This window comes from Tyto alba, unplaced genomic scaffold (genome assembly GCF_018691265.1).
Source record: "Tyto alba isolate M040663 unplaced genomic scaffold, T.alba_DEE_v4.0 Super-Scaffold_40, whole genome shotgun sequence".
NCBI classification, from domain to species: domain Eukaryota; kingdom Metazoa; phylum Chordata; class Aves; order Strigiformes; family Tytonidae; genus Tyto; species Tyto alba.
The window spans coordinates 12,060,423-12,132,511 of NW_024881316.1; the positions used below are offsets into that span (position 1 = coordinate 12,060,423).

Sequence of the window (72,089 nt, forward strand, 5' to 3'; positions counted from 1 at the left end):
AAAATGATGTGGAGCAAAAAAGCTTTTAGATATTTGTGGTCAGAATGAAGCATTTCAGTATTGTGAAAGGAAACAGTAAACTGGAATGTCAACTTACAGCTGAAACCATTTGTTTCAAACTGTATATTCAAACAAAAAGTATTTTGTAAGGGCAATTAAAAGCTAAAAATGTTTTTCAGACATAAACATTTTCTAAATTCTAAAGAAATGAGATTTTCTGAGAAAAGCATTATCTGGAAATCACTCAGCTACCTCTAGGTTGTAAGTGCCAGAGTTGTAAGCATGGCAAATAGCCCCGGTGCTGCTCATTAATTTGGATGTGCATAAGGGAAACTTCTGGGTTTGAGCTTCCCTTCCCCTCTGAGCAGAGGGGTACAGATGCTGCACATGTATCTGCTTCCTGGCCACGTTCTGCTAAATTGTACTGGGGTCACCAAGCATTTTTAATAGTAAGTTTCTTGCCAACCTGGATCATTCTGACGAACTAGATTTTGGAGTGATTACATGTGCTGCTATGCTTTGAGGAGACTTTAAGCTCTGGAGAAAAGCAATGGTCAGAGGCACTAGCTTTTTCACCCAGCTCAGCTGCAATCCCAGGTGGCACGTCTGACTTGCAGCCACACACTCACAAGACAAAGTTACAGAGCGTGTTTTCTTCAGTGGTGGAGCTGGCATAATAAATTCCAGCCTACACGCCCCATCCTTCCTCTCCAGCTCTTCAGATGCAGCTGTGGACTTGTCCTGTCAGCCTAGTCAGCAAAGATGGACTGAGTTAAAACCAGCCCTGTTCTTCAGAGGTTGTTTCAGAGCTGGCTGAGTGCAGAGCTCCACAACAGCTCTTTCAGCCCAGCCGAGGAGATGTCGGAGTGGTTGGTACCCACCCAGGTCGGTGTGGGCTGCCCTCACCAAGGCGGCGTGGCACGCCTGTGCAGGAGCTGCGTGGGCCATGAAGAGCTCACACCATGGATGTGGTCCCAGCACAGTGAGGGAAGGCGACGCAGAACAAAACGGGACTGCAGGTTTGGTCCCGCTCGGTGTGACCTAATGCTCACCATGGTGCTTGTCAGAGAAAAGCCTTGGTTTGAGCTCATAGGATTATGCCGCCTTCTGCTGTGGCTTTTTCTTGATGCTGTTCTTTGTGTATCTATCTAGAATTATTTAGAAACCCTTTGCGCATCTTTACTTCTACATGTGAGCTTACAGAGCAGCAAATATGAAGATTCCCGCTGTATCCTCACCTCTCTTGGAGCCAATCAAGTTCAAATCTGTTGAATTTAAGGGATTTAAACTGATACAGAACTGCTTTGAGGACAGAATCAGGCTCAAAACTTAGTAGTATGCAAATCTAACTAAGAAGCATAAATCGTTGAAACTGAAAGCAAATTCATGTTTTCAATAGTAAGGGAGAAATGTTGCAAAGGCACACAGTCGCAAATAGGCAGTCCTAATTAATTTCCTAATTAAGGAAAATGTATTGATTTGTTCCTTTCAGGGGAGTTAGGTTGCACGGTCTCCGTTAATTAGAATACACAAAGTTAAAACTAATAAATAAATAATCAGTGCCATGCCTATTTTATTTATTATGACAATCCCCCCCAAATTGATTATTCCATCATTGTTACTGTTTGTTTACCTTCTGCATTATATTCACAACTTAATGAAAATTGCCTGACCAAGTTTATTTCCCAAATGAAATGGATAGGTACAAGTGACACAAGTTTGGGACAATACATGTATTGATACAAAATATTTAAAATTTTATCTTCTGCCTGCAGTGTCCACTTTTTTGCCTAAATATGCTTGATGTTGTTCTGTTACAGTAGCATCTTGTTTTCTGCATCGTTGATGCGGTCCACAAAATTTGTAGCCCAATGTTTGATGGATATCAAAGGATACACATCTTAAATCATATCATCCTTCTTTGTGTTTGGAGGTGTCTTGTTTTAAGATTGGATTAATCTCTCCTGCCTTTTTTGTCTTGCTCTCTGTTTCTGTCCAACTTTGTTACTTTCCTGACCCTTCATCCTATTTTCTTCTGATGCTCTGTGGGTGTTTTATTTATGCAAAGTTTAACTTTAGAATCTCTGCTTTTTCCCCCAACCTAGTTTGGTACGGTGGAGATAAAACTGGAAGATTTAAATCTGTGGGTTTAGGTGTGTGTCTGAGTTGGATAAAGTTTTTCTTAGTTTTCTTGTTGAGAAAATGAGTTGGGTTTTCTTTAGACTGCCTCATACTTCTTATGGTAATAGTTTGCTGCTGGGACATGGGGAAGGCTGGTGGTTTTGAACCATCGACTAAAACTAGAGGGCATATATTTGTATGTTGCTGTGATGTCCCCAGCCAGGATATCTTTCTAGCTAGCGTTTCTCTCGGGGCAGCTTGTCGCAGCCTGGGGAAAGGCGACATCTGGGGAGAGTCAATCACGAGGAGGTCAGAGACCTCTTTATCAAGGTGCCACTGTGTTGGTATGTAAATATTGTCATCTACTGCCTTCAGAAAGGCTTTAAACCTCATGTCCTGATGAGGCAAAGGACTCCTGGTAATAATCCTGTTTTCCAATAGGGATGGGGGAGGTGCTTTGCTTGTACATGTTATTGCTTGGGCTTTTGAAGAGGGAGGTTGGTTATTTTTTGGTGTGGAATGTGATTTCTCATGAAGACATGGTTTTCCAGCTTCAGTCAAGTCTTCAAAATTATTCAGATTCTCCTGGAAGTCCAAAAGTGGCAGATACATGGGCTCACATGGCATACTTTTGCTTGATGACTTAGGAGGTCCAAGGTGGACCAACTCTCTGCCTGCAAATTTGGAAACTAAATAGAATATAGAATAAATCAGATCAGCTTCTGCTGGAATGCTCTTTTCAAGAAAAATAACATGTTCATATCAAAACAGCTTCATCCCATAACAGAAAGTCAGTACTTGTAAAGGCATAAATAAAAGTAGATCTTGACATAAAATGAAATTTTGCACCAAGAATTTGAAGCAAATGGTGATCTGCAGGTAGGCAACTGGCAATTTTTTGATTGGGTGAAGAGTCTTAAATGAGCATCTCAGCATAAAGTTGCCTGGCTTAATTTTAGTGACTATTATTCATTTATGCTTCTGGGGCTATTTATCACATTAATTTAACCATGCCACATATCTGAATAGCTGTGGGTGTGCAATAACTGACGCAGAAATAAGTCTAAATTCAGATCTGGGGTTTGATTATCCAGTCCCATGCATCTTTTATATTTTTGATACTGTGAAAAGTGATGCTATAGATGTGACTGCAACCCCTTCTTGAGTATAGTGAAGTTGTGACACTTGCACCATGCTCACATTCATCCTGGAAAAGTAAATAATTTCCTTTTTTTACTGATAAATGTCTATTCTTGAAAGTGTGTTAGCAGTACTAGCACCATCCCAGGATGACTCATATCGGAACTAGCCTGCACAATGACATGGAAAAGTTATTTGGAATCAGTACTTCCAGAGTACAAACTGGATCAGGTGTTTACCTGCTGATTTTTCCACCTGATAAAAATTAAATCAGTCACCAAACTTGGGGCTGGGAAACAGTTGCTTGAAATACTTGTAATTTCAAAACAAAGTGGAAGGATATTTCTATAGCATTTTCAGGAATAATGTTCCCTTTTTTTCCTGAATAGATACCCTAGTACCCTTTCAGACTAAGATGCCAAGACTATATTTCAGAACAGTACCTTCTGGCAAGTTTTCTTGGTTTTCCAATGTAATTGCGATCTCATCTTCCTGAATATCATCTGGCACTGCCAGGGTTAGTACAGAAGGAAAAGCCCTATTGCCGTAATTCCTGAGGTCTTCCAGAGTGCCCATTTCAGCCTTCTGGGAAATCTGAATTTCTGACTCCTTATTCAAATGTTTATCAGGGTTAATACTGTGTTTTTCTACTTCATTTTCCCTCTGAAAAATGATCAGACACCATTTGATTAGTATGGAATGAAAAAACACTTCGAACTTGAAATGAAATGACAGTATAACACGTGCAGTGGGAAATCTTATTTTTCACACAAGCCTTAGTTACACACATCAACTTTTCATCTGAGCAGATCCCATGCCAGAGGTTCTTCCTGAAATCTAGCTGCACACAGGCTGGCAGACCCCGCCTTATACCATACAGGCCATAGGAAGCATGTTTCCATGATAATCCACTGGAGACTAGAATGCCATCTTTGGAGACCCCGTAGCACTTCCTTCAAGGCTAATGGCTCACAGAGTCTGCTAACAGATGTCTAAGGGAGACCAGGCTACCACAGAGATCATGCTGCAAAGCAAAAACATTACAGGATGCTGTGAGCCACCCCTCGATCCAGAAGGAAGATTATTGTGGGACTGTTGGTGTCTGCTGTGGGGGAGGCAGCTAGCACAGGGCTAGAGCAGTGCTGGGAGGGTTTCTTCAATGGGATTGCAGCAGGAAGACCTCCATGGAGCTGCAGTAACAAGACCATGGATCCTTACAAGAGCACGGGCTCCAGGACTCACTCCTGCTGCAGTGCCATCACCCTTACTCCTACATGCATCCGACATGCACGTGGTGGTGTGTTCTCATATGTAGGACACTCGTTTATCCCATGATCCAAGGTTTCATAGTCCTCACTGTGTTAGCCTCAGGCACACTGAGTTTCAGGTATCAAAACCTTGTGAAAATGCAAGGGCTCCATGGTGGAATAAATCCCCTCCTACAGTGCTAAGTCCCAAGATGCTCTCTGCGCCGTGTGCTGCTTCTGCCAAAGACCGTCTTCTCTCAGGTCTGGCACTCCTGGAAATGAAATTTCTGAAATGTATTGAGTACCCACAAGGATGTTACAGTTCAATACCAAGCTTTTTTGCACATTCTCTATATCATCTTTGATAGACTCAGTATGTCGTTACGCAGCTACCACTTCAAGGATTATCTGTAGTGAGTTTTGATCTTTTCGCTTCCAACCCTACATAATACAAACTTCTTGCTTCCAGAATCAGAGAAGTGATTTGTTTTACTATGGTATATTTATCTCTCATGGTTTCCTTCTATTCTTTTCATTGCAAAGTACTCCCCTTGTGAAAAATATGTTTTTAATCTAACATGCCATTATAAGAAGTGGGTGTAATTTGTGGAGAAAAGGCACTTTTGAAAGCTTGCATATATTTTGTGAGTTAGCAAAAATGTTTGGAAAAATTTGAAGGGCCCCAAACCTCAAACTTGTGGGGTTACTCCATCCTTCCTACATATTTGCAGCACCCTATCACAATTAAGGAAACTATTTTTAAAGTATTTATAAAAAGAAACACAAGATGTTGAAGTTGACAACATATTGCTAAAACCACACTAGATCAATTGGGAATTTGAGATGTCATAAGCATTTTAGGCTATGCAATCAAATAGTCTCCCAGGATTTTACACACTGCTAGTTAAGAAAACAAATTTTCATCTTACATTTTGCAAGCTGTCACCTTATATACAGTATATCAGAAAACTTGCCATGACTGATTTTACTGCCAGACCTCTTAAGAGCTAATTGGTTAAGCACCTGGGCAGGAAGCTTTTTGGCAGAAATGCTATTTTCTGCAAGGACTAGCTATAAAGTTCTGGATGGCAAATTGTAATCATTAAGGCTCCCTCTTCTACAACAGAACACATAAAATGTAAATACATTGCTTGGAGAAATTACGATGCATAAAAGGACCGGCTGTTTTTTAAGTTTGTCCAATGACTTATGGCTCAAATTTGAACATAGAAAGGATCTTGTGCTTTTTTCAGGGTCAAGCTTTCAGCAGACTTCTCTAATTGCACCCAGAAAAATGAGAATCACATCTGTTTGCATCCACCAAAACTATTATTTGCATGTACAAATGTTAACTTGTGTATACAAGGAGGAGTTGCAAATACAATGACTCACACTAGTTTTTCAAACACAGGGGCTTTGTACATGAAAAATAATTTCCACAGACTTTTTTGCAGTTGTAGATTAGAAGTTCTGCTGAAAATTTGTCCCCAGGAAATTGTATGTTTCTTCGGTATTGTGTGAAAAATCGTAGCGTAGTCTGCTGCCTGGAATGAGTTGAATGCAGTGGTTTGTGAATATGTGTTTGAATTCCAAACAACGTTTTGGGCTGATTGTGTTGGTGGAATTTTTTACTGCGTGTTATTCATGATCATTGTCATGAATGCAAATACTTTTCCGTTTGTGTTGATATTTGATATGTTTGGTTCTTTTTGGACAGAATTTTCAGAAGAGCCAGATGCCAACTTTCTCTACAATTTACTGAGGGGAGGTTTTTAATTTGCTCAAAAATACTAGAGTATTTCCTTACCATAACTTTACTCCTTTATAAATATTAGCTGTCTGTAAATACCTCTTTTCATAGGCAGACAAGAAAATGCAATCCTTTCTAGACAGAAATAATGTAAACTAATGGCACTTTGTTTTCAGGGTACTTCATTTTACTTGTGACTGTTAGTTGTTACTTATTTATTTCGGTCATTTAGATTTAAATTTGCATTCATTTAGATGCAAATTCTAATTTTTGTGCATAATTTTATGCACACAAGTTGTCTTGTTGAGCTCAGTGAAACTATTCACATACTTAAAGCAGATGCATACATTTGCAAGATGTGGAGAGCTGAAAGGAAATTATGTGATTTAAAGATGGATCACACACTGCTAGTAATAAATAGCAAATAGTTGGCATTATACAGAATAGAAAGAACATCTATCTATGCATTTTGAAATATTCTTGGCATAATTTGTAATGCAAATATCAAATACCCATGCTGTTGTAATTAAGCTCCAGTAAAATTACCAGGATCGCAACAAGAAGATGAGGGAAAAGTGGGAAATTTCCCCCTCACACTCAGTTAACAATCTGCTTCCTCAGTTTCGACAGTCTGTGGCCGGGTGGTCAGAGAAGTGCATTGCAGCCTGCCAAAGAGGTGGTTGAATTTGGCCTCTTTTAGACCAAAGCAGAGAATCCTCCCCCCAAGATAACGCTCTGCCTGCTGCCTCCTCTGAGAGCCACGCCAGCACAGCGTGGGCTAGGCTCCAGGGGAGCTGGGGGCTGCCCTTGGCTCTGCCTCTGCCCAAAAACTTCATGCCACCCGTGCAGGGCTCCGCCTTGGGATCCAAGAGATGCATTCTTTTCTTTTCCCTATATACTTTGCATACGCTTAAGGCTAAGTTTTGCCATTGTATAAGCATGTGCATAAAGTAGCTTTTGCTGAAGAACAGGCCAAAGGATAGTGGAGAAATAAGAACATTGAGTAAGAATGCCCAACTTGATTTCTTAGCCAGACTTCCCTGCTCTCTCCCCTCTTTCTGCCCAAACCCCAGCCTTTCTGGGCAGTTTGAATATTATTGAACATCAGAGAAACTGGCTTAAGGTGGTAGCACTGATAGTCATGAGTTGACAGAGCTCCTGGGGAGGAGTGATTGCATAGGTTAATTGTGTATAAGGCTTGAATAAGAAACAGCCAAGAGGTGATCATTATTAACTACAAATAGTTTCAGAGCCTAACTACTAGCAAGGGAGAAATATGAATTTTCACAATATAGAAAACTGTAAGAGGGAGTAGAAGGATGAAATTAAGAAACAAACACTATAGAGTGACTATCTTGGACAAAAACTATGAGCTTTATGAACTCTTTGATAACAGAATAATCTCCAAATGGTACTAGTAGCACTTTGTGTTTATGATTTTAAAGGTAGCACTTACAAACCTTGTTCTAACAAACAAGAGGAAGTGAACTTTTAACAACAGATGGTATGAACTTTTTAAAGATGGTATGAATTGGTCTGTTCTAATTCCCAAATTTCTATGTTTTAGTAACAGATATTAGAAGGTATTATTTATGATAGAATCCAGTCTGCCAAATTTAGGCATCTAGCTTGTGCCTTTATTTCAGGTTCTCAGCAAAGTTGTCCTCCTAAAAGTGAGTATTTTCCCTGCAAAGCCATCGAAGGGAGATTCTGTCTGTCTAAATGCAAATTTAAGAAGTCCCCACACAGGCCATGTGAAGATTTGCAGATCAGCATTGTTTTGCGGTGCAGAAGAAAGAACGGCACACCTGTGAGCTACATGGAAAGGGAAATAGGGAAGGTGTAGAAACAGGGAACTGTGATATGACACACCTGAACAGACCTCAGAGTACGTACCCAGTTTACAGACTAGACAGATCCCCACTAGGTTTAAGTTCAGCAAGGGGAAGTGCAAAGTCCTGCACCTGGGGAGGAACAACCCCAGGCACCGGTACGTGCTGGGGGCCACCCAGCTGGAAAGCAGGTTGGCAGAAAAGGACCTGGGGTCCTGGTGGGCACCAAGTTGACCGTGAGCCAGCAACGTGCCCGTGCTGCAAGGAAGGCGAATGGGGTCCTGGGCTGCGTTAGGAGTGTTGCCAGCAGGTCGAGGGAGGAGGTGCTGCCCCTCTGCTCAGCGCTGGTAAGGCCACCCCTGGAGTGCTGTGTCCAGGGCTGGGCTCCTCAGTGCAAGAGAGACATGGGTATACTGGAGAGAGTCCAGTGAAGGGCCGTGAAGATGGTGAAGGGACTGGAGCGTCTCTCCTATGAGGAAAGGCTGAGAGAGCTGGGACTGTTCAGACTGGAGAAGGGAAGGCTCAGGGGGATCTCATCTATATCTACAGATACCTGCAGAGAGGGTGCAAAGAGGACGGAGCCAGGCTCTTTCCAGTGGTGCCCATTGACGAGACCAGAGGCAGTGGGCACAAACTGAAACAGGAGGTTCCCTCTGAACATCAGGAAACACTTTTTCACTGTGAGGGTGAGCAAGCACTGTTACTGGTTGCCCAGGGAGGCTGTGGAGTGTCCATCCTTGGAGTTACTCAAAAGCCATCTGGACATGGTCCTGGACAACCAGCTCTAGATGGCCCTGCTTGAGCAAGGGAGTTGGACCAGATGACCTCCAGAGGTCCCTTCCAGCCTCAGCCAGTGTGTGATTCTGTGATGCTGTGAAAGTCACCACTGTTTTGAGTTGGTAGCTGGCTAGAGTATCTTGGGTCAGTACCAGTTTGGGTTTAAACCTTTGACTGGAAAGAAGTCAACACAGAGAAAGAAAATGTCAGTCATTCCTTTGTTAAACTTCCCTTCTTTTCCTCCTTGCTTTACTAAACCTCCAGCCTGCCTGGGAAATGTATATATACTAGGACTTCAAAACAATAACTTGTAGTGTTATGACCTTACAATCAGAGACATTTCTGGGGTTTGTACTTGATTTTATCTTGACTTTCTGCCTTAAGAAGGCATTTTGGATGCCAGGAGTGGCAGGAAGCAATGCAGGCCCTTAATCAGCTTGTAATTTACTTTATGCACATGAACCCTTCCCTCTTCCACCCGGGTAGGACGCTGAAAGAGGTCACAGAGGACGTGAAACGCTACCACTTGCCTGGAAGGCTAGATCTCTAGGGGCTGTAAATCAGCTTGATATCCAGAGATTCAAGAAAGCTGGTCAATAGCCTTCACAATACAGCTCTTTTTGAGTGACTTATGATTTAGCAGATCCAATTTAAAATTATATTATGAAAAAAATCACATATGTGAAGGAAAACCTCCTCCTGCTAAGCATGCACACACACACACACTTGCCCCAACTCATATTTTTGAGTTATGGCTCTGCCTGCAAACACTGCACAGGCTATTGCGACCTTGGGGCTGTGTGCTGGGATGGAGATCTGGATCTGCTCAAGCTCATCTGAATAATTTCTGGAGGAGTCAACTGGACCTTCTCAAAATACAGCTTCTCCAGGGTGAAAGCTTTGAATGAGAGGCTAATCGCTGATGTGTGTTGTTTTGTAGCTGAAACTTTTCCCATTGCACTTGTGTGTTAGAAACTGGAATTTGGCTTCCTGTCTGCCTAGTTTCTGCCTGAAGCAAAATTTTTATGACTGAGCTGTGAACCCCTTAGTGGAGACGGTTGTAAAAGAAAAGCTTACAGCCTTTTTAACTAATTGTGGCCTCACCAACGATTATCATAATTTTCTGAATTTATTTTTTAAATTTTTGTCCCCTCTGATCTCACTTCATGTCCCTGAGTGAGTTGGAGCTGAAGTGTGAGCATAAGATACGGTGATAAAAATATTTTTAAAAAGTTGCTGGGAAAAGATTTTACAACTTTCACAGCTTCCCACTCACCTCCTCAGACTTTGGATCAGGGCCTCATGGACCAGTCAGAAAGAGAAGGGATGGCAAGGTCATTGAGATGCTAATGCTCCTTTTCCCAATGGAAAAGTAATCTTTTATGTAAAGCAAAATAATTCTCGATCCCATTACAACCAGCAGCCCATTTTTAAGATTCATTAGTCATTAAAAAAGGGTGTATTTATCTCTGGGAAAAAAAATCTCATAAAATAATCACCTCTGAGAATGCCGGAACATAGGTTTCCTGAGACTGCACCCAGATCTGCAGTTTCATTACTATTTTTGGTGTGTTTTGTCTCCATTCCACAGACAACTACCTTTTCCACTTGTGCTTGTGTGTCTGTCATGATGTTTTTCATAAGAATCCAGGCAGCACTTTAGGCCTTAATGACAGTGGTATCCTACCTGGGCTCTTTTGCGGTCTTTCTGGTACCTGAGCAGTTTCTTCAGCAATAAGCAATAAGAAGCCATGGCAGGAGAGGGTCTATTCTTTATTAAAATGTTGATAACTTCTGAAAGACTGAACTCCATCATTTCTGTCATGTAGTTTAAAACAACAGGATTCAATTCATGGGGGCAACGTCTGAAATATTAGGAAAATGTATTTAAATACGAATGATGCATCCATGTACAATGTCAGAATCTACAGTAAGAGGACAACATACTTCTTGTGATGTAGCTGGAGTAAGCTAGGTTGATTTTACAGACAAGTTATGAAACACATTTGTGCAGAAATCCTCTGTCTGGCTATGCTAGCCTCACTGCTGGGCCGAGGCTGTGTTACTGCATTATTAAATATCCTATTGTTGATATAATTGGTTACTCTGAAAGGACACCCACCGGGATTAAGCTTGAATAATTAAAAGATGGAAAACAGCATTTTCTCCTTTTAATCGAGTGTGTATATTTTGGTTCTCAGTAAAGTAGTCTCAAATAGATTAACAGAGAGATAGTGTGTGTGCATGTGCATAAGAAGACGGGAAAAGCCCCAAGGGCAGGAAAATCTCAAAGGACAAAAAAAGAACTAAGGAAAGTACAGGAGAATGTTTATTTTTATATAAATCAGATTGTGAAATAAAACCGGTTATGTTACATAATGATAATTATTTTGCTCACAGGCTTCTGTGACTAGTAAAGTCTAGAAAAGGCGTTTTAGAAATACGACAGCCCTGGATTCTGAGACTCTTAAGGCATTTTTTTCAAACTTGTCAAACTTCAGTATGAATGGGCACAGACAGATCTGAGGCGAGGGAAGGAGGGCAAAGGTAGGAATGATGGGCAGTTCTTAGAGAAATGAACAAATTGCGCATAGATTTCCAATAGCCCTGGCTATGACTGGCAGTGGATCGCCTGGATTGTGGTAGGAGAACCTGCCACCTGTCCTGTGGACATCACTGCAGATGGTGTAGATTACACAGGCCAAATTACTCTCTTTTCAATTAGTATAAACCCTTGACTTCTGCAGAATGATCTGAGCACAAAATATTTGACCCATGACTGGCTACTTTTAGCAGTGAGGAAGATGTAAAAGGTCCATAATTGAAATTAGCTATTTAAAGACATGTAAAGTATACTTTGCAGTCTCCCAATATGAAAGATACATAACTTCTCAAAAGTTGGCAATATTTATGTGACATGTCGTATTGCACATATCTATTTAAAACTTTTATAATAACCTTAAACTGTAAAGTGGCTTGCTAAGGAAAATGGAGACTAGTTAAGGCCAGTTACAAAGATGGATGAGAATAAAAATTATTAGAATAATAAGAACTTCAGTGTAATATAAAATGTCATTCCCTCAGGTGGGCACGAGAGACCTAGTTTTGCAGGAAAGGATTAGAAGCACACTGTTCAGAAATTAGTGGCACCAGTAAGGCATGCTGAGAACAAAATTATTGATACAATGGATATAAAAAGTTCTATAAGAATGTTTCCTCTTATGTAAAATTTATCCATGATTTGAAAAAGTGATGTGGTGTTCTCCAAATTAGAATTCTGTCATTTTGGAACAGATAACATTTTGAAGCAGATAACAAAAATCTTCTAAAATAAACAAAACAAAAAAAAAAATCCTAAAACTACCACACTTCCTTTCCAAATCCTGAATCCTGAAATCCCAAGCTAGAAGAGAGGTATAAAAATTGTTACCTGTTCTCATAGGTAGCAGCATTCAGTATTTTCCTGGTGAAGCCCTCGTTCAGCCATTTGTCTTTTATTGCTTCTGTGACTCCAGGCCTCTTAGCGGGGTCAGGCTCAAGTAAGGACTGCATGAAGTGTACAGCTCCTGTGCAGTATTCAGATGAAATGGCTTGTTTACTGGTACTATCTGATTATTTGGGCAGTGCAAAACTTTCCTTTTTCAGAAACGTGGCACTTGCCCCACTTCTCCACGTTGTAAGAACCTCAGCTAAAATCCGGTCTCTAGGGCTGCCTCTGGACTGCTGAGTAAAACAGCTCCGTCTCTCCTCTGAGGCCGCTGTGGTCCCGTGTGGTGACCCTGTCCCCCCAAGGATGCCAGAGCGGGGTGGGCAGCATGGGCCAAACCACACCAGGAGGCATGCCGTGGGCCTGTGGGTGCTGCTGGAGATGCAGCACTGGACCTCACTTCCTGATTTGCTTGATTTACACCAGTGAACGGCATCAACAGCGATCTCAGCATTGTGCTCACTCAGCATCTGGTCAGGGCTCTGGGAAGGGGCATTTCCGTGCCAGCTGAGTACCCAGGAGTTACGTTCCTCACACAAAGAAGCCAATCTCATTGATAAAACCCTCCGTATCAAGGGAAGGAGATGGACCCGTGTGCTCAGATGACATGTTGTGCTTTGGCTTCCTGGAGCTGGGACAGAGAAAGCTCAAACATTCCCATATGTCTATCACTCAGTTCCAACACTGTATAAAGTCCCTGTCTTATTTTTTCTCATTGGGAAAACTCTACTGAATTCTTCCATATTCCTTGGGGATGTTTTGAAATGAGCAAAATGGCAAGTGAGCATTAACTGGGAACATAGTGCTCCTTTCACTTGTAATCTCCTTCAGAAGAATTTAGATCTAAAGTATGCAAAGCTCGTTTGCTACTGCTCTCACTAAATTCCCAATGGGCAAGGGAACAATGGAGTTATCCACAATCTTCCACTAACTGTGTGGGCTTTGTAGAAAAGCAGAGATAATGCATTTATTAGTAGAAGCTATAACAATAGCATAAATAAGAAAAATTAAAAATATAATAATTGCAGCTATGGAGGGCTTGTAGAAAAATGGAGCTACTATCTGGCAACCAATTTCCAAAGAAAGATAAATGAGACTAATGTACAAACGTTCTGGACAGCTACGGTAGATATCCTCATAGCATTTACTGGGGGAGAAAAAGAAATTGAATCATCACCATTATCTTCTGACTGTAACTCCAGACTAGATCCAGCTAGCTTAGTCAGGAACTGTCAGCTGCTTCCCAGCGCTTGGCTGCAGGCAGCCACTGAAGCTAATCTTGGTTCCTAGGCTCATTCTTGCCTAATGTCACAGCAAGGCTGCTCAAAACGATGGGGAGATCTGAACTCCTGCTGGTAGATAGCTGGGCAAAACATGTCTCATTCTGCTCGGCTTTCTGACTCGGTGAGTGAAGACGCACTGTGAGAAGGGGCCCAAGCCTGTGGTGGCCAGCAGAGAAGGTGCTAGTCCAGGTGGAGAGAAAATGCGGATTAAAGCAAAGGTACATAGAAATCACTGTAAAGCAACAGAGTTTTGAGCTTTGAGGGAGTAAATTTTGGACTGCTAACCCAGAGTGTATATACACCAACATTACTTCTGGGTTTTAGAGCCGTGGGCTAGAGCTTTTGAGAATTATCTTTCCCAATTGTCCTAAAAGACTCCATAGACTGGACCTCATTAAAGATTGTCAGTAAAATTAATTGAGAAATGTTGTATTTCAGTTCTTTCTCATGAAAAAATATGAACAGACTCTTTACAAAAATAACCCTCCTGTTTCTTTAATTATCTCAGTGTTGTGGGTTCTGTCAGTAGCCAAAAGATAAGCTCTTCAGGAAAAATTATCTAAGGTTTTGACAGCTGATTTTTGGGAAAAATAGGAAAGAATGCCTGGCTATGACACACAGCACAGGACACACTAAACATGACAGCATTCTCATTTACCACACAGCTGCTCCACTTCTGTAAACGCAATGTACATATTATTCCTCCTGTAAATAAGAACCAAGAATAGTGGTCTTTTGAAGAGAAACCAATGTTCTTTTCCTGCTACCCTGAGAAAGAGCTCTTGCCTAAGGCATAAAAAAGTTATTTCTAAATGCAAACAAAGAAACTGGAAAAGGTAATTCTTATTTTCCATAAGATTGCCTTATTGCTAAATTCACTTTTTTACATGTGTTATAACTTTTATACATCAGTAATCTTTATAAAAATTGGAGTGCTTTACCAGGGGAGATATCTGATGGAATAGGGCTGATTTCTCCAATTAACATCTTTTGGTGTAGTTGCTTGATATTAAAAGGTTCCACCGTGAAAGGTAACGTGCCAGTTAGCATAGCAAACATGCTTACACCTCTGTCGAAGAAAAAGACAAACATCAGAGCTCCATATAATGCTAATAAATATTTATTTAAAAATCACAGAAAGCTATGACTCAGTTTTCAGAGATTTGCCTTCAGTATCAAGAATGAGGTTACAAATTACCTCTAAGCAGCAATTTGTACTGAATACACACATCTTACGCCTTTTTTTCTTTGTGTAAATGCTATTTTATCTCGAAAAGAATGTTGTGGGAAGTGTGTATAAAATAGACTGTACAGTGAGTGACTGGAAAGCCTGCAGTGTTGAAAGTGGAAACCTGCTGTTTATTTTTAAAATAAGCTGATTGGAGTGTCAGTGTAGTGTACCCAGCCCAGCAGAATAAAGCATTTCAGTTTGGAGGCTGAGTGACAACACAGAGCTGGGACTGATGTGATAGATCTTGTTCCAAATAGTAATTCAGTTCTTCTTGCTTTGCTGGGATTGCTAAATTAGGTGTGACTTATGCCTAGAAGGCATTCGTTTTGTAACAGCTTGCTGTTGGCTAAAGACGGAAAACTTTAACTCTTGCGAAAGAGCAACAGTCTGCTAGCAGCGACCAGCAAACTTTGTGAGGGTTTGCCATTCAGTTTGGAGAAGTACCAATGTTTGGAAATCTTGCTTAGCCATTCCGAGGTTGTGATCGGGGAGGTTTTCTTGAACACTCTCCATGGTACTTCCTTGCTCCAGCTGAGCTGCGCTGTCACAACAGCACTTCTCCATCCTTTGCCCTTTCTCGAACTCAGTCAAGACAGTCATTTTAGGAATTCAGGCAATTCTAATTGCTCTGGTTCATACACTAGTGCAGATGATGACAGTGTTATCTGTGAAACAGATCTGCTCTCGATGTGCACAACTGCAACCTTTTTTTAACGTTTTCAGACAGCTGGAAACCCATGAGATGATAATGGCACCATTGAAAAACCATGAGACAGTGGTGGAACCCTTTTCTAATTGTTGTGTTGGATTGCATTTGAATCAGTGACCTATGGATAAACACTTTTTATTGCTCTCAACTAGGACTTATCTTGCCTCATTTTAACTAGCTAAAACCTAGATATCAGTAGTTATTAATGGAAAGAGATGGAGCATTCTAAGAGAGATTCATCACAGCTATGTTGTATAGATATTTTAGGTGACAGTTAAGTATCTCAGGAGATGAACTACCTTGCTGCATTGGCAATAACAGAACACTAACTGCCTGGTATACTCCAGATGCCTGGTTGTTAGATGGCTGCATTTAGGTGACTTTACCAAACCTTCTGATAAATCTAGTCCTCCAATGTAATGCTTTCCAAAACTTTCCTGACGAATCCTTTGAGTAAAAATGTACGGAGATACAATGGAAACATACTTCTATGAAACAACATTGAGTTGACTGAGGTAGCAAGGATTGTTGTTCTACAATACATAATAGCATGTGGCTTAAATGTATCTGGAGTTAAAGTGGGAGAAGGGCCCCTGAATATTCTCTGATGAGTGGAGTAATATGCAGTGCAAATGGATCTCTGATGTCATTACAAGATTAAATACATTTTTCTTTTCAACACTGCAAACACTACCTTGCACTTTAAATTGCTGGTGATGATATACATGATTGGTGCTTTAAACTGGCAATAGTTCTTTTCGTCAGCCTACTGGATGGGGAAATCCCCAAGGTACGGGAATTTGGGGAATGGGTGGAACTACTATCCTAAAATCTCTTTTAAAATCTTATGCACAAATTATGGCTAGTTAACAGTAATACACTTACTGTTAATTGTAGCTGGAATCTGATGGTATGTTAAACTTGGAAGTTTATTAGCTATAACAAACTGCTTTTCTAACCCACTGAAGTATCTGGATTTGTTTGAATACAGCAGCTGTTTCCTCGATTCAGCTGGTGCACCAAAGCTAATCACTTTCCAGTCCTCCAAAGAATCTTTAAAACCTTATGCAAAAAAGTCACGATTAGGCAAAACAGGCACTGCTGTTTGCTGTTACCTCATAGGAGCCTTAGCTGTATTGCAGTTGAATCTGGTTGGTTTTCTGACTGAATATGGCTTTCTGGTTACTGTTGTAAGGGCCCCTTGTCAATTCTGCTGCATAAAGTCAGTATTTCTGCACTACACTGAAATCTGTTGATTCCAGAGTCCAGTTGATCTGTAATCCTTTAATTATTTTGTGACAATAGGAATAAGTTTCCTAATTAGTAATTTAGTCCATCAGAATTCCCTTTTCTACTATGATAATGTGAACAATTGAGATTTATATTATAAATATGTTTTATGCCTAAGATGCAGAATATGTCTATGTTAAAGACCAAGGTCCAAATTTAAGTTTTATATAGCCCTTGACTGTTATGTGATGTTTATTAACAGAGTGAGCTCAGTAAATGTTTCTAAGGTTACTGCTTTGCCCTCATTCAGACATCTGAAATGTGAAATAAGTATTATCCTATTTAAGTGCTGACAGCATCCTCTGGACCTGATCTGTCTGTGTTATGTCTACATAAATTTAGAGTAGCACTCTTGAAATCCAGACTTATACTGAGGTAATTTGGTAGAATTTGTCCCTTCATCTTCAGCTTTATGTACCGTTCATACCCTGTAAATTTAGAGGAAGATGAGGTATAAGAATCATAGTTAGGTCAAACCCTAATATATAGTGTGTCTGCCACAAGCAATTCTGGAGAGGAATAATTTACATTATATATTTAGAATCCTTTTTCTCTTTTGAGCATATAGAAATGCTAAGCTTCTGTTTTAGACATCTGAATCAGATACCTATATGTAAGTACCAGCAACCCTGTAAAACAAACTAAACCACTTGGTGAATACACTGTTTAGCAAAGACTGCTGAGAACTCCTCAAGGAGATTCTGTATTCTCGCAGCTGGACAAGCGAATGGGACAGTCCAGTTCAGAGCATCTCTGTACACCCTGGCCTCCCGTTCCTTCTGACAGGTGTCCTGAATGAGGTGGTTTGGATTTGGATCAAATGCAGCATTGTGTGTTGAAAGAAGGAGAACATTAAGATCCTGTAGAACAATATGGTTGTGGGGTGTCATGAGAGGTGGCACTTCTAAGCCAAAAAGTCCAATTACTCGTACCAGCCTTGTGAGCTATTTGAAATCCATGGGCTTTTATCACTGGCTTCAATATCTGGATTTTTACACTACCACTTGTTAGTTAAGACACTGTAAAGAATTATGACTATAATTGTAAATAGGTGGGAGGAGTCTGGACAAAGGTGCATTTGACTAGTCACTGGGTTTTTTAATCTTAAAGCTCTAGATGAAAATTTGGCTTAGTCTATATTACTTATGCTCATCTTTTATGCCCTGAATCATACCTGCTAGAAGTGGGCTTAAAAAATGTGTTCAAGGTAGAACACTCAGACCCCGGCACATAGTTACTTATCAAAACAGCTGAGGAGAAGCTGATATGTGGGCATATATATACATATATATATATATATATATACACAAACATGATCTGCCTTTGGACAAATGATGGACGTGGAGAGCCATTGTCTTGTCAAGATCCATGAAGATCAAAAGATACAAAAATCAAGTTAATATACTATCATTTTCCCAGCTCTACCTAGAAGAAACATCAACTTGGCTTCTGGAACTGCAAATGCATTTGAAAAGTCTGAGATAATTTATGTGAAAATTACTCTTTTGATTGCACCTTCTGCATTCTCCTTTATTATAAGAGATATATCCTGTATATGTAATGAACAAGGAAAATTGAGTCTATTGGGGTTTGTGCCACTTATGAAGTAAATAACGCCACTTTTTTATTCATCATCTGGTATCAGGGGCCTAGCTAAGGTATGGAAGAAGGTCTCATAGCTCTGCTATAGCCACATCTTTGATCTGTGTGTCCCTGATACTCAATTTTTTTGGTTTAGATTTCTTCTGTTGGCCAAATATGCCTTAGACAGAAAATGACCAGATGTCAGCCCAGGGCTTCTGATTTTGACAGAAATTACTCAGATATCAGCTGAACCTGTATGCCAAAAGGACAGGAGGATGGGGAATTCATCTGAGTGTGTTTGTACGTACAAGTTCTTTCTCTGTCTTTTTAGAACAGGATGCTAGATCCAGATACCCTACCTTCTGTTGACTTCCCTTGCCACAGGGTTTCTCCTAAATAGCATGTGTATTGCTCGTTTGTTTTTTTTCTTCCTTGTTTTGCAATGGGTACACATTCCAGAATACTTTTTTCACACCCATAAGGTGTTTTTTTTCTGGAAACCCCTCTCCAATATATCTCTACTTTTGCTGTTGATACCCCAAAGCTGAGTGCGACCAACCCATTTATATCAGAGTCTTGCCTGACCCATTCAGTGTGGAGAGTGTTTTGATAAGTATATTTTTAGATCTACTTACATGGACCAGACATCCACCTTTGGACCATATTTTCTATGAGCAAGGAGTTCTGGGGCAGCATAAGCTGGACTTCCACACTGAGTATGTAACAGCTCCTGGGAGAGACCATCAAACTTCATGGTATTGCTCAGACCAAAATCTGATGGTCACAAAAACAAAGGCAAAGAAGTTTTAGTGTCTTCTCAGCTTTACTAATCGGCTGAAGATAGGAGAAAGATGAAAACAGCAGCTAGGTGTAGCATCTGTTGATACCAGTTTGGGTTCAAATAAATGTGCCACGAATTAGCAGAGGAGTAACAGTGAAGTTACCCAGCCATGGGTCTGGCTTGGTTGATTTTGATTTAGCTGTTTTAGTTTGCCTCAGGTGACTATATGCTTGTACAAGAGCTTTGCTACACAGCTGCATTAGCATAGCTTAATGAGCTACAGCATTTGGCTCAGCTGGGTGTGCTTTAGCCCGTTGTAAACATGGGGTAAAATGTGCTAACTTAAGCCTTTTTCTCTGTATATGTGCATGTGTGCTGGGGGGAGGGAAGAGAAAGGTGTGATTGTAAAGGACTGGCTGGCTATAAAACAGGGGTGAAGAGTTGGTGCCTTTTTTCTCAGAGGTGTTAAGCTTTTAAAAGTTTGGAAAATACTGGGTTAAACATGTGGCGTCTCTAGGAGTGAGCTTCCCTTGCGGGGATTTTTCTGTGCGGTTTCCATAGAATAAAATTAATGTTTCTCTGAGCTGTGTTAACTGCTTGGTGCAAATTCCCTCATTTTTATAAATGTGTGCTTCACAACCCTAGCAAGATTTCTGTTAGTGACCAAAACAGTCTTTTTTATTTATTTATTTTTTTTTAAACACATACCAAATGATGAGGTTTCTAGTTGGAGTAATGGCTCAACAGAAGCTAATGTGTCCATACCTGTGTTTCATCCCAGAAGATTTATTTCTTTCTCTACAAATCACTTCTGTTAGGAACAGCTTTCTACACATAAAAGCTATAATTGTTTCTTGCTTCTCCAGCAATACACAAGGGAAAACAATAGGCAAAATTGTTTTCCTTGTTCTCTTAAAAATATGTTTTAGTTAAAGCTCAAATAAACAAGCTGTTAAGTTATACTTCATAACTTTTATTTGTTCTAAAAGCTTGAATATATTTATTGAATAATCACAAGCTCACTCATAAAATGTGCTGTTTAGATAGTAGCTCAACTGTCTCTGAAAGCCACACAAAATAAAAAGCTGAAAACAAGCTTCACAGGTAACATGCACCTACCAATGATTTTGATGTTGTTGTTCTCATCAAGAAGAAAATTTTCAATTTTTAGGTCCCTGAAATGAAGACAGAAAACAAACTTTAAGATGCTTGATGTCCCAGCTAATTTTTTGCAGATAGTTTTTAGCAGAGTTTAATTGAAATAACAATAGTTCTGCACAGCTCTGCCTACAATTGTAACACGATCCTTATTCCTTCCTGGTTTTCAGTTGGAAAAATTGAAACTTTCTGTATTTCAGGGAATATTTTATGAGTATATATTTTAAAAAGACCATTAATTTTAGGAATCGTCTGTTCTACCATTTTTTTTTTTTTTTAAATGAACAGCATTTTTTTTTTTTTTTTAACTTTTGAGTAAAAAAGAAAATTGCTCCTACTTGGACCGGAGATTTTTTTGTCTTTGTTTGAAGTATTGAGCACTGCTGAGTATTTCTGCCTTCCCTGTGAGTAAACTGTGCCTGAGAGATATGAAGGATGAGGAGAGAACTGGAAAGTGAGGTTTGCCTTGCTTGCGGAAGAGGGGAGGTGTACCGAAGCTGGGTCAGGGACAGATACCGTGAAGGTGGAGCCACCTTCACAGTAATATTTATGTAAACAGAGTCAACCGGTATCAGCCACCCCCGCACGACATAATCCAGGGCTGCAGGACCAGTGCTGTGAGCTGGCTCAGGTGCTTACTGCGGGAACATTCATATCCTTACAAATTCAAACCAAAAGCCAGGATATTGCTCCACTGTGGGGAGTGCCTGAAGTGGCAGCTGAAATCTTTTGCAGTGTGGAGGAATCCTCAGCCAGTGTAATTTGGGTGCTGGGAGCGGGGCTTTGCTGACTCCCATCATGGCCTCCCGCGTGCCGCTGGGGGCCCCCCTCGGCTCTGCGGCCAGCGCGGGGGGGGACAGGGCAAATGTCAGAAGCGGCGCCGGGTATGTGTGTTGCCTTCCCAGCCTTTCCGAAGTTGTGAAGCACTTCCTGACAGCCCAGAGACCTCGAAGAGGACAAGAGGACAAAGCAGAAGGAGGGATGGGGACAAGGAGCAAGGAGCAAGATCTGGGAGGACCGGAGCTGCACGAACAGCACTGCGCTGCTGCAGGGGATTAAGTCTGGAGGTGTACCTGGTGGTCCCGATGGCTGGTTTTATGGGAGCATCTTTTTATCTCCTTGGTTCTGGATGGGGCAGCAATGTACTCAAAACCCTCTGCTGCCCCAGGCTGAGAATGGAATGGAGATGGTTTCAATGATAACTTCTTAATTGGTTTTAATTTGAATAGCATGTTTTCTGGAGTGGAAAATAAGCCAGTGCCCAAAAGATGGGAGGTAGATTTAAGACAACTTTGTTCATAGTTTATCCCTGTGACACAGCCCTGTCCACTAAAACTGTGGTTTAAAACTAGGTGTGTTTCAGGCCACTGCAAATTTGATATTTCTATTTGATTTAGCACCCCACAGTGCACTCTGATGACTTTCAGTACACTACGATTAAATAATGTTACATTGGATTGCCACAACTGCTGTATAGTCTGAGCTGAGTGCTCACACAGTTAATAAAAACGTATGTTTTCTTGCCTGAAAAAACTGATTATGGTCACTGTTAAAGTTTACATAGTGTCAGAAGTTATCTTGCATCAGATATATCTTGTTCTTTTTTTTTCCAGAGGAAACTTTCCCAGTAATGTTGTAAGTTTAAGCAACATCGTTAAGTTTTTCTCATTCCCAAAGGGACTTTCAAGAGTGCCTAGAGGGCAGCTTGTGATGCTCCTCCAGGTCTTTGGTCCAGTAGTGATTCAAAAGGCTATATGACATTTTTATGTGGAAGAAGGGAAAATATCCAGGAAAAATTAGGAACATACAAGCAAGTTACTGTCACTTAGCAAGCACCAGCTTTAGGATTTTGTAGCTGACTGTGTGCATGTGCTAGCCCAATCCAATTGCGAGGCAATGTGATTTAGTGTATATGTCTTTATTTGAGGTTTTTAAGCTCAGATGCAATACCTCACCACTTGGCTATGTCTAGAGCAGGCATAGGGATAGTTAGCAGAGCTCAGTTGGATAAGCTTGTGAAGCTGTTGAACCTGGTCTTGTGCCTGATCCTTCTTGTATCTGGCACAGTGAAATGCTGTGTGCTGGGAGAATAGGCAAGAGAGTCAATGCTCCATCTTCTGGGTTTGGCCACTGTGGCATCAACATCAACCATGATCTTGCATGGACAAGAAAGGGGCTACCTTTACTGTGAAATGTAGACTCAACCTTAATTTAAGCCATAAGGATTTGCTGGATCAGTGCTGATTTTCTTGCTGAATAGGAAAAGTAAAGCTCAAGAAACAAAATAGCTGTCAAAACATAGCACAGGATTTCTGATGAGTGATATCAATTTGAATTAAAAATAGTTACAAAACTGGTCAGTTTTTCATCAAGTATATTATTAAGAGAATTGAAAATACTGTTTTTCCAAGGTATGTTCCAGGGTTAAAAATTAGGAATGCCTATGAGACACTACTGAGCAAAAGTAAATTGAATTAGTAAATTCCTAAGTACATCACTTAGGAATGAGACCTTGCAGTGACCAGGCACCTCCATGTTAATAAAATAAAGGGATTCCAGGCATAGACCCAACCATTGGCACACAATTATCCAACTCACAAACCATGATACTTGGTGTGATTTTTACCAGCACCCTCCCTGTGGAGCTGCAGCTGTTCTCAACAGGCAGCTTGGGAACCCTCCTTCCCTTGTGTTAAAGTGGTGCAAAGAGTTGAGCTTTGCTCAGTGCTTAGATGAGAAAATCAGATTGACTTTGTGAGGTAACTTTCCTATTTCTGTGCTCATCTTTCTGGAAACATTGATGCCTTCTTTTCAGAAGAGGATACACCCACAATTATCCTCGTGGGTTTAACCTCCACAGCAAGTTGCTATAAATCACTGCAGCTGGAGCTGAGGTAGGAAGCCCTTCCAGATCCTTCCCAGTCTGCTTCTGCTATGAGCTCAAGGCCACAGCTCTGAATCTCAAAGCTAGCAGCAGATCACAAGTTGAGGTACTGCTGACTGAACCTGTGCCTGGCGGCCTAGCAAGCTGGGCTCCTGCCGGACTGTGCAACTTCATACACCCTATGACAAGCCACTTGAGTGCCAGGGATGAATTTTCCTTTGGTTAGAGGCATTTGATAGTTAAAGCAAGTCTCCAGAGGAGCTCACACCACTTTGTACCTGGCTATTCTCAGGGTATGCAGCAAAATTCTCTGTTGCAAAGCAAAATGTTACCAACAGAAGAAAATAAAAGTAAGGGAAGAAGTCTGGACACTCCCCTGCTCATCAGAAAGAGTTGTTACCAAAGAAAAAGAAGGGAAGAGGGCTTGAGGAATTCATAAGGAATGTTGTCATGGGAAGAACGTAAATGTTATGAGCACGAGCATTTAAGAAATGCTGTAAAATAGATTAGTTAGGGAACCAGCAAGGCAGGGATATCAGCCTGGACTGAATGGGTGAAATCCCTTGAGTTTATTTCTGGTGGGGTTTTTTTGTTTGTATAAATTCTCTTGGTCAAATACTGTCTATTTCTTTCTTGTCCATTCCTTATTAATTAACAAATCAAATATAATTAAGTGTTGGATTGCAAGCATTTCAAGTCACAAAGCACATATAAATGCTGAGCCATCACATTCACAGCTTATTTGTTTCATGGTTGCTGTAACAATACGGTCAACTGGATTACTTGTTAGGTCCTGGGGGTTTCTTGATGAGTGCATTTACCATGTAAAATTAAGGATCTGCTTGACCATGAATTATTAAGTAAACCAGAAAAATGGTGGGAAAAACTGTGTCTTGCCTATTCTCCCACCTAAAACAGAAGTCCTTATTCTGCTGCTCTTGGCATATGCACCAAGATCCTCAGTGCGGGGAAGAAAATCAGCTCTCCTTGCATAGGCTGCTCAGGTTCCTCTAGCAGTGGCTGAAGTCGTGATCTGTTCCTGTAATGCAAAAGCCAGCGTGGAAGATCAGCTACCTGCCACAGATCTGGACCCACAGGACCATGTCCTCTGCGTGAACAGTAAGCTGTGATTCCTCAATCTTCTGTCCTGAGTGATGTGTGGTTATTTCAATATGTTGAGGCTAACCAATTGAAATCAATATTTATATGCATAGCCACAATGAAATATTTGAATTAGATACAGGTTTGTCACCAGCTAATTCTGAGATAATCATGGCAAAGTATTGATTTTTTGCGTCCATCAGCTCTTATCCCTGGACTTTGTTACTTTACTCCCCAAGGAGTTCTTTATTAAGATGGACTGAGAGAATATAGTCTTCTTTGCAATCCCTGTTTTTACTAGGGAAAATTAAAGAAATGCTCTTGTTGAAGAAGAGCAATCTATGTTCTTGCACACTTTCTTTTCTTACAGTTGTTTGGAAGAGGTGAAACGTCTTACCTGTGAACAATCCCCTGGCAATGCAGGTGCTCTACTGCAGACAGAATTTGCCTGGTGTACCTTCTTACTTCCCTTTCTGCCAGCCTCTTTTTGTCACAAATTTTGTCCAGGAGGTCCCCACCAAGGCACAGCTCCATCACCATGTAATAGGAGTTGTCAGTCTCCAAGGTCTCATATAGCCGAACAACATTGGGGTGCTTGATCATCTCATGTATCCGTGGCTCACGCTTCATGTTCTTTAAAACGTAAGAATCCTGCTTGGCTTTTCTCTTGTCAATGACTTTAATGGCTACCTAAATTGCAGGATATATGCAAATTGGCAACAGGCTTTGCAACTCAGATAAATTTTCAGAAGGATGGGGAGTAAGCTGACACGTGGGAGAAGCTGGTTTTGACATCATGTTGATAATCAGAATCACAGAGGGAGACTTCCCTGATGGAAGAATACACTTCTTATTTCTCTTGAAGGCCAAAACAGGAAGGCTGAACTCTGTCATATCTATGCCTGATTGCATTAATAAATATGCATTTATGAAATGTTGTCAAATGCAAAAAATCCCTATGTACTTGACTGGTAACTGCATTTGTACTGTACCACATCTTTTTTCTAACATGCTCCCTTCTGACTCGGTCTAAAAACAACTCAAGATATTGGCTATAGTGGGCTGGGATTAGACTCTTTGCAATTTGGGAAGCTAGTCAGCCAGTGAAGCTCCTGAAGCCACAAGAAAAGTAAAAATGAAAAAGCCACTTGATAGCAATCTACCATTCCACAGTTACGTCTAGTTGTATGCTATTTTAGCCTGACTGAGCTAGAGATAGCAGATATTATCTATGTCCTGTCATATAAATGATTGCTGTTGGAGTGGCTGGCTTTTCAGTATGTGTTGTCCATAGCTTTAAGGGTCAGATGCACAGTACTAATTACTCAATGAGGATTACCAAGGAAAGCAGATAATAAATTGTCCTTATGCCATCATCCTGTTCTCTTTCAGCGGGAGGATACCTTTGTTGTCTATATTGTTTTATAATTGTGAAAACAGTTGCGTTCAATACATTTTCACACATGTGACTAATTATACATGAGCAATAAACTCAATTTATGAGGTTAATTTATGAGGATAAGGTTCAGAGGATAATTCACTGAGTAGATTGTGGTTTGCAGATTAAGTGGTCTGAAATTTTCTGACATAAATTAGTGTGAGGTTACTTGCAATTCCTAGAGCATGGCAACCTCTCATTAGGAGCTTACCTTCTCCCCTGTGGGGATGTGCAGCCCCTCCATCACCTTGGCAAAGGAGCCCTTGTTGATCATTTTGCCTACTAGGTAATTCCCAATTTGTTTGGAGTGGGGGAAAGTCTTCCCAGTCTCTTGGGGCATCTTGTTAAAACAAGCAGGTATTTTTATATCCTTTAAGTTTTTCTCCCATTCTGGTAATATTCTCTCCAAGTTGTCAGTATCTGTCATTTTGTCATCCAAGCCTGCTTTCATCGCTGTGCGCATCCCTGGAGAGTCAGATTTGTATTGCTACTTTCCAGATGTAGCTTCTGATTCACAGCAGATCCAGGCATTAAGTCTGTACATTCTGTGGTGCAAGTGCCATCCTGCTGATCACAGAGCAACTAATCCTTTCCCTCCGAGACTCTGTGTTTGTCACTGATCTCTAGCCTGAGCACACAGATCTGCTCAAGCAGAACCAAGTGGTAGATTATTAACCTAACCTGATATGCAATGTCAGTTAATGCCCCAGAGCTGCCGAGTCAGATGACACATAATCCCAGCATTAGCCTGGAATATACGGCTCTCTTCTTCCTACAATATTTCCCTAAATACATGCTCAGTCCAAATTGCACCAAACTAAAGTTTTCCTGGCATGCGTATTGCTGACATGCAAGGCACAAATTTACTCCAGAAACACCGTGGTAGCATGAATGCAAAGCTGATTTATGTACCTGACGCCATGCAAGCATTTACACATTTGCTGTGTAAAGCATATAAATATATATGTACTTGTAGTACATTTAGGTCCCAGGGCCTCAGCCTGTCTCCAGGTCTTGCAGAGGTATCTTTCATTTCCTGGGACTTGATTCCTCTTTTGTAAAATGTAGCAGTGGGGACAGAGTGTGTGTGTGTTTGTGTATGTGTGTGTGTGAGCATTTTACTCCTTACAGCAGTGACTGATAAAAAGAACAAAGGAAAAGAGAGGTGTTTTTCTACAGCTGTTGTCTATATCTGTTTTCATTACCTGGGTTCTTTCCAAAGTTGCGGAGAGAGAAAAGAGCCTTTCCAGCGAGCGCTTTCACATACCTGCAATTTGAGCTGGGAGTTGCCATCTCTCTCCACTGACTACAGTGACATCTTAGGGACCCAGAGCCCTTCCCAGAACTTAGTGCGATGACAAATCTTTTCTCCACCCTTCGTCACTCGGATTTGAACAATAAGCAGCATCCTGCTTGCCTGATTTGACTTGGGAAGCTCATGAAGGGCAAAAATTTGCCAGGATGAGCGAAAATGAGAAGGAATTTTTAAAAAAAAGTGTTTAAAATCAACAATGGATTTACTGTATGCTTTACAGTTCAAACTCCTGTGGGCAAGTTCAGTGGTTCATCATCTGCATACAGCTGCTTGCAGGCGCAAGGCAACCCCTTGCTTTTTAGTGTCTGAGTAAAAGCTGAGCAGATTTTCTGTTCATAACATACTCAGTTGTCACACTTTGAGCTGTATCAGTTGCCCAGCTGGAACGGGACTTAATTTGCTAACTTAAGTGGCTTTTTTCTATTACTTACAGAAAGCCAGAAACAAAAAAGACATGGTTTTCTGAGGAAAGAATGAGGAAATTCTCCTTGATTTGTGCTTATTATTTGCTCTGCCTCCTTCCCGTCTTCCTAAACCACTGTTCATTGACTTTCCCACTAAAAACAAAAATATAGAAGCTAGGGGAACCACTGTATGGAACAGAAATCCCATATTTCTGTCACATTTCAGAAGAAAGGAAAAAACCTCTTTAAAAATATAACAAACATTTAAAACATGATAGCTAGCTAAGTTAACTATTGCTATTTTTGGGGAAAGTCCCAGCCTGACACCTTGAAAAATGTTGAAGTCAGAAAGCTTCCAAATACCTTTTAAAGTAATTTTTTTGGCACAGTGGAGGATTAAAAAATGGGATACAGGGCAGAAGGAGCAAAAGAGAGTCCAACTCTGTGTTAGGGAGTCCATGACTACTGATCACAAGCCAAATGAAACTGAAATCCTGCATGAGAAGGGAGCCGTCCACCAGCGCTAGTAGTGTCTCTGCTCTGAGATACAGTTGTTACGTGATGTGCTGCATTGCAACGTGAAAAAAGTGTGAAAAGAGACCAAATAAAGCAGATTTCTGATAGAAGAAAGATGCCGATAAGGAATAATCTCCAGCAAAGAGGAAGGGTTAGCACTGTAGAAGGGATGACCACCTTAATAGCTTCAAAAAATAAACAGCCTTCCTCCCCAGAAAAGCCCTGTGGCATATTTGCACCACCTTGCATTTGCTTGGGGGGTGGGTGGGAGAAGAGGCAGTTCTGCTTCCTTGAGAAATAAAAAGAACACAAACCAGCAGAACCACAGATACAAAGAAAGTATACAGTTTTCCTACCAATAAGTGGGGAAAAAAAAGGTTTTTACATGAAATGGAGGCTAATTCCATGTTTGAGAAGACAAAATTTTGCTTTATCACTGCATATTCTTAGTACCCTTCTAGGGAAACTGAAAAGTGTTTCTCACAATATTTGTGCTACTGATCCAGAAAATATGAGGCCGTGTGTGTGCGGGAGTTTTTATGCAAAGACCAGGCTAGTTAAACAGCCTCATTATATTCAGCAGAAATAAAACAGCACAAGCAGGAATTTGTCACTTCACAGCCACCATCTTGGATTTCCTCCTGCCTGTACCTATATCCAAAGCTCTTCTTGTCTCACATTAGAGATGAGGCAATGTGGTCCCGGTTTCTGGTTTTTGCCACTGGAGGGTGAAGCCTTGGCTTAATGAAAGACTGGGTTTTACTTCTTGGAGTAATTCTTTTTGAAGTCCTAATTTATACTCTTGTGAATACTGACAGTTTTGTAAGATCTAGTGTGAGATTTTTCAAAGGGGCCAAAAAGTCAGATTCTTAGAGCTGTTAAGTCCCACGGATCTGACTCAAGAGTTCCCCCAAATCCTGGCTCTCTGGGATTGCAGAGCATATGCCCTGCCTAAAGGTGTGTTTCCACAGGCACCGAGGGCATGCTGACCCGGTGGGGGGCTGTGTTGCTGTGCGGGAGCAATGCTGCGGTGGGCTGGGAGACAAGGGCTGTTGGTCAGGAGGCAGCATCTCAGCAGAGACAGGTCTCATTAGCTGGGAGGCAGCAGCCGGCTCTCTGGAGTCAAGTCAGTGTCTCCTCCTGGGTCGACACTGTCATAGGGATGTACTGGCACTCAGAGAATTACAGCAAACATCTCTTTTCCAAGAGTGGTGCTTTAATGCACGCAAATTCGTAGGTGCTTTGGGAACTCTCCCCGCTCCCTTGACTTTTGAATTTCCCACTAACCGCTGCCGTCTGCTGCTTGAGGTACTAATGGTGCTGGCTTAGGTCCTGAGCTTGGCCTGCTTTGGAGGACTTGAAGGTTGCAAACAGTTCATATTTCCACATGGCTTAGGTTACCTGGGTGTAGGACATAGGCTCAGCACCTCCTTCTAAGACTGAAAGCTTTTCAAGTTTCATGCTGAGAAGTGGGGATTTCCTTTTCAGAGAAGGAAATCCAAGATGGTGGCATAGAAATGTGGTATTATAATGTGGTAAATAAGGGAAAAAAAAACTGGTTTGAAGACATGGTAGGAGGAATTTCGTCTAAATAGCAACCTCACAGTCTGTATCGTAATAACTCTCAGATCCTGTAACCACTTCAGTCTGTGTTTTATAACATACCTAAGACATGCCCTTATTGCACTGTAACACCTGCCATATTTTAAGTTATTTCTGACTTCTCATACGCTTTTTGGCAGCCATGGAGTTTACTTTAGAAGTTACTGCATGTGCAAGTTCAGCAGCTTTTCTGCAGGATTTACTTAGTGCCACGTGTTAGGGGGTTAAGAAGGCATAAACTCAAGGGCTGGCCAGACTCTTTGCCTATAGTGGTGTAAATCAGGGATTACTCTCTTTCAGGAGTTGTAGTACTTCCTTAGTCAAAGAAGTGACTATTCTTCACCACCAAAAGACCAGTGGAATCAGAAACATATGGGTTGTTATTTTCTCAGTATCGATCTTGTCCAGCACTCACACAAGTGAATGGGAATATTTCTTTTGTTTTCATAAGGAGTTGGATCACCCTGTTACAGTGCAGAATACTTTGTTCTCCATAATATATTAAATTTTAATTCATGTAAGTGTATTTCCAAGATGTCACTCATGAACGTATTTTACTCACACAATCCATACCACCACTAAATTTTATCTGATTCTGCACCGATTCCTTAGGCTAACTCTTCAATCAAAAGAAAGATTAATAGGTTTACTTTGCAGATGGCCTTTGTCTTTCTGCCATGCAATATATGCTTACCAGATTTGCAAGAAGTTTCTCATGCATGTGGATATTTATTTTCAAATTATTTTCCATTACTAGGAAAGAATCTTGCACCTTTTATTAATTGTCCATGAGTACTGATTCATGGTGTATTTTCGATGAAGTATTTATGTCAGATCTGTGTTTCCTCCAAGGGTCTCTATTTCTCAGACATATTGGCAACTGTGGTCTAGTAACACTTATTGACTCCTTGAAGTAGCCTTTATTGTTTCATTCATGTTTCAGTATTGTGGCTGGTGCTTGAATGCATACAAAAGCATCAAAGCATCTTGGGTCAGTCTTTGAGCAGGGCCAAAATCATACCTGGTGTCAAGCATGTCAGGTGAAGCCTATGGGACACTTCTCAATAATACATCCCAGCTCCAACCACTTGCCTCTCAAGGGCTTCATAAGCCAAAGGTGGCTTCTGTGGACTCCGTAAATACACACTATTTACAACAGTATCTTTCAAACCCTATGGATACCCATAGCTTTTATCTTTAAACCCAACATATTCTTAAGTGTTGTGCTATGATAAGACATACTAGTCCTTCCTGTATGTGTGGACCAGATACAGGAATGCCAGAAGTATCTCAGTAATCTACCTCCAGTTTGGCTCGAAGGAAACATTAATGGGAGAAGCAACAGTAATTTCCAAAACCCAAATCGTATTTGGCATCTACCACCAAAAGTGCCCACAGATGGTGTTTATATTCATGTTTTGGAAACTGAACTCGGACAGTCTGCTCTTTTCACAAAGGCCTTAAGAATTTATGGTCAGACGTGTGAGGTGGATTCGAATTGCTGATAAAAGTGAAGAGTTTTTAAGATTTTGCTGAAACTATCTTTTTTTTTTTTTTTTTTTTCTGTTATAACAATTTACTTTCTCTAAAGACCAAAATAACACTTTTAGTTTTATTCCCCAAACCATAAGTATCTTAGCGCAGATTGTGAAGAGCTGGGTTTGTTGGGGTTTTTTTGTGATTGGAACAAGATACTCACCAAGGTGACTGCAAACACTACAGCATCTGGATTGTTTTACTTGTTTACCTATAGCCTGATGATGGACCAAAATGTTATGCATTCAAAAGTGGGGCATTACTAGGATTATTTATTTACTTTTTGACCTCTTTGGAGTCTCCAGCTGACTTTTGTGGGATTACGTATCCTCATGGGGACCAGTAAACGGGCTCAGATGCCTAAACTTAAGCACCTAATGGTATTTGAATTGCCAGCAGGTATCCTGTCAACTTGCAGTTTCTGCTCAAGACAGACATGATTATCCCCAGAGTCCCATGTCAGATCTGCCAGCCCCATGAGGGTGTCTTGGATACCACAGAGCATCTAGTGACACTAGACATCTACATTTGTCAATCAGACTGTGCTCTCAGTGACAAGTTGAGGATGAGATAAATCACTGCCAAGGCTTCTCCAACTGTATTAGGATCACCATGGAGCGCAGTGGGAGATCTGACTCTCCTCTTGCCCACAAACACGAGCTTGTAGATATTTCCATGTAGAAGCCTTTATCTCAGACAGAAAACACTCTTCAGTGTGCTGAGTGTGTGTGTGAAGATAATACTTTGCCCTCGATAACCTGTTAATTTAAAACCAGCTTCTATTACTGCAGCTTTGAAAGTTTTTACATGTAAAACTATGATTCTTAGCAGCTTGATGACTTCAAGAGACAAAGTTGTATTGCTGGAGCTATTCATTGATTAGATAAAGTCAGATCTCATTATTACCTTTTTTCATGAATGCCTTTTGGAAAAGGAGAGATACGTTCAGTTTTTGGTGAATTTGTCTTTATTGAACTCAGGGGAAATCAACAGTATCAAACTGTGATTCTTAATGGACTGAACTTAGAATGAACTCCCTTTTTTGTCAGTTTTTTGTTGTTTGTTTTATATTTGCTTTACTGCTCTGAATATAAGAAAGTGATACTATTATTGTCTAGAGCCAGTTGTAATCGGCAATTTTTTTCTCCCCTAAAACTCTCAGTAAAGGCCTAACACTGTCCTTGCTCAAGTCAATGAAAAACTACCTCTCACTGAAATGGGAGCATAATTGTGCCGATAAATAGTCCTGAAATCCCACTGAAGATGGGTGGAGACCATACCATTTCCTAGTGCACTTTAATGCAAACATATGTTGGACCCTGAATTAATAATGATCACTGGAGACCAAGAGAAGGGTGGACAATTACAAAAAAAAAAAAAAGATTCTTAGACATTTTGCTTGTGTTCAGAGGTTTAATATACTGCTGGCAACAAAGAGGCAAATGGGAGTCATTAGTTTGTATGATTGTGAGATCTCTCCTTATTTTCCTTCTCTCTCTCAGTCCTCACCATCCAGAGTTTCCAAGCATGCAGCAGGAGTGGTACCCTCTGTCCAGAGCCCATACTGAACATGTAAAGGTCACAAATTGTACAAGATCAATGTGTGTTTTTGTGATGTTAAAAATACAAATCATTACTTTATATTACAGTATCCATGTTCTTGTATGTCCACGTACCATCTGAAGTAACAGAGTTCTGTACTGAATTGCATTTTCTGTTTGCTGAATTATCTTTTGCAAGCAATGTAATATTATGTTTACAGGTTGCTTTTTTACAGTGGTGTTGTTTTGAGGCCAGCTGGCCACCATGTGCATGGTCATTGACCACAAAGATGAAAGCTGAAGAGATCTTTATCTTTGCAAGCCCTGTGATTTCTGAGTGGGTGAATTCCCTGTTGTAATCTTGCAAATTGATAGCCAGTGCCCTGGTAATAGCCAAGCTTCTCCAGTGGTACAATTTTTCAGACAAGCTGGAGTCTAGTCACCTGTACCTGTCTGAAGGGTAAGAAGGTAGGAAAAAGCATGAATCCTTGATCTAACTGACACCTGGTTCCTGCAGTGGGAAAAGAGTGTGCACCTTTTGGGTTTCCTTCTTACTGAAGGGTTAATCAGTCTTGAGGGAGGCGGCTCTTATTTTGACACTTGTCATTCCTCCCAGATGATAAAACAAGAGATTTCAATACTGTCTGGGTGATTTAGTGAAAACATAATACCTGAAAATGAGCAGCATGTGGCTTTCACAGCCTAGACTAAGGTCTCTATAAACGTTTTGGAGGAATTCATACAACATGTTTTTCTTCCACTCACAAAAACTAGAGTTTAATAGTGTGCTCTTGACTATCTCCATTTTCCATAGTTTACATATGTAAGAGAATCTTTGGCACAGCCATGTTCCTTTGCTTTCCTTTGGGATCCTCAGCATGGCTTGCCCAAAGCTGCAGTGGCAGCTGTCTGAGAATGCAGTGTCATATATCTCAGAATCATGAAATATATGAGTTTGTGTCATGGTTTGAGCTCAGAGGGTAACTGAGCACCACACAGCTGCTCACTCCCCCCTCTCCTCCCAGCAATGAGAAGGGGAAAATAAGCCGAGCTTTGGAATTGAGATAGGACAGGGAGGGGCAAATCACCCATTATAGTCACAGGCAAAAGGCAGACTCATTAGGGGAACAAAAAAAAGAGCATAAATTTATTACAGACACTAACAACAACACTTAACAGAGTAAGACAGTGAGAAGTATTGCCACATCTTGAGAACACCTTCCCCCCACCCCTCACTTCTCCCTGGGCTCAGCTCTGCTCCCAGTATCTCTACCTCCTCCCCTCAGTGGTGAAGAGGGCAGGGAATGGGGGGTGCAGTCAGTGCTGCTTCTTCTTCCATCTTCGGTGGGGGGAGCTTCTGGAACTTGTTCCCCCTGATCCAGAGTGGTCCTCCTCTCACAGGAGAGAGTCCTCCTACAAGCTTTCTCTGATGTGAGTCCTTTTCACAGGCTGCAGTGTTTCCCCACACTGCTCCGTCATGGGACACCAACTTTCTCCAACTGGAGTCCCCCCCACGGGCTGCAGCCCTTCCTGAGCTGCTCCAGCGTGGGACACTCATGCATGCTGCAATCCTCCCAGTGCTGAACTACAACAGCGGGGGCTGCTTCTTCCCACAAGATCCCAGCTGCCTTCGGATGCAGCCACCTTAGTCAACTATGCAAAGCCCCTGCTAGGCCATAAATCAGTGTCTGCTCCACCATAGATCTTCATGGGTGGCAGGGGGGGTTGCCGTGCCATCTCACCACAGGATACAGGGGGGTCTCTGCTCCGGCACACCTCCCCCCTCCTTTCTTCCTCCGTTCCTCTACTGACCTTGGTGTTCATGTAGCTGCCACAACTCCTCCTCACAAGTCCCATCCCCCTCTCAGGTTCCCCTTCTTAAATAGTTATTGCAGAAGCGCAGCTGATTGGCTTGGCCTCGGTGCAGAGGCAGGTCTGACTTGGAGCTGGAGGAGCTTCGAGTATCTCCTCATGGGGCCACCACTGTAGCCCCCTCCCCTGCTACCAAAAAAAAACCTCACCACTCACTCAAACCCAGGACAGTTTGGAAGGGACCTCTAGATGTCATCTCGTCGAAACCTCTCTGGTCAAGCAGGGTCAACCGGAGCAGGTTGCTGAGGACTGTGTCCACTGGGGTTTTGAATATCTCTGTGGATGGAAACTCCACAAGCTTGCTGGGCAACCTGCTCCAGTGATTGGTCACCCTCAAAGTAAAAGACTGTTTCCTGATGCTCAGAGGGAATCTCCTGTGTTTCAGTTTGTGCTCATTTGCTTTTGTCACTGGATACCACTGAGAAGTCTGGGAACTCCAGAAGTGGAGCCAGAACTCCAGATGTGTCTCACTAGAGTTGAGTAAAGAGGAGGGATCACTTTCCTTGACCTGATGGTAAAGCTCCCACTCATGTAGCCTAGGAGGCTGTTGGCAGTCCTTGCTGCAAGGGTGCATTGCTGGCTCATGGTCAAATATACAGCATGGCTGCCTTGAGGGTAGGATCAGGAAGTGCCATTCTGGTTTTGTCCTCATTGTTTTTGTAAATATTTTTTCAGTGTCCTAAAAAAGGGATGAGGTAGACAAAGAGGATAAAAACAACATCAGAGGAGTAAGTGTGCAACCCCAGTTTAGCCTGGGGTAAGTAGGGACACAAGGATAGCTTTGAAGGTACTGATTCTGAGTGCTGATAAAGGATGGCACTCATTGTCAACTCTCAATTGCCACTTGAGAAATAACTCCATTAAGAGACTACACCAAAATCAATCTTGTGCTTAGCCATTTAAAAAGGAAATAAAAGGCGTCAAAAAAATGTGAACTCCCACAGCAGACTTGTGAAGAGCAGTAAAAAAATTATGAAACACTGAAGGATGCATGGTCATGACTAATAATAATAGTAAGCTGAAGAGTCTAGCCAACAATCTGTACAGGCTATACTCAAGACAGACCCCTTTACTTGCGTATTTGGGGTACTTTATGTTTTTGTTTGTATACTTTCTTAGGACAATCATAAAATTTGATGTCATGAGTCTGAGAGAAAAATTCCTTAGGTGGGCTAAACAAAAATAATGGGGCTCTTGCAGTGGTTAGCAACTTTTAAGAAATATTTATACTTTTTAATTAATTACCCAGTATTTGTATTACGAAAGCACTCAGGTTTTCAAGCAGTACTGTGGAAAGAATCTCTAGACCTGTCAGAAATACAAAAGTTTGGCATAATTTATTCAGCTGACATATTAATTTCTCAGCAGCTGCTAAGTCAAGGATATCCACAGGATATCTAGACAATGTGAAAGCAGTAAATCTAGGATCAAATGGAGCCCCACTTGGAAGACTTTGAACTGGGGAAAGAAGTGTCTTGCAGTATAGTGTCAATGACATCCTACTGTCTGATAGCACTACAGAAGCAGTTGCTGAAATTAAGGAGGGTAAAATAGGAGTCACAAGCTTCCGCACAGTGGAACCCTGCACAACACATCAAGAGATGGGAGCACCATGTCCCCCCAAAATAAAACCTGAAATCCTGGTCCTACTGTGCCAACAACTGAAATGGGCATTAAGAAGAATGTAAATGTCAGCAAATTTGGTGCAAATAGTAATCAGGTGCAACATGTGACAGACTGTGTAATTCTTCTTTCAGAGGTTTTGGTTATTATGTGAGATTTCACCAAACCAGCTACTGTTAGCAATACAGATCCCAAACTGAATAGCCACCATTGACTGTCATTTGTGAGACTGGAACAAGCTGGGATTTTTAAAATGAAACAGTTTTTCAGTAGGCAAATACTAACCTGATGTTTCATGGGAGTGTACCAATTCTGATGAGAATGATTTCTCTGTTCCAGTGTAGAATTTGATCTGAAAATGAAAGAGAAATTAGAGGACCAAGCAAATGAGAATTTGATGGTGAAAGCTTACCTATGGAGTGTCAGAGATGACTACCTCCTGTGCCCTCCAAAGTCTTCTGGCACCTAGAGAAATGTTTTAACAGCAATCATGGGGAAGCTGCCCCACTTCTGTAAATGAATGAAGGTTCATTAAGACAGAAAAGAAGAAACTGGATTACTGACTCATTGTTTAATTCATTGTCTTGGATATAAAAACAGCTGGAAATGGGAGAATTTGAAGTTCAGTTTCTCTTGTCCCAGCCCAACTAGTGGCTATTGTGTTGATCTTCTCCTTGAACTCCATTCTTGTCATGGACAAGATTTCAGGGATTTGGTGGCATTCTAATGCAGAATGAGACACTTTTGTTTTCCACTGTCTTGAAAAAGTCTTTTGAGGTGAGAAAACCATCTCCTGCTCAGTTCTGTTGAGCCTAAGCCCAATGTTGGCCAGATCTTACTCCCCTGAGGTTAGACATAAGCCTCTCATTGACTGCACTGGGAGAGGACAATTTCTTACTAATCTACTGCTCAGTAGAAAAATTATATTTTTTTTTTCCTAATTATCTAGGATTCAGGGAAAGAGCAAGCTGTTCTAGGGCGATCAGTCTTCCTGAAAAGAGTTTCTGCAAACACATCAGAAAATGCGACTGGGTTGAAAGGGATACAAAGGTTAGATATCAGGGAAAGGGTCCCACTGCATTAAGGCTAAGTCAGGCTGTGCTGCCCTTCCCTCCTTCCTAACTATGGTCTGTAGAACACAGCCTCAGTAGAGGTCCCCATCCCCTCCCCTGTCTTGGTATGTCTTTTTTACAGGCTACCCTGTAACCTACTGTAACCTTCACATGCATGGGTTTGACATCTCTGAACAGCACTAAAATGGTAAAAAAATAAATGGGAAATTATTAACCTATTCTCTGTGTATCTTATCTGGGCTTCCCCCTTGACACCTTTCCATTAAGTTGATTGTTTTTTGAATTAAACATAAGAATAAGGATTAAAGAGCATGTTTCCATGCAAGTTATTTTATTTATTTGCTTAAATTGACAGCTGCAAGGTTTGTACCAACAAAGGGAACAGGAATAAAATGGAGAGTAAGGCCTATTGTGCAGCTTATTGACAAGCTGTCAGGTTTAAACTGACCGGGAATTTTTTGTACTGTGACAAAACATGGAGACCATGACAGGGGTGCCCACTTTCAGAAATAGGAGATAAAACCTTTTTCTCCCTAAGAACCTATGCAGAATGCACTTTGGATTCTCATTCGTCTGTGAATCAATAAAATAAGTAACACGTCGGTACCAGATCACAAATGAATCTCTGCAAAGGAGAGCTCCCCCCTGTGGGTTTCTCCCTTGCCATGAGAAGTGTTTGATCTGGGTGTGCTGTCATAAAAGATAAGCGCTACTTCATCAACTTTGGGGATTTTGATTTACTAACTAAAACTGATGGGGTACCTGTTTTTAAGCTTTAATTTGAGATGGTGTGTTTTTATTCGTTTATTCCTTCATTAAAGGGTTTGCTTGCTGGTGGAGAATAACAGAGAAGTAAATAGTTGGAGCATTTGTAGCGACAGGTCTTTGAACAGGCCAGGCTTGCTGCAGGCAGGCAGTGCTATTCCTAGCCTGTGTGCTAACGGTGTTTGCCAGGGCCAGACTTTCTTAAATCAATACCGGGTGCAGGATTTCGGAAGCGGTTAGTACTCGCCATGCCTCATCAGACGGACCCTTCTGCATGGCCTCCAGAAAGAGCCGGGGAGCTCTGCTGGGTGTGCGCGGGGCTGCCTGCAGAGTGGTGGGCAGCAGCGTCTCCTCTGTTAAACGTACAGCACGAGATTTCTTACACTCAGCAAGGTAATTCCCCGCTGATTTATATTAGGAGTACAGTCTGGGAAATATCTGGTGCGGGTTGGGGGTGCCTAGGCTTTTGTGCACAAGCCTGTGGTTTTGCCTCCTAAAACACCTTCCCTCCATAGATCTGGAGCTGTGTTTGATTCCCGGCCCTTCTCGGTGAATAAATCCCCTGCAGCTTTGGGGTTTCCTGGGGGTCGGTACTGCCACGAGAGGGAGTGCAGCTGCTTGGGGAGGGCGAGGGATGCACAGCCCGGCAGCCTCAGCAGACGGCATCCTTTAAAAAACACCTAGCAGCGAAGGCAAATCATTCGGCGGGTTTGTTAAAGAGTGATGGCCTACTTGAGAAGAGGATGAGGCAGGAATATGTTTTGTTTTTACAGTGGGAAAGGAATTTTTCCCCTATTCGAGGGTGAGGCAGAGGTAGGTTAAGCCCACAACCCCTTCTAGAAGGGTAATTTTTCATGCTACATCCGCCAGGTAAACAGCATGTGCATGTAACACATGCAGCAGTGCTGCAGAGTTGCTTATAAATCAGATAATTAAAGATGTAGCTGACTATAATTTCTTGAAGGAGCCTCAGCATTGGGCAGTGACTTTTATTTGCAATTTAACAGTTAAACATATTATACTGCATAAACCTTGAAATGGCTTGATTATAAAATGTGTTTTGGAAAGTCCGTGTGCCTTCCCCACAGAGTGTTAAACCGGGTGAAAAATGGGTAGCATCAATAAACACCAAACCTTGTACCAATAAATGTGTTCCCTTCATTACTCAAAGAACCCAGAGCTATGCAGGTATAAAAGGCCCCATTCACCCCTTCAGGGGAATAACACATGTAGAGTAGAGGAAACTCAATGAATTTCAGTGTGCAGTTTCCTGCTTCTTTCTCCATGGGAGGGGGATGGGTAAGGACTTAGGGCTTGCTTTCTCCATGGGACAAAAAAAAAATAGCTGCCTCCCTAATTTACAGATGCTGGGAAACCCGGTGAGTCAGGAACATCTTTTCTAGTTGATTGTCCTACAGACTGCTTTTGCAGTCTTCATTAGGTACCCCTCACAAGTGCATTTTTTTAAAAAAGTAAGACAAATAAGTTGTGTGTTCCAGTCCTGTCATTAGCAAAAGAGGGGTGGGAGCTGTGTGTCAGTGCCCTGCTCCAGGCACCCTGACAGACCTTCACACCAGCACAGTGTTTGGCCGTAAATTGCAGCCTTTGAGTTCCTGCAGTCCTTAACGGGCAGTGGGAGATCTGCTATGTTTTTAGAATAAATCAGAATTGCATTGTTGCCATGAAATTACAGAGGATGGTTATAACGCTCCCTATATTGCGCGTGCTTTGTGTATACAAAGAGGGGGCATGTGTAATTTTCTCATCTGATGCAGATGAGCCATAGTAGCATTTGCTGATTGATGTCACTACAGCAGCAGCTACCTTTATCAGCCCAGGAACTGAACTTGGGCACTGTCCCAGACTGTGCTGAGTCTTCTCCACCGTCTCCTCCTTCCTCTTGCACCCTGCAAAGCTGGATTCCTGTCAGACCAGAGTAAAACTGGGGTACACTGCAGTGGCCAAGTTCCCAAAACACCACTTCTTTTTGCAGCAATATTTCTTCCTTCGGTCGGCCCAAATCTCAGTTTGAGTCTAAAGGACATCATTTCCTAGACTTTGAATCAGTTCCAGAGATGGGTCTATACGCTGTCGGTGTGTGCATGTTGCATGCTTTCAAGTATCTGCGAAGTTATGACAACCTTAGTCTTTTAGAAGATTTGTCTTCAGTGACTTTTTTAACCTGACCTGTAACATGAATAAGGATTCTTCCATGCAGTTTTACGCTTGATCTGGAAAAAAACAGTTGAATTTGCTTCAGGTTTTTTTTTTATTAAGCTTTTCCTTTTTCACCTGACTTTTTCAAACACAAATCCCAAACAAAGTGTGTTGGCAGGACTGCCCCCCACCATGACTCTGTGCAATCTCTCCGAAAAAGTGAAGCAGGAACCTTCCCAAACATGACAGTTGTTGCAGATGCATTGCCCCTGTGTGGCAGATGAGAGAATAAACAACATATGGGAGATGCTAAGTGCTGCTCCAGTGCTATAGCAATAAGTACAGGATAAGAGCCCCTGTAAAACGAAATCGACTTTTTGCCCTAATCTGTTTTAAAGTGCCGTAAAATTACATTTATTTCAGGCACATTTCCTTAGCCCTTGTTTTCATTATGTTGTTCTCGAAGATTTAAGTCAGTGTATCTGAGCACAGACCCCATGTGGTTCCTCAGATAATCAGAAAGATGCTTATCCTGAAAATTCACTTGAGCAGCTGAATTTCATGAATCGGCTTTTCCTTTTCTGTACCAGGGGTTGCTTTCCCTGCACGGTGGTGGCAGCCTGTGGCTCCTAGCCATAGTTCATGTCTGTCCCCAAAATATGCCGGGAGCCTCTCTGCAGACCCCCGTGCTGCCTGTGCTCTGAGCCCCCCCACCCAGGCCAGGAGCTGCTTGGTTCAGGGCATGCTGTGGTGGCTGTTTTGTCCAGGCAGGAGAGGCCCTCTCCCGTAAACACTTCAGCATGAGCATGTTACCTTCAGGGAAAGTGCTTTGGTTGCTAAATATCTGACAAAGTTTTAAGAACTTATTATTTTGGACTCTTAACCCACTCTGATAGTGAAAGCACGAGTTGGTGGTGGATATTTATTTGTTATTTGCCCATTGCTGTAGACAGCTGTAACGGTTAGAATAAACCTTGATCTTTTGTTTTCCCCACTCAGAGAAGTCCTCGTTACCAAAACATCACCTCTGACCTTCTTTCATATTTTCAGTGTGCATTTTATTAACTCCTTTTTCATATGGGACATGTGGTGTCTGCCACTTGGTACAAAGGAGGCAAAGTTTGCACTTCTGATGCAAAGAGCAGCAGTAAAGAAGTTGGCTCCTTGCCAATACTCTATCCCTGCTCCCCCCGCACCCCCCCCCCCCCCCCCCCCCCCCCAAAAAAAAATTAAAATTATGAGAAGGGGTGAATTAAATCTCTGCATATAGAGTTGGACTTTCATTGGGTTTACCGCTGGGACAAGCCTATTGGACTTAACAGGATTCACCTAGGGAAAGTAGAGTGCATCTTTATCCCACACCATGCATGCACTTTACACAGAGATAATAAATTTCAATCAACTGCCTGAGGAATTTATTTTAACAGCACCTCCTTACTTCCCAGGCTAAGAAACAAGGCATCCGGCCCTTCCCTGCCAGTAACACTGGAGGTTTTGCACTTATTATACATTTGGTGAAACAGTATGCGACAGTGAAAATTTACTAGATGTTGCAGAAAGAAGCAAGGGAAAGTTAAAGCACAGCCTAGAAAGTAAAATGAGTACTGTTTGCATGTACTTTTATTGATTTCTGACAGCCATGTTATTTTCAGGGACAACAGAAGGGAAAAGAATTTCAGTCTTTGAATGGATGAGTGATATACTATCCCCCCTTTTTAACTAGTCTTACATATTTTACTTTTTTGTGCGCTGGTGTGTGCTTGTGCAGAAGGGTGTCTACCTAATTGGCCTCAAGAGGGGATTAAACTCAATAAAATCACGGCCCACAGGGGGCCTCTAAATATGGCTTTTTAATTTGAAAATTTTTGTGGGTTCCAGTGTAATTCAAGCTTTTCAAGCTTTATTAGTGCACAGTCATTCGTGCAGCTTGCAAAGCTCCCATCTCGGCGAGTTTGATATGCCCGCCCCTGCTCAAGCAGAAGACAGAGTGCTCTCTTCAACTGTGAAGCACACTCAGTGACATAACAAAAGCCCTACTGTAAATAAAACACATGTTAATAACAGTGACAGGAGGCGGCAGAAACCGGCAACTGAGCATCCAGGCAGCGACGCCTCTTGAAATTGGTACTAAATGGAGGTAATGACAGTCAGCAAGCATCTCTCTGCTCTGCCTGTGACAGAGGCGCTGGGAGCAGATAGGAGTAAATACCAGCAATTTTACATGTTCGCTTGTAATAAAAGTCAAAATATGCAGCTTGGTGTAACTAATTGCTGTGGAAGGAGAACGAACCAATAGTGCTCGTTGCTGTGAAACTGTTAATGGAGAACTTATGGAGAGAAAGTCCAAGTTCTCTCGTCCAAATTGGAATGTGAAAGAAATCTGTTGGAAGGTGATGACAGAAATGAAGTAAAACAGTTGTTTCCTGATCCATGTGCCAGATGTGTCACATACTGTGATAAATAAGATCTGCATCTTACACTCCAGAAATTGGGGAATATTACAAGCGTTTATTATAGTGAGGTACAAAAAAAATGTACTTGAAATGCTTTGTTTCTCCTGGCACCAAGCAGTGAGAAGTTATTGCACAATGCCTGGAGCTGCTAATTCTTTTGTTTAGGTTCAATCCAACACAGCCTATTAAAAGCTTAAATTCAATTTTATTGTTAAGGTATTTATTAACTGATTATGAAAAGACATTAAAGGGCTCATAATTAAACTACTAAATTGTTCCTTACCTTGACGAATCCGCCATTTTCCAAGACTGACTTCCATAGTATAAAATATCAGGGGTTTAATTTAGAGAAGAATGCTGCTCACAGGCAAATGCTAGCTTTTGCTTCAGCTCTTGAGTCGATCCCAGTCTGCCTTGCTGCTGTTCATAAGCCCAGAATATCATGGCAGAAAGCCTAATGCATTGGTGGCATTTCTTGGGAAGACTGCTCTCTAGGTCTGTGGCATGTTGTCACACATTTGCAGAAATAGCTGCATGTTGATGTTGGATAACCCGGTCTTATTACTCAGGAAAAAAGCCTCATTGACTTTTGGCCCATTTGCTTTTGAAAATGTGTATTGTGAACAGCTTGCTAGCCCTTCTGAGACTGAAGGCACATGCTTCCAGGCAAAGCAGATTCCCAGAGTAAGATGCAGTTCCTGAAGATTTGCTATCTTAATACTCCCCCAGATTCAAAGCCTGGGAAGCCAGTGGGAGCTGTGTGACTGGATCTCCCACACCAGGTCAGCATAGGACCTCAGAGAGTCTGCTGACCCTCCAAGCCACTGATTTTATACAGGCATCTGCATCATGCCTCATCCAGATGACTTATATTGGGGTGGGGTGAGGATGGGTGCAGGAGGCAGCCGAGGGAGAGTGAGTCTTTTTGTGTTTTCCCTTTGGAAGTTGCTCTGTTGATCAGAAGGGTCGTATGTCCAGCAACTGCACAAAGCTTAACAGGGAGACTGTGTTGCCTACCCAGAGGTCTTATGGCTCTCAGACGGCTCTGGCTGTCCACGACCTCACAGAGCTCACCTGCAGGCCTGTAACACTCGGTGGCCTTTCATGATGATTTCATCAGGAGGTTTTTACTGTCAGAACAGGCAGAAAGTACACATCTTATTACCACAGGTAGATATGAAATCTTGAACCGCCTGATAAGCATGATTTGGGTGAGCCCCTGCAGTCCCAGGAGCCTGATGGTGAACGGCAAATCCTTGAATGTGTGAGCTGTCTTCAAAAAAAGAAAACCAGTCTCATGGTTGCTATGCCCATGATGACCCAGGGAAGGGATAGGTCCCTTTACTGTGGTGTGGTGCCCAGCAGTTCAAGAAGCCTTTTCCAGCCTCGCTGGGACATTAGACCACCGTTGTGTTCACTCTGCACTCTTGCTCAGAGCTGTGGCAGGTGTCCCACGTGGCACTGCACCGTGCCGCGGGCACGTTCTGGTCGGGATTCATCTCACTTGACCCTAAGAACCTAATGTAGGCTGAAGTGAACCTCATCCTCCAAGTGTCGCAGTCTCTACTTTGACAATGAGGGATAATGCCTCACTGCATGTAGGCAAAGACTACCCTGGTTACTACTCATATTTTCCAGGGTTACTCCAGAGAGATTGGCTCGAGATGCATTTCAAAAACTGAGATTTACAAAAATGTTGCTTTGGGGAGGTGCCAGTATTCAGGCATGTAACACCTGTAGGTGAGGCCCAGCTGGGAACATTTCTTAAATCACATTGTCTCCTGCTGTCCAGTTTCCCCACATAGATCCCCTCAGTTTTGAACCGTTGCTGTGCAAGTTAGTCTGTCCCACCCTGAAGATATGACTTCAGAATCCCACCAACCTTTACCCAGATTTCAGAGGAAAAGACCTCTATATCAATTTTTAAATTCTTGGAAACGACTTTTTTCTTAGGCTACATCTTCGCTGCTGGAAGAGTGTTTGCTTACCCCATGGTAGATATCTCACTCTAAGACCCCAATTCAGAGCAGCATAGGTAGCTTTTACTTTGAGATAGGTCCTTCACTCCTCCTGGGATTTGCCTTCATTAGTCATATGGAAGTAAAAGCTCTCTTGCCTTCCCCTCCATTGATGTTTCCCAGTGAGATACTGAATTTAGCAACCCCACTGGAAAAAAATGCCTTTTTTTTTTTTTTTTTTTTTTGGCAGAGAAGCTGCAGCTGTAAGTGTTTATGGGAAATAAAGATATCTGATTAGGCTTTTTTCACACACTAAACTGCATACCCTCTGGTAACCTTATTATTTGTTATACTGTTGGAGTCTGTGGAAGAATGGAAAGACTACAGTTTCTCAGTGGCGCAGCTAGAGCTGGCCCACCTTCCAAAATACAGAGGTGCTGTTGCTGTTCAAAGATATTTTATTGAAGAAAGTGATACTGCTTTCGACAAAACCAGGCACAGCCTTACAGTAAGAGCTAGTTAGGAGCCTCAGCAAAATGTTATTGTCATCTGGAGCCATGTTTACCCTTAAGGGACACATTAGAAAAAAACAATGGACAATGGGCCATACTGACAGCTTATGGAAGGAAATAAATGAAAGAAATAAAGCTTACTATGCTTTTGTGAAGCTGACATGAAGACAGCTGACAAAGGTCAGTACATTATGGCTTTGCAAATGGTGAAAATATCGGTTGTCCTGGCTTGTCACGGAAAGTGAAAACACCTATTGTGCACGCCAAGTATATGAAAAAAAAATAGGTGATACTTACTGCAGTGAATAGCCAGTGATGAATGTAGTGAATAATGTGTGATACACATCACCTAAGCCAGTGAGTGGATCCCCCTGAGGCAAGGAATATTTTTATGTTGCCTCTTTATCCAGTGTGGGATTCATTTCTCCTAAATGGAGACTCCAGAACCTAAGACCTAAAGAAGAGTCCAGTCTAGCCACTTTCCTAACCTCACAGACAGCCAAATTCATTAGGTGCTTCCCTCCTTAGGCGTAAGGACCTTGGAGCAATGACTGATAGTAACCAGAAGTACCTGTTCTGGGAAGGGGATGCCCATCTGCCCCCACACACCCTCCAGAAGTCTGTGATGACCCCGAGGTGGTTTGAGAGGAGCCTCAGCTCCACCTGGGGTCTTGGCAAAGGCCATGCATGGAGATGCAGTGGGGATGAGGGGAGCAGGCCGAGGACTCCATCTGCTCCCTGGGACAGGGACTGAAGCCTGAAACTAGAACTCATTCAACTCAAGCATGCAAAGGACTGGGTGGACTGGATCCCTCCCAGTGTTACCAGTGACACTGGGGTTCCAGTCAGGTTCATCAAGAGTCTGTGCAACAAGGGTCACAGGCAACAACTTGGGATTATTTATACCAGTATAGTTCTCAAAGTTGATGCTGTGGATTTCTTGGTCTAGCACAGATAAGACTTGCCAAAAAAAAAAGTACATTCCTAACTCTGGTTAGATAATCCAAGTTTGCTATTTCGATCTGAATTCACTGTGAAAACAAGATGACTTAGGTTTTAGGCAGTGCCTGTATCTCAAGTCCAGGTTTATACAGGAGCCTGGAGCAGCTCACTTAGGCTGCTGTGCCTTCTGGGCTGTTTTCACCCAAGTCGATAAATTGGAGCAGCAAAGTTTAAGCTCTTAAGATCTCCCCAGAGAGCTGTCCTTCACACAGAGCTGCACATGGTTCACTGGCCGTACAGTCAGAGCAGTGCCTGCAGCTGCAAGAGGTGCCCAATGTGGCAAGGGGATGGACACAGGAGGACGACCAAGGGGCAGCCTGAGGAGGACCTGGGGCAGCTTTCCTTCATAACCCCTGTCGAGGATTGTCAGTTCATGTTTCACAGTTTGTACTGCCCTTTGCATTTAGAAGATAAAAGCTTGTCCTGTTTTTGCAAATACAGCACTGAATACAGTTCGGGTGACCCCTTGGTGAGAGGAGGGCAGTGCATGGTGCATGAAAAGGACAGTGTCTCCCGTGCAAACCTGGCCCTGCCATCAGCCCAACTGGAGAAATGTACATTGGCAGTTCCCGTCTGTAGGTGTTACTGACTGACAGATAGCAATGGAGGCAGAAAAATGTCAAAGTGTTAGAAAAGTCAATATTATTAAGACCTTGCTCCCCTCACTTCCCTGTTCTGAGTAGTTTCTTGAGTATGACCAATTACATTCTTTTTTATGACCAGTCACAAATGCAGTTTTTATTAGCTGGTTTGCTCAACGATTCAAATGTATAGACTTTATTTCAGTCTCATTTGAGTTGGAGGAAAGCATACAAGGATTTTTGCTGGCTTAAATTAGTGGAACTGCCCCTTTGGCTGAAAGACAGGGCCCTTGCTTTGCAGAGCAGAGCTCCAGCCCCGTCTCTGACTTTTGCCTGTAAATTAGTTTGTGAAGTGGTGTTTATTGCTACATTGGGAGGTTAAGACAGCCTAATTGTATGTTTGTACAGGAGAAAACATCACGCCAGAGCCTTAAGCAATTATTCTTTCCATGTCCTTTCACTGTTTAATCTTGACACTGTTCAGAGGGGAAAGGAGACAATTTGTCTTCACCCTACATCCAATTAGCAGTAAAAGTGCAGAATGGCTAATGCAATATGCACTGAAATGCCATCGTTCATTCATCAAGATAAGATCCTGAAATAGCATGCATCTAGAACCCCTCGCTAGGAATTGTTCTGAGCCCATGCCTGATTGCAGCCAAGGATATCTCCATGATTTATAACTCAGCCTGTGGTTCCAAAATGTGACAGTGCTCAGCACCTCACCTCCCACTTTTTATCTCCCGTGGCCATCTTCTCTATGGGAGAGTTATGCTCCAGAGGATCAGCCTTTTTAACAGGCAATTACTCACTGAAATGTTCTGTCTTTTCTAAACATCTAAGGTGAACCACAGGGAATTGCATTTCTTTCCCAAGGAGGACATGCCAAATACAAGCCAGATAAGTAGTGTCTTCTCTGATTTGGCTACAAGGTATGGCACAGGAAAGGTAGTCCTTTGATATGATAGCTACTGTTTAGAAAGAAGAAATCTCCTTTTCAGACCATATCTCACTTATGGAAGTGGCATATCTCTTAAAACCATCCAGGTCTTGTGACCCACATTTACATGCAATAAGCCTACAGAGCCACAGCCAGACGCAGGGTAAATGTCTGACAATGGTGGAACCCTGGTCATGTACACAGGATCTGTATCTGGTTTTGGATGTCCAGGATTTGGTTTCATTGAAAGTGTCTGCAGGCAGGTTCTTTCAATGTTTTTACTGCCCACAAAATGCTTCTCTTAGAAGTGCTGTATAAAAATCATCAGGATCTATCTTCCTTGTGGCCAGCACAACAAGACCCCAGCTATTTTTTACTGGATGCTTAAATATATGCAGTAAGAACAAGCTCGTGGTCAAATTTTGCTTTCAGCTGGCAGGGAGGAAGCACTCTTGGGCTCCCTGCTAAGAGTGATCTACTTCTATATATTTTAAGAGGCTAAATTCAGCCCCTGACTGTTGGTACAGGCAATTGCATTGCATCAGGAATGGGTATGACCCCTAATTTCTATAATAAATGATACAGGGGAGACCTACTGAGAAATGATCATTAAATCTTTAGTGTGCTTCATCATCCTGACCCATTTTTGTGGAGTAAACATAGCTTTCCTCAAAGATGATGAGTTTTGATACAGGAAAACTAGACATTTTCAGAGGCTTTATTTGCTGGATGGAATAAAAGGGAGGTGCCAAGAACATTTTAATCAAATGATTATTACTGAGAGGATCCAAGAAAAAAACACTGCCTGCCCTATTCCCTTCCAAGCCAACAGACCATTTTGAAGGCTTTAGCATCTATCTAGCTATATATACATACACAAGATGTTCTTACACTTCCAACAAAGGATAAGGTGGAGGAGGACTAGTGGTTAGCAAGACAGGAACAAGACTGCATGTAAGACTGGTCTGGGAAACGTGTTAGACTAATCCAAAGCTTCAATTTTGACCTTTCTTCAGGGAAAAAAAAAAAAAAAAAAAAGTGCTTTATGTAAAAGCCCTCAGATCTTTAGCTTCTCAGAGAAATTGTCTTTTGCCAAGTAACACAGTCACTTACTTACATTCCATATGTCTCTGCCAGAGGGTATGTCCCAGTCCTGATGTGCTAGTAAAACAGGGAGTGTAAATCTGGATAGGGTGCTCAGGCCAAGCTTAGGGATGTGACAGGACAGGAGATGGGCTTTAAAAGTTTCACTGCCTTAAAATGTACCTAGGAAGGCGGTCGCGGGTGCTGCAGTGCAAGTGGAAACTCTGCTTCCCAGGACAGGAGGAATGATGTCACGATGATGTCATGCCTGTCCTGAGCTTCCCTAATGGTAATCACAGCAGCATCTGCCGCAGAAAAGCATTTCTGGGATAAAGGTGTCAAAAACATGACACTTTCCAACCGTAGCTGGAGTGGGGAGTTTCAAGTGGCGGAGCACTGATGCCGTGTCCCCCGGGGCCTGAACCACTTCTCTTCTAGGTGTCTGACTGTCAGATGTGCTGCGGCGCGTGTTTTTCCTCTCTTTCGTTTAATTTATTGAGGACGGCATCGGTTACAGCTGTTTAAAAAATATCTGAGCAGGTTATTATGGGAAAGGACGGAAGAAGTTCTCGCTGCACAAACACAAAATTCAGATGGTTTTCTTTGCAAGGGGGAAGATCATTAGTGGTTTTTCTTCCTGGGCTGTTTTTGGGGATGGGAGGCGTCTTTGGTGTGAGAGAGCTAGCAGAATGGGCAGTCGGGGATTTTGGAGTGCTGACTGCAGCTCTGGCACTGATTCCCACTGAAACTTAGCTAAAAATTTCAAATTGGAGTCTCTGAAAGGTCGATAATAATAAGTAATAGGGCTGGCCTGAAAGCAAGAATTCTGTTTTGTGAAAAATGTTGTGGTTTCAGAATTTGTTTTCATTCCAGTGCAGAAAGAATATGTGATCTTTCTTCCTTTTTTTTTCTTTCTTTTTCAAGGGAGAAGGGAGAAAATAAAAAATAGATTTAAGAAAGCCTTAATAGTCTAGTAGGTTAGGGAAATGGTTCAGATGAGGAACTTGACCTGACATCTCCTCACCCAAGGTGAGATAGGGGATTTTGGCTATCCAAAGTTTGGTTTCCTACACAGTAATTATATCCCAGAGATTAAACATTTTCTTGACAACATTTTCACTGAAAAAGTTTTAATGCTCTGATTTTATTTTTTTATTTAGAAAGGGAGTTAGGACATTTCTTGATCATTTTTAATAGCCACATATATATATTTATTACTTATTGCAAATGCCAGGTGCAGAGACAGTCCTTCATCACACAGATGCTATCCAAATGCTTGCTGAAACTGGGGGAGATGCAGAATAGCAACACATCTGAATATTTGGCTGTTTCCATATCAGGTTGTTTCAAATTTTGATTGTGTGTTTTGTTCTGCAACTTCAGGTAGACATGTTAGAAACAGAGGTCTTAGCAACTCTGACTTCACCTCTGAAATGTTGATGATAATACTGGGATCTTTTTCCAGCTGGCAAGGATGTTGAAAAATTTAATTAGTATCTGCCCAGCTCCTTGAATATGTCAGTCTTAAGTGCAGTTTTGAATTCCACACCTTGAATCCCTTGTATGAACAAGACAGTCAGAGGTGTAATCAAAGATACAGACATGGTGCAACATAGGAGCAACAGCACTCCAGACTTTCTAAACAGAATCAGCCCCATGTAGGTCTGGTTGACAGGCCAGCTAATGCCTGTTCTCAGTTCTGGCCATGGCACGATGTCATGAGATCATTTATAAATGATCAATTTTTGTTTACCCAAATGTTTTATGTGAAAACTTTGGAAGGTTCTCCTAGGTAAAGTGAGCTAATATGAAGTACAATGGGGATGAGGTGCAGCTGTAGCTACTACTTTGCTTGTTAGAGCTAATATCCAGTGCTTAAGTGGTGCTACAGGAGATGAGATTGCAATTGCAGGGAATTCATACAAGAAACAGACTTCTCTGCAGAGCACTGCAGACATTAGACCTACAGGTGCAGCCTGTGAACTTGTAAAGTCTTTTCAAAATTCAACTGGGGCTTTTCCAAAGAAAAATACAATTTCTGTAGGCAAAATAGATTTAGCACCTATTCTTGCATAGCCGTGAGTCTCCTTAGCTACCACTGAAACCAATTAAATTTAAAAATACAGTATTGAACTCTTGGTATATAATAGTTCTGTGCTGACTAGTTCTCAGATCAGGATCTTTTAGCCAAGCAGAAAAAAAATACTCAAGCAGGCCTGTCAATTCCCTTTGTAGCCTTTCCTCATCTGCTTGCATCAAGCCATGGCAACTCTTTTTCAGCTGAGTTGGCTGGAGTGTGATCTTAGGGGCTTTGTGGAGGAATACAGGCATCCTTAGGGAACTGAGGAGTCACTATTTTCCCCTCTGCATTGGTGACATCTCTGGCCAGTCCAATAACATTGAGCATCAGCAGCAACAGTAAAAACAAACTGTGAGATGCCACCTTGTATTTCTATAATATAGCAGAGACTCTACTGAGTTAGTCCTTGTAAAAAAAAACGCCAAAGTGTCTGAAATGAGTTGAAGTGGGAAGCTAGGCTTAAAACAGTCAAATCTGGGTGTCTATAGTAAGGCAGCTAAATAGACCATCTATTTTTTTTCCCCCTGAAAGGCAGAGTGCTTTGACTTAAATGGCTTTGCTTGTTGATATCCAGGTTCAGAACATTTTGCAGTGCACAGGGTTTACCTTCTAATCTTTCTCAAGAAGGCCCAATGTCTGCTTCCCCTAATGTGAACATTTCTCCAGCTGCTTGGGGAAAGAGATTGTTTCAGCCCTTCATTCAGATCCAGGCACAGAAACACACATCTCTCCTTCCCCTGGCTATAAAAGCAACCATGGGTAAAATTGAGTGAAAATCCATCAGTTTAATAACAGTTTTTAGACTGTAAATGTGATTATTTTATAACATAAAAGATTCTGGGAAAAGAAGTCCACGTCTGTCTTCCGTGTTTGGAAAGCCCTTGGCTTTTTGTGGGTATTACAGGAAACAATGACAGGAACAGGAGGAGCTGGTCCATGATGCGGGACACACAATTATGTTGTTGAATAAGGGAATTACACAGAATAATACCTTGGCAACAACAATAATTTTTAGACTAATACTGTGCTGTACTGAATTCACCCTGTTCAGCAGCTGAAGCTGGTCTAGCTGGCATTTAGTCCATGCTGCTAGGTTAGGTTTGAGTGCACACCGTAACTGCAACATACCATTGTTGGCCCAGAATCGTCTAACAAGAAGATGATTTGAACTGTTTGTACTGCATGAAATAAGACAATGAGCTATGAAATCTCACTACATTTATGACAACAAACCTCCAAATAGCTATTTTAAGGCCTGGAAATCCGTACTCTTGGTTTTAATGGATCTGTGTTGCCATATGGAACCTGAGAGTAACCAGAAGGATGAGAGGGATCTACAGGGGATGGGTGGCCTCGGGTAAAGAGCTACTGCAAACTTCTTGTGATGTTTTTTTCTGCCACTCTCAGAATCTGACCATATGGTCAGCAATGTCAGACAAATAAATTTATGTATTCACATGATAGTAGAGCTATCCCTCAGGCCATATCTTAAAGGATTGACACAGAGCTCAGAGATAAGCAACAAAATCAATGGTGACCTTTTTTATAAGCACAGTAAAATAACTGAAAGTTCCCTGCAGGAGTAAGGATCTACTGGGAAAGGACATTTACCCCAGGAAACAAAACATTTGACTGCTGCCGCATATCTATTTTCCCAAGACTAAAATATCACAAGAGAAGAGTTAGTGGAACCAGCTCCTGAGACATCAGGTTTTTGGAATTTGGAATCAAAATTTGATTCTTTTGGACTGTGTTTGGTGAAAACAGTGGAAAGACAAGATTTATTTGAAAGAAAAATTAAAAAAACATGAACAGTAATAAAAAAGAATACTGACTATGACAGTAGGACAATTTATAATTGGGGGTCAAGTATCGTATTAGTTTGGGGCTATTTCTCTTTAAATAGAAGACCAGTCACAAAGGATTCCTGAGAGATGATATAATCTAAAACTATATTGGAAAAAAGTTTTCTTCTCTCTTAAATTACCAGGGCCTTTTGTATCCTAGTAAAATACTTTATTACTTGATCTGGCTCTAGAGAAACAGTGATTCCATAACAAACCTTTCCCAGGACTTTAATTATTTCCTTTATTATATCCTGAAAAAGGACCAGGTCACTTTTGAAGGCCACAAAAAGAGTATATATTTTTTTTTTCCTGGGCAAACAAACAAAAACCAAAGGAATGGTTTTTTATGTTGCAATCCCAAATTTAAGTTAGGTTCCTAAGTACTGAGAGTGCAGATAGTTCTGTTCCCAGAAACACATCTCCGAATATATTTCAGAGAATTATCCGAGGATATTCCAGTGATTTACTTAAAAATCAGCCCTGCCCCAACACAACTGTGAATCGTCTTTGTCACTATAAATATAAGGAGGGTTTTCAAATGAAAGCCCACGTGGCTAGTGAATCATTTAGGTGCTTCTATAAAGGCCCTGACATTTGATGTTTCAGTGACAGACCCAGCCGTGCATCACAGGGCATGTTCATGCTTTCAACAGCTATAAATTTCTGACAATGCTTGACCTGTTCCCCATATAGTGGCCCATTACAGATATTGTCCCTCTGAAATTTGCCTGCTGAGGTGGGCACTCAACACAGAGTAGCCAGTGAAAACTAGAAAGACGTGCAAAAGTGTTTGTCACCTTGCAGGACAAACAGGCAACGCAGGGCCCTCCTGTGTGTAATTCTACCAAGATCCTTCCTTCCTTCCTTCCTTCCTTCCTTCCTTCCTTCCTTCCTTCCTTCCTTCCTTCCTTCCTTCCTTCCTTCCTTCCTTCCTTCCTTCCTTCCTTCCTTCCTTCCTTCCTTCCTTCCTTCCTTCCTTCCTTCCTTCCTTCCTTCCTTCCTTCCTTCCTTCCTTCCTGCCTTCCTGCCTTCCTGCCTTCCTGCCTTCCTTCCTGCCTTCCTTCCTGCCTTCCTTCCTGCCTTCCTTCCTGCCTTCCCTCCCTCCCTCCCTCCTTCCTCACATTGTCTTTCTTGATACTGAACTGAGGAGCGTTTGCTTATCTACAGTACTTGATTTCCTATATGTGCAGGTCATGATTTCCTTCTCCAAGAAGAAGAAAAGGAAAAAAGAAAAACCACAAGCCATGCCACAGTCTCATTAAATATATAAAAAATTAACTGCCCTCATTATGGCTAACATCCTACTTCCTCTAGTATTGCCTTATATTTCAGGGCATTCAAAACCTGTCATTTATAGAAATACCCTGAGTGAGTAATATGTGGTCCCTGACTGACTGCATGGGTAGAATTCACTCTCGGGCTTCTACTGACACAACATGAAGGTTTATGAATGGCAGGAAAGCTCCTAGATTGAATTATAAATTTGTTATTTGATCTCAGAACATGTTTTGTTTTATAGCATACTGAAAACTCACGTGGACTTTTTTCAGGAAGAAAATGATAAACCAGAGTAACAAAATAATAATTTATAATTTTAAATGTAAGGTCTGTGAAGTAGGTAGGGAGAGGATTAACGTGCACATGATGAAAGGTTATTGGGGTGAAATGAGGAGGGCTGAGGATGGTTTACAGGGAAATCAAAGGGAAAATTTCACTGGAAAGTAAGCACTTTCTGTGGAAGTTATTAGATGACCAACTAGTATAACTAGTCCTAAAACCATAGTAACAAAACCCAAACAGAAAGACAGACTTCACCAACAGCCTGTCCCTCCCAGAACACCTCAGGTCTATCTCTGCTTGCAAGCGTATTGTTTATGTAATTGTCAGTGGCGGTACCTTTCAGTATCTCCTGTACTTGTTGCTCTGGGAGTATCTGCAAATCTGTTTATGCCAATGGGTCCAGCATTTCAAAGGAAAACCAACAAAGTACTGGTCTGGCATGCAGAAACTCTTACAGTCTTCTGACAATATGAACTCAAATGTAATTTTTTCTTTGTTTCTTTCTGGGTGTTTTGTGGTGGAAAAAAAAGAGGCAAATGATCATTACTGGTTATTACTGGTTAGCTGCTAGTACTTTTATAGCCAGTGGTGATTCTTGGTTATTGATTCTCAGGCATGTGAAGCCTGGTTCTTCAATGGACCAATTTAAATTTGTCTGTGGTGGTTTTGCAATCCCTTTACCTGATCCTTCTCCCCCATCATCTTTTCAGTACTTTGAGCCTCATTTCCTACATAGCAGTTAATAAAAACTAACTGGCAAGAAACCCTCTTTCCAAATTTATGAAACTGTTGTCTTACTGGTATTTCACTTTTTTTTTTCTTTTTTACTTTTTTTTTTTTTTATTTATTTAGTTTTGCCCCAGGTTTTGCTTGCCTGTCAAACTCATTGAGTTCAAAGGTTTTGAATTTTAGAAACCTAAATTCACAGAGTAATTGGAAGAACAGTCCCATAATTTCCAACTCCAGGGGGAAGCTATCTTGGAACACAGGAGCAAAAAGAAACCCTCGGGTGAAAAAAGAAACCTGGTCAAAACAAAATCACAGATCATTGATTGAAAATGTAGATGTGATTATTTCTAATAAGCAATGAAGGAAAGTAATTAGAAGAAACTGTGTATATTTCTGGAGCCTAGCTGAGTCATTTTTAGAGTGATGAAGATTTATAGAAGATCCAGTTTAAAGAAATAAATGCAAATATTATGGGGCCTTCTTCTGGAAGCTATCCTTCAGGCATGTGCTTAACGTTGCATCAGTGGAGTTTAACTAGTGACTAGAGCTGAAGAGGTCCCTGGTGCCTCTGCTTTTACTCCTTCCACACCACCGTGGAGAACTGCATTTTTCTGAGTGGAAGCATTGCTTTCACAGAGAACCCTACCAACCTTATCAGCAGGTAGTGGGTTTACTGCTCTGACCAAAAAAGCTGAAAAAACAAGTGTGGTCCAGTGTTTCCCTTAACAGAGCCTTGCTGTGAATACTGACATTATTTATACATAACCTGTTAGGCTAACATCAGTGCTCTTCTCTGTGCTTGAAGTGGCTTCTCAGTCATCTCTGCTGCAGATTACTGGTCTTTTAGGAATAAAATGGGCATAACTAGTTGAACAGAAACTCAACCATTCGCAGTAAAAAGCTCTCTCACATTTCACTAAATTCTCTGCTAGCGCCGTAATTGCTATGAAAAATCCTGAGAGCTCACACCCGCCTGGGAGAGGTAGCCAGCACTAAAAACATTTGGGATTTATTTATCATATCTAACACTTTGGATTCTAATAGCAACAGCAAGCTGGTGTGGACTTCAGGGAAGTGGTAGAGTTGCCCCACGCTGCTGCTTCTGTACCAGGGGCAGATGTGAGTCCCCTCCTCCCCTCCCAGCTGTGGGCATGCAGTGCAAGCACCACCGCTGAGCATCGCTGCTGAGCACCGCGGCGGCACCCCTGAGCACAGCAAGAGCCACCTGAAAGGAAAAATGTGCAAACACTTTGCCAGGTGTTGCCAAGATAAAGGACTCCCTGCCGCTGGTGCCAGCATGGGAGATGTAGGAATATAAAATATCCCTATGTTTGATATTTTGGGAGCAGGTGACTTTCAACATTGTGGATGGTCAATATTGCCATCACATCTCCTAAGATAGAAAAGGCAACTTGTCACTGAAACACTGGCTGGTGCACCAGGGCTTTCTGCACTCCCCAGGCTGCTTCTGTGAGACCCCAGGTACCACCTTGCTGCCCCTCACCTTCACAGCCTCCTGTGTCCTCTGCATCGCAGTTGCCTCTGCTGCCCGAGGACGTGGTGCAGTGAGGGGAAAGGCTGGATCCCTCCTCACATCCTATGGGCAAGGGGGCCAGGTACTGAGCTGGGCCAGGGTGCCAGCAGCTCAGGGTCTCTGCTCCCGAGGCGTGATGTGTGGGATCATACCCAACATGTCTGTCATTTTTTCCCAATCCAGACTGTGATGTTCAAGGATGCCTGAAGTGGGTAGGAAGTGTTAAGGCTCACTCTGTATCATCTATGCTCAGAAAGGCTGGGGATATTTTATCCCACGTCATCTCTGCCATTGCCATAGGCAGCTTCTTGTCTCCAGTCCCTGCTCTGCAGCAAGCAGTGACGAGGTGATTCCCTGACTGAAGGCAGTTCAGAATACATTTTCTCTGGCAGAAAGAGACAACGAAGGCAGTTCCCGACCGCTCTCTTCTGCTCCCTGGTTGTGACTTGCTGCCCTGGCAATGGGGCTGGCCTGGCTGCCTGTGGAGCCACGCTATAACCAAAATAACAATAACAATCCAGGTTAAAAAGACCCAATACATCTTTTCCAGAAGGTCATTTTTGTGCTCAACCTAGACCAGGCATGCCCCCCGCATGCGTACTTGCTTCTTCAGGTAAGGGCTGGTAAACAGGATGCAGAAATGAACAGTGACACGTAGAAGAGAGCAGGAAAAATGTGCCTTCACTGCCAAAGGAAGCATATCATGCGTCAGCTTGGCTACCAAAATTAGGCAGAGCAAGTCCTAGCCAGTGTGCTCTCCAGGTCTGACTCAAGCCCAAAGGTGGCAGCCCTGGCTATCCCTGGTCTAGGCTCTATTTTCATACCCCTGAAAAATAAATAACATAACACATACTTCCTACAGAAGGTAGCCAACTGTCCACACTGCATTGCACAATGTCATATAATCTTCACGTCCAAGGGAGGTTATTCCTCTTTTTTCAATATGTGAAATATACCTAGCATATTCATAGATGGGGGCAACAATTAGGAAATGTATTTCTCTTTGTGAATTATCCTGAGATCCAGTCACACTGGCTGTCACATACAAAGTAAAAGTATGGAAATTCAATCATAAACTCTGAGTTTAATCATTGGCGTAATTCCCCTCCTGCTTGGCAGGTCCAGGATTTCACCAAAGCTTCGCTAATACCTAATTAATCAGCTGACACAAAGTCAACAAATGCAGAACTTTCCAAGCATAAGAAAGCGAAATGCCATAAGAATAAAACTTTATAGCAGTTAAGCTTTCTGTGGAGTGGAGCAGGAGGGTCACTGCGTTCCCCATTGCAATTAGGATCAGGTCACTGTTCCCTGTCAAAGGAATGGACCTTGCCATGGCTCTTTCATTTCTCAGAGCTGTTACCGGGGATGCAGGAGCCGCTAGCAGGCTTTGCTCCAGGTGTTCTCTCCTATTAAGCTGGTCTTAATCTCTGCTCTCTGTCTTGAGCTAAACAGGCAGCTGCAAACTAGAAGAAAGGAAGTGGTTACTCCAATGCCTATGGGAAAGGCATTGATGTTGCAAGAGGGCTTATCAACAACTTCTATATGTACAAAATTCATGGAGCGGCTCCTTCCCCAGGGGCTGGCAAAAGCAAGTTCCCACTTCTGCTGCTTCTGAGACTGACTGTGCAGAGACTTCTGCTGATGCAGTAATGTCGGTCTGTAGTATTGCAACTTTTAGGAAGCTTCTATATTGGTAAAACCCTTCGTGGAGGCACAGCTTGCAATAGCACAGACATTCGTTTTATAAATGCCTTTGCCAGCATGGACTGCTTTCTTATTTTGATTTCACCTTTCAAGGCCAGTATAATATAACAGGGGCGGGGAGATGTTTCTGCATTAATAACTTCTGCAAACTGTCCAGTTTGCAAAGGGGCAGCCACCCTGACAGCACTAACTGCTGTGTATCTTCTGCTGGTTTATAGACTATCATAAGCTCATAAGTAATACTGGAATGTGAGTATGAGAAAAAGACAGTTAAAAATGAGCCACCTTCTCTCAAGTTTTTAATAATTCTTGCTGTTTTTAGGTAATTTTTTTCTCCCCCAGCACAATTTTCCAGGGGCACTGAAAAGCCCCAGCTGAATATTGAAATATGCAACATTATATTTTCCCTGGAGCAGCGCAGGACATGGCCTTTCCCTTTTCACATAAGAAGCCTAACCACCTCTGCCCCTTATGGCGAAGAGACCCGAGGAGCTGGGAGCTGCAGGTTCAACCACTCAAACCCACGGGCTCCTGACATGGGGGCTGCCTGCTCTGCCTGCCAGGCTGCTGCATTAGTGAGAAACATTGCTTCTTTCTACTCATAAGACAGCTTAGATGACATCTGTGTCTCTGCACGCAGATGGGTTGGAAGTGGTTTATGGATGGGGAGAGATTTGCTTAGTAGTAGCGGAACAGGGACTGTTCTTACTTAGTTCCAGCCACTCTAAGCAGCAGGCATTTGGATGTCCAGTGGTTTTAACTGAAGGAAATATTGGTACACAGGGACTTCAGGTTCTCCAGGGGGATGGGTGGCAGCCAAGTTCAGTTCAGAGGAAATTAATTTGGGGCTCAGACCTCCAGAGGCGGGAGTTGTGTACCTAAGCTATTGTGTGGCTCTGGCCTTTTGATGTATTTGCACATAAAAACATGCCAGAGCCAATGATATGACATGTCCTAGGGACTGCTAGAGACGTGCCTGTGAATACTTTGCCTCCAGCACAGTCATGGGGGTTTGACTCTACACTCTCAAATCCAGGGGAGATTGTGCAGTTCAGTCCTATGGTGTCAGGGTCAGATCACAGGAGACTCAGTACCTTTCCTGGTAGTGTCCCAAAGTTATCCCAGAGAGAAAACTGATAAGCCACATTTTTGGCACATATGGCAGAAGATACAGGACTTCTTCAACGTAAAGAAGTATATCTGCAGATGAATTTGGGCAGAGCACTGTTATGCAGCCTTGCTGGCATCTCATCTGTTGGTAAACCACAAATAACCTGGTAAAAAATATTTCTGGAATGATAAAGCGCGGGTGACAAGGTAACAAATGATTGCTGGCTCCGTGCTTCCTCACAGAGTAGGTAGCATAGTTCTGCTGGTGCAAGGCCGGGCCCGGTGACTGCCAAGCGATGGGGGAAAGGCTGAGGGGGTCACTTTGGCTGCAGCCAGCCATCCCTTAACCCACCCCCCCACATCCCACAGAGGGGGTGGGCACAGCTGGATGGGTAGCAGGGCCATGGCCAATTTGCCATTACGGTGGTTTGACCACTTTTCTGTGCCGGTGCCTTTCTCTCCTTTCTGTTTGTCATATGCCAGGGTATTCATTTTCAACAAAGAAACACAAACAAGTGTTTGAAGGATGCACATCTGAACTAGCAACCAGCCCACTGCAATTATACCAGCTCTTGCTTATCCAAAAATGGATCCATTAACTGCAGATTAATAGGATCAGCTGTGTTGCACATCGAGTCTGCCAGCTGCCAGGGTTGGGTGCACACACAGATAAAGAACTGAATGAAGAGACCAGCAGGTTGGGAAGAAACTCCTGGAGTCCTGCCGAGTTCAACAGATATTGCACGAGAAATAGTTTTCCTACAAGTAATTGTACAGGGGGAAAATGTTGAAACATTACAGTGTTAACGCCAGGGAACTTACCTTTGTGGCTTCTGTCTCCTCTGTTCTAAAGGAACCTATACAAAGTATCACTATTGCTAAAAAGGTATTCGGGTTTTTTAGCTCCAGAGTCCTTCACTCAGAAGAAAAGCATACCATGTTTGTCCAATTTTGGAGTATTTTCTTAAGGATGAATTCCTGTCACTCTGGAAGTCAACAGGAGTTTCCAAAAGGGAAACCCCTACTGATTTCAGCAGGGCCAAGGCTTCACTCTATCAACTGTCTGATTTATCCCACAATACACAAATATTTAAAAATATGTTAGAATTCTATCCTTTGAAATTTGATTAGAACCTGCTAAAGCAGACAGTTCAGTAAAATACTTAATCCATCAAAATAATCTAAACCCATGTGCTTTCCAATTCACCCTGAAAAGGGTCAGATCTGCATTCAGCTTCCAATATGTTTAGGCTGTAAGATGTTTCTTAATTTATTTTCTTTGGCTTGTATCCAGCAGCTTGAACCTTCAATATTGTATTGATGCCATCTTCAAGACATCCAGTGCTTTGGCTCCACAGGGATAGCTGTGGTCTGAGGTTACAAGCTGGCATGGTTTTGAGTACACATGACTATGCTAAGGTACAGGAAATTAATCTAATTAGTTCTACCAACAACAGTTTCAGTGCTATGAGGCAGATTGTACTTTGTGTCCAAATGCGAAATCCTATGCTCATTACTATAAATAATCCTTGAATTTGCTTTTGTTCTACTTTGGGAAACAGGTTCATGTCAATTTTATCTATTAAAGGTCTTAGGCCTTGTCTGGGAATGCAGAACTGGTTAGTCTAAAATAGCAGTTCTTCTTGGGCACTTCCAGTATAACAATACCAGGATAACCTCTTTATTCTCTTCTAGGATAAAACTAATTTATAGAATAAATCTACTTATCTTGCAGGATGAGACTAACTTTGTTAAAAAATAAGGAATATTCCACCTGCAAAGGTAGAGTTAATTATTCTGGGACAAGGACATTTTTATTTTGGAAGAGAAGGTCCACTGTGAGGAATTGGAAACTGCTATCCCAGGCAGCTTCTGGAGGGGAGAGATGGGGAGGGAAGCTGGGGTGATTTTCTGACCCCGTCTTGTGTGACTGCACTAAGTGCAGGTTTCCCTCTCGCTGCTCCCAGGACCAGTGTGAGTATCCCGCTCGTTAAGGGCCAAAACACCTTGCACACCAAACACCTCACTGTGAGGGCACCAGGGAAGTCGGGTGGTCAGGAAGGCACAGTTACATCTGAATCTTTCATGGCCAGGGTGAGTAAAGCAACTGCCAAGATTTAAGAAGTTTAAGAGGTTTTGAAGCCTTCAGAGGTAGAAGACCAACAGGCACTGCTTTCCACCCAATCACGTTCTTGACTGAATTCTAAGAAATGAGCCCTGAGGGCTCATCGGGGCAATCCTATACCTGCAGATCTGGGCAATCCTGTACTTTTTCTTTGGGCATACTTCTTCATGCTCTTCTCCATGTCATTTCCAGTTATGAAGCTCAGCCTATTGATGCAGTGTTTTTTGGTTTTCTTGTGGGACTCATCCCAGGTCATTCTCAGGTGCCTTTGCTGAAGAAGCGGGCTTCCCAGCTGCACTGTGTGAAAGTTTAGGTACGGCAGCACCGAGCCTAGCCCCATGCCATTTCACATTCAGCTTATGCTGGTTTAATATCAGCTTGCTCTCCTTTAATATCCTGAAGCTCTGCCCCCAGTGCCCTTCGGAAACCCATTTTTCAGTACTCCATCTGAACACCTGCATCTGCAAACCTGCCCTCTTGCACAAAACCTAATAACGTGTGAGACAGAAGAAAAAGAAGTCCAGAGCAGTTTTTATGCCTCAATACTGTGGGAAGACCCCCTGCCCCCACAGCTGAAGAACTGAGTAAAAATGAACATTTTTGCTTTTCTGCTAGATTGAGAGATCAAAAGAATGACTAATTGACCAAACCTGAGTGGGTCTAATTGACTTCAGCCCTAGAGTTATTCACTGTTCTGCACCTGTTTTGGAGACCCGATTCAGGGCTTGATCCAAAGCTCTCTATTGACTTTAGTTTTCATCAGGACTCACAATTCCAACTGAAATGAAGCATCTCTTGCTGATTTTGGTGAACTTCATTGCAGTTCCTTGGCCCTTTGATAGTGTTTTAAGTAATTTCTGAAACTTCATAATGAAGTTGATATAAAGCATTATTGAGTACATCTGAGTGCTAGCAAGACACAAAGAATATACTGTAGGCCATATATAGACCATGAGTGTCACGCAACACAAGGCTACTTTGGAGTAAACAAAAATCCAAATATCTAAATTTCCCATTTTACTGTATTTTTTTTACTCAATGTGGAGAAAACAGCTGCATTAGATTCTCTGCTTTAGAAGTGTTCATTTTTCAGTAGTCAAATAATTTGATTAACCTTTTTTATTTTAATATTTCTAGCCCTGTAGCTGAAAATGAGAAATTATTTTGGTCTTATGATGATTTTATAGGATATACTGATGGCCTGAAAGCTTTCATCAACCATTTCTTCTCCTAACCTCATTCTGCATGGTATATCCCAGTCTTATATAACCTGTACCTTTTGCCGTACATGGAGAGGATTTGGAGTCCAGCCTTGCAAGAAGTATCTGACTAATTTTAGGGAAAATGTCAGATTTGTTTGTCTTTATATCATCCACTTGAACCTGCTGTTCTCTCCTCCAGGTCCTGGCTGCAACAGGAGGTCTGCATCATCCCTCAGGTGGGCAGTGTGTCTTGTGGGAAGGGGTCCTCCCCTCCTCCTCTGGCATACCATGGTCCCACGAGGTCTCAAGGCTTCCCTTTCCAGCTGCATCCCAGGCTCAGAGCACCTTAGTCTCACAGGGACAAGAGCTCCTGTTTGAGGCAGATGATCTTTATACCATTGAAAGTCTTTGTAAATTCCACACTTACAATTGCATCAAGCACCTGCATATATGGGACCCGTCCCCTCCCTTTCTTTTGTCTCCTCTCCTCTCCTCTCCTCTCCTCTCCTCTCCTCTCCTCTCCTCTCCTCTCCTCTCCTCTCCTCTCCTCTCCTCTCCTCTCCTCTCCTCTCCTCTCCTCTCCTCTCCTCTCCTCTCCTCTCCTCTCCTCTCCCTCTCCTCTCCCTCTCCTCTCCCTCTCCTCTCCCTCTCCTCTCCCCTCCTTCCCTCTCCCTCTCCTCTCTCCCTCTCCTCTCCCTCTCCTTCACTTCGCATTTTGCTTCTTTCTCCTTTTTTCCTCCTCTTCTTTCTCCGTTTTCTTTCACCTTTTTTTTTTTTTCTCTTTTTCCTTTTTTCTTTTTCTATTTCTTTTTCCATCTCTGCAGTATTTTAACACTTCTGTGCACTCACAGAAAAACAAGTCACAGTCTGGTCTTTAAGATTTTGTGAGAACTGACAAATTTGGTCAAGGGTGAGATTTTGCAAATGCTGTTAAAAATGCAGCTTTTCATGTGGCAACATGTTCTTTTATACTGGAACACATCCTAAATTTTCACACATGTGCAGGAAGTGAAATCACACCTTTTTATGGCAGAAACAGCTTAGCACAGTGAAATGACAGCTTTTCCCTATAAAAAATGCCTTTAGTTTTTGTGGAAACCAGTGAATTACTTGAGGCAAAACCACAAAGTGTTTCATCAGCAGCACAATGGTTTTTAATGCAGCTCTGCCTTGAAAAGAGCTTGAGGAAGGTGGAGATCGGGGGATGACACACTGGATGTATCAGCCCTCCAGCCCAAATATGCTGTACAAGGTTTGAGTGCTTTTTCAAAAGATTTTTAATTTAATGGTGTCTTATAAGTCTTCCTTTCCCTCCGTCCCCATCTTCAAAGTCTATTGTTTCCTCTGCTTTGATTCCCAAATTTCATCCCATGGTATTTTTAACTCTCCTGCCCCAACCAGACTGCTCCCCTCCACATGTGGCTGCCCGGCTCCTCTGGCTGCCTCTCTCTACCACCAAGTTAAACCAAGGGCCACACCAACTGTAGATATAACTGGACCTCTCTGACATGCTTTGGAGGTACCTGCATGCCCTGAGTTAAAGACACCCTGGTGTGTGTCCTGGCCAGCAGGACATTTGATAACCCTGCCATCATAATTTTATTGCCTTCAGTGGGAACAATTCAGTGGGGCAATTACTTTTTCCTGTAGATCTCATAGCTAGATACACAACTGCAAAGAAGATACATTTGATTTCTAAGTTTGCTTCTTTATGGGACAGGAGTTGTGGTGAAGTGAGATGGGTTGCCACGAGTTGCTCTGTTCTTTACCAAGCTACACTATTGTCAAATGTCATTTCCCTTTCCTCTCCCTCCTCTGTAACATCTGTGTGTGCTCCTCTTACTTTAGGCCACGGAGAACCATGTAGATTTAGAGGAAACTTGTCGCTCATGGGGGAGCTCTCAAAGCAGACTCTGGGAAGACCTCCAAGCATGCGGGTGCTTGGCAGGAGTCAAAAAGAGTCACTGCATGCCCTCAACATGATACAGAGTAATTTCAGTTTCTGTGCTGTCACTGAGAGCCTAAACTGTGGCACAGGAGCATCAAAAGGAGAAGCATAATTTGCAGTAGTTGAAACTACTGCCCACCTGTATGAGAAGATCAGGTTCGAGACCATACAAGAAAACTAAAGGTGCACAGATCCATGGGACCTGATGAGATACATCCACGGGTTCTGAGGAAACTGGCGGATGAAGTGGCTAAACCACTGTGTATCATATTTGAGAAGCCGTGGCAGTCCTGTGAAATTCCCAGTGACTGGAAAAGGGGAAACATAATCTCCATTTCTAAAGAGGGAAGAAAGGAAGACCTGTGGAACTATAGGCCAGTCAGTCTCACCTCTGTGCCTAGCAAGGTCATGGAGCAGATCCTCCTGCAAACTATGCTAGCGAACATGTCAAATAAGGAGGTGATTGGTGACAGCCAGCATGGTTTCGCTAAGGGCAAATCAGGTCCGACAAATTTGGTGGCCTTCTTCAAAGGGGATACAGCATTGGTGGAGAAAGGAAGAGCAACTGATGCCATCTAAATGGACTTGTGCAAAATTCTTGACACTGTCCCGCATGACATCTTTGTCGCTAAATTGGAGAGACATGGATTAGATGGATGGACCACTCGGTGGATAAGGAATTGGCTGGATGGTCACAGTCAGAGAGTTGAGGTTAACGATTCGATGTCCAAGTGGACACCAGTGTCGAGTGGCGTTCCTCGGGGGTCGGTGCTGGGACCAGTGATGTTTAAGATCTTTGTTGGTGACATGGACAGTGGGACTGAGTGCACCTACAGCAAGTTTGCCAATGACACCAAGCCATATGGTGCGATCAACAAGCTGGAGGGAAGGGCTGGCATCCAGAGGGACCTGGACAGGCTTGAGAGGGGGGTCCGTGCAAACCTCCTGAAGTTCAACAAGGCCAAGTACAAGGGCCTGCACATGGATCATGGCAATCCCAAGCACAAATACAGGCTGGGTAATGAGTGGATTGAGAGCAGCCCTGTGGAGAATGACTTGGGGGTGTTGGTTGATGAGAAGGTCAGCATGACCCGGCAATGCGTGCTTGCAGCCCAGAAAGCCAACCACATCCTGGGATGCACCAAGAGAAGTGTGGCCGGGAGGTCGAGGAAGGGGATTCTCCCCCTCTACTCCACTCTCATGAGATCCCACCTGGAGTGCTGTGTCCAGCCCCCACCATAAGAAGAACATGGGCCTGCTCGAGCAAGTCCAGAGGAGGCCATGAAGATGATCAGGGGGCTGGAGCACCTCCCTTATGAGGCCAGGCTGAGAGAGCTGGGGTGGTTCAGCCTGGAGAAGAGAAGGCTCCAGGGGAGACCTTATAGTGGCCTGACAGTACTTAAAGGGGGCTACATGGGTAAGGTGGGGAGGGACTCTTGTATCAGGGGAGGTAGTGGTAGGTTGACAAGGGTAACGATGGTTTTAAAGTGAAAGAGGGCAGATTTAGATTAGATATAAGGAAGAAATTATTTCCTGTGAGGGTGGTGAGGCACTGGCACAGGGTGCCCAGAGAAGCTGTGGCTGCCCCCTCCCTGGAAGGGTTCAAGGCCAGGTTGGACAGGGCTTTAAACAACTGGCTGTAGTGGAAGGTGTCCCTGCCCATGGCAGGGGGGTTGGAACTAGATGGTCTTTAAGGTCCCTTCCAACCCAAACCATGCTATATCTCAATGAAATACAGTAATAAATCAACAAGTAGTAAATGAAAGGCATGCATGCTCTGACTTGCATTTGTAGGTACCTCAGTGTGTGTGGGAAAGGGTACAGGTGAAAAAGGCATTTGTACAAGTTTCTGAGCAGGTTGTATGCAATGAAGTCAAACTGCCTGCTTGTTGAAGGAGAGATTTTAAACCTGCCTGTAAGTCAAATAGCCAGCTTTCTAACCACACACATCCCACACCTACATTTTTGTGTTCTGCAGCTTTCATGTTGGTCAAATAAAAAGCATCAGCATCACATCTACTTGTTTGCATTCAGGACCAATATGTTTTCTTTGCACTTTAAATACTGTTTAGAGCTCTCTTTATGAGCTTCAATTAGGAGTTTGCTATGGAGGGCTTATTAGAGCAGTTTTATTGGTACTTTAACACATTTTCTTTGTTAAAAGCTAGTTTAGAAGCTAGTTTAAGAAGCTTGTAAATGGGAGCCACAGTGAGCTGTCTGTTCCACTGACAAACGTGTATCAACAGGCCTCCCAGAGGGTTCCTCAAATCACCCCTGCGTGAGCATCCACGGTGAGCCCCAGCATCTACCAGGCTCTCAGGAAAGGGAGTTGGATGGGGACATCAGGAAATAAATATTAATTCTGGAATTCTGGGGAAAAAACAACCCACAAACTGGAAGTTTTACATTTGATATAAACTCAAGATGTATGACACATCCAGTCAATTTGGTATCCAGAGAAATCAGGTCAATAAAACACAAAGCGATCACCCAGACCGGTTTCACCAGCAGAAGCAGAGGTCAGGACTGGGAGTGAAGAAACTATCCTGCTACTCATGTTTTCCATCCAGGGCTCAAGCTGGAGAAAGCCACAGCATCAGGCCCCCTTCTCTCCTGGCTGTGACCTGAGGAAAGCCTCCCTCTTGTCTCTGGAGACTCTGCACCGGGGCAGGCCTAGCTGGGAAGACCCCATCCCTGTTCAAGGCGTAGTGGAGAGCACCTGAGGGGCCATGTTTGTCATCACGACCCACGCACGTCCGCTTGCCTCTGGAGCAGAAACCATGTGTGCTGGTTTCCGTTTTCTCTTTCAGTACAGTTCTTGTTTTAAAGGCACCTTTAGGTGAATTGTGGCTCCTGAAGAGTGGTCCCTGGGAACAGGGAAAGCCTCTGCAGCAGAGGAAGGAGCGTGAGGGTCTCCCCAAGAGTGCTGCCTACCCCAAGAGGCACCTACAGCCCCTCTCAGGCGGGAGGACAATTTAAACTAGTCCATGTTTTGGATTCTCCCTCAAGTGCTGTAGCTCTTTTCGGAAGTGGCCGCCCCATCCCCACCAGCTCCCCGCAGCTCCCCAGCTTCCCCAGGCAGGGTCCCCCCCTGCAGCCAGACTCCCATTTGGGCAGCTGCCCTGCCAAACCCCTGAGGATGCCATGTCAGCACGGCTGCCATCCTCCGGCCAAAAAGGCGCCGTCCGTCCCCTGCAGCCGCCTTTCTGCGAATGCCTGCAAAGCCCACGCTCACAAGGGTCCCCCCGCAGAAACACCGGCCGCGACTGCTGAAGCAAGCTTCGGAGTAGGTGGAAAGTAACCCCTCCAGATCCCTTGGGGAGTGCTACAGAGTAGCTAAACAAGTCTGTTTCATTAGCCACATTTATATTTTCCTAGGAAAAGTATGCAAGTAAATATTTTCTCCAGGCTTTTCTGTTTTCTCTCCTCTTTTTCTTGGCTCCTTTTTTCCCTCTAAACCTACAGTACATCACTCTCAACGACTTAAATAGTGAAAACTGTCTACAGTTTATCTAAGGATCAAACAGCTGTTGTCTTCACAGGCCTTTTTTATTAATATGAATTAATGTTTTCCAACTTATTTCCTACATTTCTGCTGGGAAGAATAACCCTTCCCAGAAGCATTCTTTGGCAGATAGCAAAATAATTTGAGTAGCAGATATATGATCTCATTTTTTTCTGGACAGATTACAAATTGGAGATTGGCTAAAAGTGGATGAACACAATAAGTATTTTAATCTTGCAGTGATTTCATGTGCCTAAATGCTTCAGCTGCCTACACTTTCCAAACTATGAGCTGCATCCTTAAGCACTTAAACTGTCTCTAATTGCAGAGGATACTGTGGCCCAGACCTACTGTAATGGAAGAGGGAGTGGGTTGTTTCCATTTTTGTGTCACTGCAGAGGTCTCTGAGCATTAACTACTTGCCTGACCAGTGTTTCTCAGATTAAGTGCTTTGGAAACACGATTGTTGAAGTCCTACTCCAGCCTGACATTCGCAGAAATAGGTTGCTTTTGACATAGCTGGACTGCTCCTTCTCTGCAGCTGGATCCTGCACAGTGGGTCTGGAAGTAAAGGCCTAAAAGCACTGCCTTAGAAATGTTCTAATATTATCTTCCAGGGAGCGTCTTCACTGCTTTAAACTGCTTTAAACAGCTTCATGGAGAGTCAGTCCTTCTAAAAGATTGCTGTTGAGCCTGAGAGCATTCCCAGATTTATTCATATGAGCTTTATAATCTACACATATGTTGCAGAGACTTTTGTCATTTGATGTAGGTATTTTCAGAGCTCTTGCTGACCCTGCTTAGTTACGGCAGTGACATGTGAACCAGCACAATTCCACGTCTCGCCACTTCTGAAACAAGTGATTGTGCATATATCTTCCACTGAGAGTTGAAGATCTCTGTGATATGCACCCAGGGGAGTGATGGATGTTCATCAGAGACACAGCAGATGGAAGAGAAACTGTTGACTCTCAACTCCAACTATTCCTCCTTTTGGAGAGGGTTTAGAATTAATTTCCAATTACATCTACTCAGTGTAAATATGTTGTTGGCTATAAGGAGTTTTTCCATGTAAGTACTGTGTTCCTCAATAGTCCTTGCTTTTTCAGTGCTGCTCTCTAGGCAAGACAGGAATGATAAATAACTAGGATCCCAGTCTCCTCTGCATCTCAAATTACATTCCAGTATAATTTTTGGAAATCCTGAAGCAGGTAGTTCATTGCCCTTCTGTGATGTTTGATAAGCAGTGTATATGAAATTATAAGTTGATGGGAAAACTCTCAGTAATCTCTTGGAGCCTTGCACCAGATCTCTGCTCTGTCAAACCATGTGGAAAGGACTGAGTATACTGATAAAGTATTGGGAAGATTGCCCTCTTCCTTCTGAAGACGACTGAACGGAGGATCCTGCTGAGCTATAACAGTCACTGGTACAGCCGGGAGGTGCTGACACCTGTGGCAGGTCTGTTACCTCTGTGAACTAAACCTGGGCTGGGCACGGTGCATGTCCTGACCAGCCCTGCCCTGTAATAATGTGAGCTGGAGTGATTTATTTAAATCTGTACCAATTTTGCACCTCGGTTCTTTTTTCTTTCTTTGCATTTCATATAATTCCTTCTGTTTTCCTACTTGCCCCCTTGATTATCTTCTTCCTTCGTGAGGGTTTTTCTGTATATAGGTGATAGAAGCAGCCAAACAAAACAATACAGGATTTTATGTTGTAAGAGACAAGTCGTATGAGAGTGATCTTCACAAAACCGATTTCTTGGCACTTCAGTCTCCTTTAGGCCTTGCACGTAGCTGCAAACTAGTGGGCAGGTTTTCATCAGTATCTTTAATCAGGTTTCAAGACACTATAAAAACACAACAAAAATCATAAAAATTCCTTTTGTCTCAAACACATACCTTAGCAGTAAGGGATGTATCCCTAAATATTTCCTCAGGAAAAATTAATGAAGCAAATTAAAGGAAAAATTCTTTCAAGCTGTTCCAAACAAACTCATTTCACAGCCTTTTATCATGCTTCCTTGCCGTTTGGGAAATTTATTTAAGTTATTAAAAAATTCCCTAAAATTCTCAGCTGAAAAGTTGGCTTCTGTTTTTTCTACAAAGCTAACTCACCTGATTTGTCAGAACAGCTCGAAAATGAAGTGCTAACTGGTGGGTTTTATTGAAAGGAAACCAAGTGGAACAACATATGTATTTTCTTAGGAAACTAAAAAGCTCACAGTCCTGTGGTGTTCCTTGGGGTAAATTCTTTGTTATGAATTACAACCTGCTTACTGATGAGTTGTTAATAAAAAGTAGACCTGCTGGGCCATTATTTTTTTCCACACAGTATACCCAGTTTAGTTTTTTTTTTTTTTAACGTTTTCATTAATGCACTGAGTGTGAATAAATCTGTTTCCAATTTGTAATTGTTTTCCCTTCATCTGGACATTAATTTATTGCCAAATCTAACACTCTTCTATTTTTAATATCCCTCCAAACTGAAGAGCTGTTTTAAAAAGAAAGAAGGAGATTAGAAGAAAGCAGGATAGTGGGAAGGATATCTCTCTCTCCCTCCCTCCCTCAATCTCTCTCTTTAATTTTCTTTTTTCTTTCTTTTTTCTTTCTTTTTTCTTTTTTCTTTTTCTTTCTTTCTCTTTCTTTCTTTCTTTCTTTCTTTCTTTCTTTCTTTCTTTCTTTCTTTCTTTCTTTCTTTCTTTCTTTCTTTCTTTCTTTCTTTCTTTCTTTCTTTCTTTCTTTCTTTCTTTCTTTCTTTCTTTCTTTCTTTCTTTCTTTCTTTCTTTCTTTCTTTCTTTCTTTCTTTCTTTCTTTCTTTCTTTCTTTCTTTCTTTCTTTCTTTCTTTCTTTCTTTCTTTCTTTCTTTCTTTCTTTCTTTCTTTCTTTCTTTCTTTCTTTCTTTCTTTCTTTCTTTCTTTCTTTCTTTCTTTCTTTCTTTCTTTCTTTCTTTCTTTCTTTCTTTCTTTCTTTCTTTCTTTCTTTCTTTCTTTCTTTCTTTCTTTCTTTCTTTCTTTCTTTCTTTCTTTCTTTCTTTCTTTCTTTCTTTCTTTCTTTCTTTCTTTCTTTCTTTCTTTCTTTCTTTCTTTCTTTCTTTCTTTCTTTCTTTCTTTCTTTCTTTCTTTCTTTCTTTCTTTCTTTCTTTCTTTCTTTCCTTCTCTTTCTTTCTTCTCTTTCTCTCTCTCTTTCTTTCTCTCTTTCTCTCTTTCTCTCTTTCTCTCTTTCTTTCTCTCTTTCTCTCCCACTCTCGTTCCCCCTCTCTCTCTCTCTCCTTATATATTTCCTTCTTTCTCCCTTTCTCTCCTAGATCATATCCCAGAATCTGGGACCAGGAGAAAGGGGCACTGGGGCTCTCCTGGGGCCCCACTGTGTTTGGAAACAACAGCTGCCAGCTGAACTCATATGTAGTTGACAAAATGGTCTGAAAGAAACACTGGAATCAAAATAGAAACAGATGGTAACCTAAGGTGGCAGTACAACTTCATTTAATGTGGGTTGGCTTTTTATTTGTTTAATTTATTTGTTTATTTTTTAACTAAGCATCTCTTTGCATGGGGGAGCCTCCTTCCTCACTCATTACTGATCTGTAATCTGAGCAATAGCAGCAAAACTCATTTGTTGAAGATGAAGGGATTAAGCAGAAGGCAGTCAAATGCCAGTGCATTTCAATGGATATTATTAACAAGTGGCTCTCTTGCTGCTTCAGTTCAACACATTTGCATGTGTTCACATGAACTGGGGGCACGAGTCCAATCCGTAATGATGGAGCATTACTATCACAGTTAGGAAAATCTGTGGAATTATCACCAAAAAATGTGTCTATTTTCTGGCCTGTTTCTTGCCATGAGGAGGATGTATGGAGGAGAGAAAGGGGAAGGGAGGTTCCTGGGGTGTTTTCAGAAGCAGCAGCTACTGGTGGTGGCAAATTCCTTGGCAGGCTTTAAGCTGTGCTTGTGCATGTGAAGAGAGACGCCGGGAGAGGGCTGGAGATGCA

At 42.3% G+C, this 72,089-nt stretch overlaps 1 protein-coding gene across 1 annotated transcript; it reads right to left on the bottom strand.

The window, feature by feature from the left end:
• Positions 1-2,058: 2,058 nt before the first annotated feature.
• LOC116964112 (hormonally up-regulated neu tumor-associated kinase homolog A-like) lies at positions 2,059-26,387 on the bottom strand. The gene is made up of 9 exons (XM_033002640.2): positions 26,025-26,387; positions 24,773-25,065; positions 20,352-20,407; positions 19,087-19,225; positions 14,579-14,706; positions 12,298-12,433; positions 10,555-10,732; positions 3,705-3,924; positions 2,059-2,795 (listed from the first exon to the last, which is right to left on the bottom strand). Exons 1-9 carry the CDS (start codon positions 26,274-26,276, stop codon positions 2,059-2,061), a joined length of 2,139 nt encoding a protein of 712 aa, XP_032858531.2. The 5' UTR covers positions 26,277-26,387.
• Positions 26,388-72,089: the final 45,702 nt, after the last annotated feature.

What these genes read in the sequence shown, in the direction of transcription:
- LOC116964112 (XM_033002640.2), bottom strand. Translation starts at nt 26,276, where the DNA reads ATGCGCACAGCGATGAAAGCAGGCTTGGATGACAAAATGACAGATACT. An exon ending in TGCCAGGGGATTGTTCACAG is followed by an intron (nt 20,408 to 24,772) that starts GTAAGACGTTTC and finishes TCTTCATTTCAG; the next exon opens with GGACCTAAAAATTGAAAATT. An exon ending in GCTGCTACCTATGAGAACAG is followed by an intron (nt 10,733 to 12,297) that starts GTAACAATTTTT and finishes CTAATATTTCAG; the next exon opens with ACGTTGCCCCCATGAATTGA.